Raw genomic sequence first — 72,089 nt, forward strand, 5'->3', positions numbered from 1 at the left:
ATGGGACGAATAGACTCTTTACACTACAGATCCCAATAGGCACTGTGCAGTAGGAGGAGTGGAGAGATGATTTTATTATTTATCATTTATTAAACTGGCCAGGAAAGTTCTTCCTCTTGGCACCAAGGGAGTTAAAGAGGGAGCACCACTGTCTAGCCCATACCAGTGGAGACCTAAGCCTGAGACTGGGAGTGAGGACACCTGGGCCATCGCAGCACCGCCCATATCACAGCACCTGTACTGCTGCCACAGGAAGACTGGAGCGTTCCCTCACCCTCTGCTTCCCACCATTAATCACTGGAGGCTTTTGAGGAGAGACCAAGGGGGCCCCCCTTCTACAGCGAGAGGTCACTGCAGCACCACGGGGACTGGTGAGATGGCTTTTCGCTCATTGCTGATGCTTCTAGCAGGGACTGAGCCATTTAGAGCAGGACACCAAGCATACCCAATTCATACTGCACTGGCCCATTACCAATGACAGCTGATCATGTGATGTAAACAGCAGCCAGCGATCAGCTGTTTTTTTCTCCTCAGGCTGTCGGTGTGAGGAGAAATAAAAGCTGATCCCTGCTGGACCTACCAGTGCCCACCAGCGCCATCTACCAGAGCCCACTAGCACCACCTACCAGCGCCCACTAGTGCCACCTATCAGTGCCCACAGCTCCACCTATCAGTGCCCACCAGTGCCAATTGGTGTCCCATCATGAGTGCTGCCCATAAGTATCACCTACCAGTGCCTATCATTGCCCATCAGTGCCACCTATCAGTGCCCATGAGTGGCACCTATTAGTGCCCATCAGTACCCATGAGTGCCACCTATTATTGCCATTCAGTGCCACCTACCAGTGCCCTTCGGTGCCACCCATCAGTGCCACCTATCAGTGCCCACCAGTGCTGCCTAATCAGTGCTGCATTACCAGTGCCCATCAGTGCCACCTTATCAGTGCCCATCAGTGTCGTCTATCAGTGCCCATCAGTGCAGCCTATCAGGGCCCATCAGTGCCGTCTCATCAGCGCACATCAATGAAGGAGAAAAATGACCTGTTTGCAAAATTTTATAACAAACTATAAACTATATAATTTTTTTTTCAAAGTTTTCAATCTATTTTTTGTTTGTTCAGCAAAAAATAAAAAACCCCAGTAGTGATTAAATACCACTAAAATAAAGCTCTGTTTGTTTGAAAAAAAATGATAAAAATTTCATTTGGGTATAGTGTTGCATGACTGCGCAATTTACATTCAAAGTGTGACAGCACTGAAAGCTGAGAATTGGCCTGGGCAGGAAGGGGGTTTAAGTGCCCAGCAGGCAAATGGTTAATATTAATTGTTATGAAGGAACCCCAAACTATTCTCTTACTAAGAACTATGTTTAAACTGTTATTTTATAACAGAATTGGAAACATTGTTTATTAAAAACATGACTGACCATGACTGCCGTAGATTATTAGTTACAGGCAAAGAAGGAATGGGGGTCCATTGTTTGGCTTCATTCAAAAGCTCATGAATTGAATTCAGTGGTAGATGTTGGTATCTCTGTCTGCTTGTGTTGGTAAAGAAAAGAATAATACACATATTTTATTATACTCACCAGTAATATATAACTATCTAGGTAGCTCTATGTAGAAGAAATAATTCACTGCTAGCTTGAACAGAACAAATAAAGTAATCATAAAATCAATGGTAGACAAAATGACGGTGGCACATTAGTCTACCAAAGCATGCCTCAGAGCTCAACTACAATTAGTCTATTTCAGCTTAAAATGTGCTACTGGGTATCCATGGACTTTAAGCAAAGTATATGATGTGGAATTGTTCTAAAGAAAACAGTGAAAGAAAGTAATGATTTATTCATATACCCTGAAAATCATTTTGAAAGCTGATGTGATGTTCACAAGAAATATTGCAACCACATGAGAAAATAAGGGTGCAATTGAAAGCAATATATTAAATCGAATTTTTCTATAGCTATAAAACTATTTATGTTTTCATTCGTTTTTCAAAAGATCTCAGTGGTACTGTGCGGTTATGACGTACCAAACTTGTGACTGTTCCATTATTTATTGGTCAGAAATTCCACTATCCTGCTTTCAAAGTGAACATGACTTTATTTGTTAGATGGTGGACAAAATATATTGTTTGTAAGATATGGCCCATCGGTAATCAGGATGGTGGGAGAGGGACAGGAGAGAATTTAAATGTATTTATTTCAATAATTTTTATATAGGCACATAACTCGAAACTCCAAAATTTTAAGTAGATCTTAGTTCAGATAATGACAATTTATGCGCAAAAATCTGGTGTAAATTGTTGCTAGTTGTCTGAAAATGTTCCAGCAAAAATAATTATATTTATAGATTTCCTTTCCAAATAAACAATTTTTTTTTTTTTTTTACATTTTTAATAAGAGAACTTGTTGGATAATTAAATAGAACCTAGTGATTTACCTGCCAATTAGATATCTAAACCTAGAATAATTTGTCATCTAGGCCCATTCATGAAGAAACCTTCTTTACCCTTTTTCCCATACTTCCATGGGTTGAAATAATCCCCTCCCCCCCCCCACACGCACACTCACACTAAAGCTCTATACTTACCGACATTTTCACCATTAACCTCTTCAGAACTGGAAGGTTTACCCCCCTTCATGACCAGGCCATTTTTTGCAATATGGCACTGCGTTACTTTAACTGACATTGCACGATCGTGTGACGCTGTACCCAAATAAAATGTATGTTCTTTTTTTCCCCACATATAGAGCTTTCTTTTGGTGGTATTTGATCACCTCTGCGGTTTTTATTTTTTGCAATATAAACAAAAAAAACACTGACAATTAAAAAAAAAAAAAAAACAATATTTTTTACTTTATGCTATAAAACATACCCAATGAAAAAATTTAAAAAATCAAATTTCTTCATCAGTTTGGACCAATATGTATTCTGCTAAATTATGGTAAAAAAAAAATCGCAATAAGCATATACTGATTGGTTCGCGCAAAAGTTATAGCGTCTACAAACCATGGGATATATTTATGGATTTTTTTTCTATTGTTTTTACTAGTAATAGGGGCGATCAGCGATTTTTAGCGGGACTGCAACATTGCGGTGGACTAATCTGGCACTAAGTGACACTTTTGGGGACCAGTGATACCAATACAGTGATCAGTGATAAAAAAAAATGCACTGTCACTGTACTAATCAGGGGCAATCAAAGGGTTAAATGTTCTCCTAAGGAGTGCTTTCTAACTGTTTTGACTGGGGGGAAGACAGAGATCTGTGTTCCTGCTTAGCAAAAACACAAGATCTCCATCTTCCACTCCCACAGAACTGCGGTCTGCCTCTTGTTTACATAGGCAGACCGCAATTCTTCCTCTCCTAAGAACGATTGGCGGGTGTAGAGACATGTCATTCTGGACAAGGGGGAATGTCAGTGGGAGGCCGGCTGGAGTGGAAAACGAAAAAAAAAAAATGTCAACAAAAAGAAAAAAGGCTTTTTTACATTACAGGGGGGGAGTGCAAGGAGGAGAAGTCATTATTAGGGATGAAGGTCCATTTTAATGTAAATCTGTGTTTTGACCATGCAGGGCAAATCTTTGAATTTTCCCCAAGAATGGTTAGTCAGTGCTGGATAAGCAAAGTCAGTGATATCAGTCAGGGGCTGACTGGCAACTTTCGGTCCAAGGGGCAAGCACAAACCAGAGAAATCTAAAGAAAAAGAATATTGCTGCGCCAAGTTAAACATCAATCATTAGAGATAAATATAAATGTTTAGTGTTCAAAATAATACCACAATTACTCTAAATCAGTCCATATACTGTGATACCAAGTGATAAATAAATAAATTGTGAGCCGTGATTTTAAATCAATATTAATTGTTCCAAATCACAATGAAAAATAGTGTCAGAAATCGTGACTAAAATCTTCATCCATAAACGTGATTAAAGGTGCTGCCGGTTTCATTCCAAGTACTCCAAGTGACTAGTGACAGATTAGCAGCTCACCTTAGGGAAAGACTCCTAAGAGTCAATACACACTCTGGAATAATCCCAATAGCCTGGTTCGCCTTCCAATCACCGCCTCCTGATACTCTCTCCGGGTGTATACAGCATCGGTGTGGAAATAAAAACAAGATCTAGTGCTCTCTGCTTTGTAGGGCTATTTATTATGCAAAAACAATGAAATCGCACTTACATTTTAAAGCACTTAAAGTAGTGCGGACTGTCAGGACATCAAACACTGCCTGCGGTCTCCGGGAATCAATGATGATGTGCAGGCTCCTCCCCCGTACGCGTTGCATCATAGACTTCGTCAGCGGGGTGGAGCCAATCGTCTTCAAGGATCCTATATATCGCTAATGCTGCCGTGGTCCCGCCCCACTCCTGGCGGAAGAGACCGTACCGCGCAGCGCCATATCCGGGCTTTGCCAGCATTCATTACTGATGACATACAGAAGCCCTGCCTACATCTAAAGCGATCCCGAAATGGCCTACATAGACCACAAATCGTAAACCTTCAATTATGAAATTACTTTCATTAGGAGCCTGCTCGCATCTTGTTCCCGGAGGCATGGCATTAACAATTACACATTCCACATCTTTGCAGTGTCCGAATACATCATAAAATTACATTCCGCTACCATAAATAAAGCAACTTTCAGACAAATAATAATCAGAAAATTCAAAATCAAAAAATACAAACCTATACCTATGTACATTTCAATAATAGTATTAATATTCATGAACCATAGGTGGTTTAATAGCCTATTTAAATACATACTTTAACCACTTTACCACTAGAGCATTTTGCTGTCTTACGTCTGAGCCACTTTTTGCGATTCGGCGCTGTGCGACTTTAACTGACAATTGCGCGGTCGTGCAACGCCATACCCAAACGAAATTTACGTCCTTTTTTTCCCACAAACAGAGCTTTCTTTTGGTGGTATTTGATCACCTGTGCGATTTTTACTTTTTGCGCTATAAACAAAAAAACAGCGTAAATTTTGAAAAAACAACAATATTTTTCACATTTTTTTTGAAATTCCCTCCAAAAAAGATGTAAAAATCAAAATTTTTTAAATTTTTGGCCAATTTGTTTTCTGCTACATATGTTTGTTAAAAAAATTCACAATAAGCGTATTTTGATTGGTTTGCGCAAAAGTTATTGCGTTTACTAACAAAGGGAAAGATTTCTGTCATTTTTGGTGTTTTTTTTTTAACGCGTAATGGCGGCGATCTGCGATTTTTTTTGCGGGACTGCGACATTGCGGCGGACAGATCGGACCCTTGACTGACATTTTTGACACTTTTGGGGGTACCAGTGAGATTTCTACAGTAATCAGTGCTATATATATGCACTGTTACTGGAAAAATGACACTGGCAGGGAAGGGGTTAATTTTATTGGAGAGGGAGGGGTTAATGTATGCCTGGTGCTTACTGACGTGTGGGGGGGGAGGTGACTGTGTGAGCCAGGGACAGATCGGAGTGTTCAGCTATGCTGAACACTCCGATCTGTCACTCCCTGTCACTTGGGAGATCCGCCCGCTTGTGTTTACACAGGCGGGCGGATCTCCACACTAGATCCCCGACGATCGGGGCAGAGCAGCGGCGATCGCTGCTGCTCCTCCCCTGGCCTGACTCCCGCTGTGACTGAATACAGCGGGAGCGAGCCTCCGGCGGCGCGCGAGCGCCGCCCACAAGGGGGAGTGTCTGACGACGTAGGTCTACGTCGTCAGACGATAACGAGCCACTTTGCCTCAGTAGTACTATGGTACTCAGTGGCAAAGTGGTTAATAATTAAAAACTTGTAAATAGATAGAAACCCTGCAAGGTCAAGGGTTATAGAGGTAAAATAAATTACATGATGTTATAATCCCAATAGTATTAGTGTACAATCCTATTAATACCTAATTACTACAAAATTGTATTAACTAATAACCATTCATAAATTACAATCTATTAAAATCCCAGCATATTAAATACCAATATAAAATTGATTATATTATTAAAATATTAAAAAATTTATAAAATATTAAAATATATTAAAAAATATTTTAAAATTATTTAAAATTTATTAAAAATCATTAAAATATTTAAAATTATTAAAATATAAAAAATTATTAAGACAGAGGGAGAACTATTTATCACTAATAAAACAATTCAGGTCGAACTCGACGTTCAAACCCCTGGGGACAAGGACCTTGGCCTCATAGATCCAGTACAAACCAGAGGCCCATGATGCAGCGACTCGGCCCCCCTCCAACTCTCCCTCTTCCCAGGGGAGGAGAGTCTCCAGTGGGGCATGGAACCGGCCTCTGCTAAGACACAGCTTACACCATGCATGTTTGGGGGGGGGGGGGGGGGAGAGGCCTGCGCTCTGTCCTTGTCTTCAACCCACACTCAGTAGGTAGGTCAGCGGCAGGGACTTTTTACTTTTCTTCACCAGGAATCCTTTTTGCATGTCTTTTGCAGAAGCAGTGCAGCCTTTTTTGGGGCACTAGATCAGTCCAGGGGGCAATTGCCCCCCTGGCCCAATCCTCCCCTGACATCAGTGTATTCAGTAATACAGTTATTCTATTATAGGCCTTACAATGGTTTGCTCCCTTTTCTGGATAATTAGGTCTTTGTAAGTCCTAGGAGAGCCTAGATCCACTCCTCACAAACTTCACATTTACATATAAACTATGTGCAAAATGGAAGCAACAATTAAAAAAATCACATTACTTTTAAAGTCTAAAATTATCTGATTTTAATTTATCTCCAATCCAAAAAATACTGATAAGAAAAAAAAACTTTTAATCAATATTGCTTAAATCGTTCTCCTGTGTAAAGAAAGCAGTATGGTCAGCTGGGCTGTAAATGGCATGTTTCTTAATTCCATCTTATTGTGTCATGATTTGAGACATTGATTGATTTGATGTAATCTGATAGAACCTTGCATAAGATCGCGCATGACATCCTTTGATGGGAATTAGAAATATTGTTACTAGGCTATCTGCGTTCATTCTTGATTTTAATGGCTTTCGATTAAAGGATTTAATGCCCTTAGATTATAACCTGTGGTAAATATCACACTGTTGTGTATCTTTGTTTGCACATTATTGCTTCTGACTGAAATATAGACTAAGTGATGTTCTAAAGTGACCTATATGTATCTTCTTTTAAAGGGAACCTGTCATAGTGTCATAGCTAAAGCTTCCATCCAGCGCTGGAGGCTGCCATTGTCCGATTACTGGAAGAGATGCGAGTCCTGGGGCTAAGCTCATCTATGCAGCATCACACACATGACATATCCGCTTCTGGGAGTTGGGCTTTGAGAGCTTCCAGCACTGGATTTGAGCCATCACTGTTCTTAGATAACAGCCTTCCAAACAGTCTAAAAAAGGAAACTTGAATTGAGGAAATATGGTGGCTGCCAATGCTGACTTCTGAATAAGTAAGGCCTAGTTCACACAGGCACTGAGGCCCGTATACTATGAATGGGTCTTTTTTTCCAGCCTCTCTAGTGTCCAGGTGCTGCATGCTGACAAACTCCAGGTGCTACGTACAGACAGACTCCAGGTGCTGCGTACAGACAGACTCCAGGTGCTGCGTACAGACAGACTCCAGGTGCTGCGTACAGACAGACTCCAGGTGCTGCGTACAGACAGACTCCAGGTGCTGCGTACAGACAGACTACAGGTGCTGCGTGCAGACAGACTCCCGGTGCTGCGTGCAGACAGACTCCCGGTGCTGCGTGCAGACAGACTTCAGGTGCTGCGTGCAGACAGACTTCAGGTGCTGCGTGCAGACAGACTTCAGGTGCTGAATGCAGACAGACTTCAGGTGCTATGTTCAGACAGACTCCAGGTGATGCGTGTTGACAGACTCCAGGTGCTGCGTGTTGACAGACTCCAGGTGCTACCTGCAGACAGACTCCAGGTGCTACGTACAGACAGACTCCAGGTGCTACGTACAGACAGACTCCAGGTGCTGCGTGCAGACAGACTCCAGGTGCTACCTGCAGACAGACTCCAGGGGCTACGTGCAGACAGACTCCAGGTGCTACGTACAGACAGACTCCAGGTGCTGCGTGCAGACAGACTCCAGGTGCTGCTTGCTGACAGACTCCAGGTGCTACGTGCTGACAGACTCCAGGTGCTACGTGCTGACAGACTCCAGGTTCTACGTGCTGACAGACTCCGGCTGCCGAGTGCAGAGAGACCCCGGGTGCTACGTGCTGACAGGCTCCAGGTGCTGCATGCTGACAGACTCCAGGTGCTGCATGCTGACAGACTCCAGGTGCTGCATGCTGACAGACTCTGGGGGGCTACGTGCTGACAGACTCCGGGGGGCTACGTGCTGACAGACTCCGGTGGTCTACGTGCTGACAGACTCCAGGTGCTACGTGCTGACAGACTCCAGGTGCTGCGTGCTGACAGACTCCGGTGGTCTACGTGCTGACAGACTCCAGGTGCTGCGTGCTGACAGACTTCAGGTGCTGCGTGCAGACAGACTTCAGGTGCTGCGTGCAGACAGACTTCAGGTGCTATGTTCAGACAGACTCCAGGTGCTGCGTGTTGACAGACTCCAGGTGCTACATGCAGACAGACTCCAGGTGCTACGTGCAGACAGACTCCAGGGGCTACGTGCTGACAGACTCCAGGGGCTACGTGCAGACAGACTCCAGGTGCTACATGCTGACAGACTCCAGGTGCCGCGTGCTGACAGACTCCAGGTGCTGCGTGCTGACAGACTCCAGGTGCTGCGTGCTGACAGACTCCAGGTTCTAAGTGCTGACAGACTCCAGGTGCTGGGTGCTGACAGACTCCAGGTGCTGCGTGCTGACAGACTCCAGGTGCTGCGTGCTGACAGACTCCAGGTGCTGCGTGCTGACAAACTCCAGTTGCTGCGTGCTGACAGACTCCAGGTGCTGCGTGCTGACAGACTCCAGGTTCTACGTGCTGACAGACTCCAGGTGCTGCGTGCAGAGAGACCCCGGGTGCTATGTGCTGACAGGCTCCATGTGCTGTGTGCTGACAGACTCCAGGTGCTGAATGCAGACAGACTTCAGGTGCTATGTGCTAAAAGACTCCAGGTTCTTCATGCTTACAGACTCCCGGTGCTGCGTGCAGACAGACTCCAGGTGCTGCATGCAGACAGACTCCAGGTGCTGCATGCAGACAGACTCCAGGTGCTGCATGCAGACAGACTCCAGGTGCTGCATGCAGACAGACTCCAGGTGCTGCGTGCTAACATACTCCAGGTGCTGTGACCTTACAGACTCCAGGTGCTGCATGCAGACAGACTCAAGGTGCTGTGTGGTGACAGACTCCAGGTGTTGCGACCTTACAGACTCCAGGTGCTGCGTGCAGACAGACTCCAGGTGCTGCATGCAGACAGACTCCAGGTGCTGCGTGCAGACAGACTCAAGGTGCTGCGTGCAGACAGACTCCAGGTGCTGCGTGCAGACAGACTCAAGGTGCTGCGTGCAGACAGACTCAAGGTGCTGCGTGCAGACAGACTCAAGGTGCTGCATGCTGACAGACTCAAGGTGCTGTGTGCTGACAGAATCCAGGTGCTGAATGCAGACAGACGCCAGGTGCTGCCTGTTGACAGACTCCAGGTACTATGTGCAGATAGACTCCAGGTGCTACGTACAGAGAGACTCCAGGTGCTGAATGCAGACCGACGCCAGGTGCTGTGTGCTGACAGACCCAGGGGCTGCATGCAGACAGACCGACGCCAGGTGCTGCGTGCTGACAGACCCAGGGGCTGCATGCAGACAGACCGACGCCAGGTGCTACGTGCTGACAGACCCAGGTGCTACATGCAGACAGACTCCAGGTGCTACGTGCTGCACTTGCAGCCTATTAGGATGCAGCAGCTGCACAGACACAGACACTTGTCCTAATATGATAGGCTTGTGGTGCAGGTGAGTTTGAACGGGCTGCCTGCATAGAGACAGTGAAAATAACAGCCATTCACTCTCTTCCCCTACTCTTCCCCTACCACCCTACAGAAAGGTGGTAGAGGAAGGGTATGGGGAGGAGAAAACTTTGGTGAAAGATTTAACAGATTTGGGCCAATAGTGGGGTGGTTTTAAGACCATCTAAAAGTTGTATGACAGATTTAACAGCAGTAAAAAAGTATTATTGCATAGAGCTGCTCTCTTAGAGATGATTGTTTGATATCTTCTCCAACCAATAATTGTGATCAATAAAGATGCTGCATAATAAAGCTGATCACCAGGAAGGCAAATGCCCCCACTACATACACCACATACACACTACATGTACATTACACTAACATGCATGTTTATGTTGTTTAAATGTGCTGCACTGTACTTTGAAAGGATTCCATTGCACTAACATTATTGGGACTCATAGGGCAACACATCTAATTATGGTATATTATATTCTTTTCATAACACACCGCAGTGTGCATATATGTGATTATGCTCAATTTGAATGCATTGGTTTTTACATTACTGCATTGCAACATGCAAAGTAATGTGACTAGTCCAAACAAGCCCAGAGTTTATATAGAATGCTTCATTACAGGTGCTTCAGTGACCCAAATTAATTTTCTTGAAGAGAATTTGTCCAGGGGAAATCTCAGGCCCTTAACCACTAAAGGACCAGGCCTATTTCATTTTTTTTTTTGTAAATTCGTTTGTTTAAACAGAAATAAGGCATATTACAAGTCACCAGATAAAGACAGTGAGCATCAACAGTACAATAGCAGGAAACATAGCTCTTGGGCAACACAGACAGCATGTAATAACAGGATAACATCACAGTGGAACTTGGGGGCGCATAACCCTCAACACTGAAATACGAGCATTTCGACCCCCCGAAACCCAGCACATAAAGAAATATGGTACCAAGTGTATAACCAGGAGCCTAAGGGCCACAGTGGGGCAAACCCCCGACACCACCGGCATCCAACACATGGCCGGTATCAGGCGCGCGGGGGGTCGCCCCCCAACAGACTCCAAATCGCTCCCCAGGGGCTGGGGGGGATTGACATCAGTACGTCCGACCGGGAGCAAGATGTGGATCCAACAGATAACTAGAGAAATATGCCTGCAAGAGTAAACCAGAAAGAGAAAAAAGAGAAAAGAAAAAAAAAAATATATAGGAGGGACAGCAAGAAGAGGGATAAGGAGAGGAAAAGAGAGGGGTAAGGGAGAGGGGTAGGGGGGGGGGGGTGGTGGACCGCGCGGCCCAGTAGCACCCACAATATGAGAGCATTAAAGCAGCAGATCACGGTATTCCGTAGAAAGTGCAAATTCGTGCCAGTAGAACCAGCGTTTCGTAAATTTCTCTCTGGTTCCCCTCTCCGTCGCCATCAGATCTTCCATTTCATTAATGCATTTGACTTTATTCAGCCACATGGCCACGGTCGGGGGCTGGGTCTGCTTCCAAAGGGGGGGTATGCAACTCTTCGCTGCCGTGAACAATAACGGCAAGATGGATTTCCGATAAGATGCCCTCGGAAACTCGTGATGGTGGAGCAGGAAAAGCGCAGGGTCCAGCGTCAAAGAGTGGTCCGTGAATTTTTGGGCAATGAGGCGTACCGAGGCCCAGAATGGCTGCACTCGTTCACATGACCAAAAAATGTGGAGGTACGTCCCCCGCTTCTTCCCACACCTCCAGCACGTGTCAACACTGGCCGGGAACATCCGACTCAGCCGCACCGGGGTATAGTGCCATCTAGTCAGACATTTGTACCCTACCTCCTGATAACGAGAGCAGATCGAAGTTTTGTATGCGAAAAACAGTAGGCGTTCAACCTGTGGATCGGTGAAGGACAGACCAAGATCCCGCTCCCAACGCGCAATATAGGGAGGTCGAAATGGCGCCTCCGGGGTGACCAGAGTCCTGTACAGGAGGGAGATAGTGTGTCGTAAAGGAAACGGAACAGAGCAGAGTTCTTCAAAGTAGGTGAGACGTCTGGTGAACAGGGGCGCCGCCGGCAAAGACTGCAAAAAATGTGAAAGTTGGACCTGCTGCCAGAAGGTCAGCTCAGAGAAGGTGGCATCAGAATGGAGGCAAGACCTAGTGATCCAGGACCCGTCCCGCACAAAGTGGCGGGCTTGACCGTGTCCCACATCCCTTAGGGATCGAAATCCCTGTTGGTCCACCCCCGGTGGAAAGTCAGGGCTGTCAACCACCGGGAGAAGGGGGGACGGCAGGGCAGCCAGTGTGCCCCCCGTGGCACAGTCGCCTCCCCACCCGCAAGGTGGGGCCAATGGTCGGGTGTTCAGACAGTTCCCTCTGGACAGCCGAGGGAGTCCACAGAGAGGCCTCGGGCGGGATCCCCACCAAGCCCTGCTCTAATCGTACCCACTGATTCAGGGGGCCATGGTGGTACCAGTCCAGAATACGAGCTAAGTGACACGCCTCATAATAGGCTACGGCATCCGGCAGAGCCATGCCGCCGCTCAATTTAGGCATACACAGGACACGTAATGCCAGCCTCGGGGAGCCCCTACGCCACAGAAACTCCCGGAACAATCGATTAACCTTCCGAAGGAAGGAGGCCGGGACGACCACCGGGACAGCCTGGAACACATATAATAGGCGGGGCATCACGTTCATTTTTATGATATTGCAACGCCCGAACCATGAAAAACGGCCCCCTGTGCCAGTCATCGAAATCTTTCTTAATACGTGTAAGGCAAAGTTGCAGTCAAAAGCTCTGTCCGGTGAGTGCGGTAGAGAAATCCCCAGATAGCGAATATGGGACGACCCCCACCTAAAGGGGAAGTCCGCCTGGAGAAGAGCGGAGAGAGCGGGCGAAATTGCCACCGCTAGGGCTTCAGACTTAGTCTGATTTATTTTATAGAACGAAAGGGATTCATAAATGCGGAACTCCTTCAGTAAATTAGGCAAAGAGGTCAGATGTGTCGTAAGAAAGAAGAGGAGGTCATCCGCGTACGCCGCCACCTTAGGGGAAAGCGTCGGGGAGAAATATCAGCATTAGCCCTTACCGTGCGCAGGAAAGGCTCGAGGGTTAAAACGAAGATCAGCGGGGAGAGTGGGCAACCCTGTCGGGTCCCATTGGAGATTACCAGGGGGTCAGATAGGTGACCATTTACCCTCACTCTCGCCAAAGGGGCTAAGTATATAGCTCAAACCCAGGACATAAGCCGCTCCCCCGCTACAACGTGCTCCATTGTAGCCAAGAGGAATTCCCAGTTCACCCGATCAAATGCCTTCTCCGCATCTGTGGACAAAAGCAAAGTCGGGATTCGGCGGGTATTGACAAGGTGCACCAGGTCAAGCGCTTTGGTGGTATTGTCACGGGCTTCCCGGGAAGCGACAAAGCCCACCTGGTCGTCATGGATCAATTGCGGAAGCAGCGGGGCCAATCTAGAGGCCAAGATCTTAGTAAAGAGCTTCAGGTCAACGTTTAGGAGCGAGATAGGCCTGTAGCTTGCGCAGACCAGGGGATCTTTACCTTCCTTTGCGAGAACCGCAATGTGCGCCCTAAGCGAGTCCGTCGGGAACGCTGCACCTTCACCCGTAGCGTTATATGCAGCAAGGAAATGAGGAGAAAGGAGGTCAACAAAGCACTTGTAGTAACGGATGGAATAGCCATCCGGGCCTGGGGCCTTCTCGGGCTGTGTCGCCTTCAGAGCCATCAACAGTTCACCAGGGCGCAAAGGTTCATCCAACTTCTCCACTTCTTCCACCGGAAGGGAGGGGAGGCCAGAAGCACGGAGATAAGATCGGATCACATCAACCCTCCCAGTCCCGGAAGGGGCCGGCGAGTCTGGCGACAAGTTGTAAAGAGTCGAATAATATTGACGGAAGGCTTCAGCTATGTCTGTTGTAGAATGCACCCTGCGACCCCCCGAGGTCGAGAGCTCTGGTACAAAGGTGCGGGCCCTCTGCGCACGAAGTGCACAAGCCAACAATTTTCCACACTTGTCTCCGTGCTCGTAAAAGGTCCATCTACACTTAGCCAGCGCTGCCTTCGCCCGAAAAAGGGCCAAGGACCGCAGCTGCTCCCTCAAAACAGTTAGCTCCTGCAGGGCAGCCTGAGCATGAGAGCGCTTGTGGACCAGTTCCAGTTTGCTGATCTTAGAGAGGAGATCACACATCTGTTTAGCCCGTTCCTTTTTGCGGCGCGACCCTATCTTGATGAGAACTCAGGGCATGTAGCTCTTATGAGCTTCCCATACCATCAGGGGAGGGCTCTCGGATGTAGCGTTGGTGGAAAAGAAACATAGTTACATAGTTACATAGTTAGTGAGGCTGAAAAAAGACACAAGTCCATCCAGTTCAACCTATGATGTGTGTGTGTGTTTGCTAACCGTACATTGTATACCCCTGTATGTTGTGGTCTTTAAGGTGTCCATCCAATAGTTTTTTGAAACTATCAAGGCTCCCCGCTGATACGACTGCTTGCGGAAGAGAATTCCACATCCTTACTACTCTTACAGTGAAGAACCCCTTACGCACTTTAAGGTTAAACCGCCTTTCCTCAAGTTTTAGTGAGTGGCCACGTGTCTTATTGTATTCCCTTACTCTGAATAGTTTGTTCCTTATGCTAGGGTCGCCAGTACAGTATTTGTACATTGATATCATATCCCCCCTCAATCGTCTCTTCTCCAGAGAGAATAAGTTCAGTGCTTGTAGTCTTTCCTCATAGCTGATGTCCTCCATTCCCCTAATTATTTTTGTTGCCCTTCTCTGGACTTTCTCCAGTTCCAGCACATCCTTCCTGAGGACCGGTGCCCAGAACTGGACAGCATACTCCAGATGTGGCCGGACCAGAGTTTTGTAGAGTGGAAGAATAATCTCTTTATTTCTGGAGTGAATCCCCTTTTTTATACAACCCAGTATTCTGTTGGCTTTGCTTGCAGCGGCTTGGCATTGCATGCCACTTCCAAGCCTGTTGTCTACCAGTACCCCCAGGTCCCTTTCCATCCTAGACTCACCCAGAGGTTCCCCCCCTAGTGAGTAGCTTGCTTTCTGGTTACTGGCCCCCAAGTGCATTACTTTACATTTTTCTACATTAAACCTCATCTGCCATGTAGTTGCCCACCCCGTTATTTTGTTCAGGTCTGCTTGCAAGATTTCCACATCCTGTATAGAAGATATTGGCATGCCTAATTTAGTATCATCTGCAAATACTGAGATTGTACTAGATATCCCCTCCTCTAGATCATTTATGAATAAATTAAACAGGATTGGTCCCAGGACAGAACCCTGGGGGACCCCACTTTCCACACCCGCCCACTCAGAGTACTCCCCATTAATCACCACCCTCTGGACTCTCCCCTGGAGCCAGTTCTCTATCCAGGTACTCACCTTATGGTCCATACCTACCTTCCTTAGTTTGTACAGTAAGCGTTTGTGGGGAACGGTGTCAAAGGCCTTTGCAAAGTCCAGATACACCACATCCACAGGCTTACCTTTATCTAAGTGGCAGCTCACTTCATCGTAGAAGGTTAATAGATTGGTTTGGCATGAACGATTTTTCATGAATCCATGCTGATTACTACTTATAATACCGTTTTCATTACTAAAGTCTTGTATGTGGTCCCTTATCATCCCCTCCAAAATTTTGCAGACTACTGATGTTAGGCTGACCGGCCTATAGTTACCCGGGATATATCTCGGCCCCTTTTTAAACATTGGTACCACGTTGGCTTTTTTCCAATCAGCTGGCACCATACCTGTCTGTAAACTATCCTTAAAGATCAAGAATAATGGTCTGGCAATCACCTGGCTGAGCTCATTAAGAACCCTTGGGTGCAAGCCATCCGGTCCCGGGGATTTATTTATGTTAAGTTTCTCTAGTTTAGCTCTAAGTCTATCCTCTGTTAGCCATGGCGGCACTTCCTGAGGTGTATTATTTAGTTCGGCCTTACAAGCTGGGTTCGTGTAGCCCCCCGATTCCTTTGTGAAGACTGAAGACCCCTAAGCTCCGAGCTTAATTCCTCCACCACGGCAGTGTCATGGAGGAGACTATCATTCAGCCGCCATTGCCACTGCGGGCGGTCCAAAGAGCTCAGATCCAAATCCAAAAGGACCGGGGGATGGTCGGAGAATGTAATAGATCCGATGGAAGCCGAGACGACGCGTGGCAGCAAGGCCTGGGGCAATAAGAAAAAGTCAATGCGAGAATAGGAGGCATGAGGGGGGAGTAGAAGGTGTAATCTCTTGCCTCCGGATGGAGAACACGCCAGGGATCAACCAGACGGAACGCCTGGAACAGCGTCTTGAAACGTTTCAGAGCAGCGTAAGAAAGGTGAGAGGAACTCCTAGACGTGTCCACCACCGGGTCCAGAGCCAGGTTAAAATCCCCTCCCAGGATGATCTGGCCCTCCGCAAACTCCTCCAACCGCGAGATCAGGGACTCCATGAAAGCCACCTGACCAGTATTCAGGAAATAAAGGTTGACCAGCGTAACCGGCAGGACCCCCAATCGCCCCTTAACAAAGAGAACACGCCCCGTACTGTCATTCCACGAGTCCAAGAGCGTCCATGGGGCGCGACTATTAATCAGTATACACACCCCCTTAGTTTTGGAGTCAGAAGAGCAGCAGTGATACACCATGGGGAAACGACGGTCTCCCAATTTTGGAAGCTTGTCCGATCTGAAATGAGTTTCTTGCAAAAAACCGACCTGCGCCCGGAGACGGTAAAGATCAGAGAGAACAACAGAACACTTTGATATTTAGGGACACCAAACGTAGCGGGTCCACTTGTGGGGGAGCCATCGTCCCCCACCCCCAAGTTCAAAGACAGGGCAGGAAGGAAGGAAAAAGGTAAAGGAAGGGGAGAGAGAAAGAAAAAGGGGGAGGAGGAAAGAAGGAGAGAAAAAAACAAAAAAAAATTCAAAGAGGGGTGCACTCCTGGTGCACAGGGGGGAGGATCTACAGTGCCAAACGCACCAAGTCTCAAGGTACCAAGAGGTTCGACCCGTACCGCTCAAATCGCGGGCAGAACAGGTGGGACCGCAAGGGACACCCTACTGGGGGAATGAGGAGGGTCACAACAGCTAGAGGGAGGTGACCACTACCCAGAACCCTCCCATACCGGCAGTGAAAAAAAATAACGACAATATCAAATAGATAGGCATTACAGTGCAAAAACAAAGTGCAAAAGCTGAGGAGCAGCAAGCGAAGAGCCCTTGTAGGCAAAGCAACCTCGCAACCATGGTCATGAAAATACAAAAATCTGTTAACATAAAAAAAAAAAAAACAATATGAAAGGCATGGCCCCACAGGGGGAAGGGGGGAAGGGGGAGGGAGAGAGGGGGGGAAGGGAGGAAGGAAGGAGAGGAACACCACTCATCAGAAACCCCCACAAACATACAGACATTGCATGACCAAGCTCCTGGTGTGGCACCACAACAGGTGCATGCCCGCCCCTTTGACCCTGGAAACCAAAAGAGACTGCAGTACCACCCCACGAGCACCCCAGCCAGGGCAAATAGGCAGGGCCGAGCGAGGAACCCCGCCCGGATTTTGTCTCCCAATGGGAACCCAGGGCACAGAGGAGAAAATGGAGGGAACGGGGCAGGATGAAGGGAGAAGATGAGGGGGGGGGGAGAAGGGGGGAAAGGGAGAGGAAGGGGAAAAAAGGGGGGGGGTAAGGAAGAGTAGGGAGAGGGGAAAGAGGGAGAAGGGGAAAAGGGAAGAGAGGGGGAGGGGGGAGTAGTGAGGGGGGGAGAAGGGAAGAAGGAAGGGGGGGAAAAGGGGGAAAGGGGGGAGAGGAGGGGGGGAGAGGAGAAGGGGGGAGAGGGGGGGGAGAAGGGAGGGGGGAAGAAGGGGAAGGGGGGAGAGGGGAGGAAGGGGAAACTGGCCCCAGTGCGGTGCAGACTTAGGGCAGGGAAACAATACCCGCAACCACCCCCAGGATTGGAGGAGCTGTGATCAATGGCAATATGAGCAGAGAGTACAGATCAGCCAAGCATGATAATACAGTGAGAGTGCATAGCTACATTACACATTCAATAGGACATAGGAGATCCAGATATCAGCACAGCCACCCAGAGGACCCTGAAGCCACGTCTGAGATTCGGGGGGGGGGGGCAGTAGTAGCAGTCAGCAAGTTCAGCTGAGCGACCCCAAGGCGACACTGGGTGAGGAGTACTCCACATAGATCCAAGGCACAAAGGGACAGGAACCAAACCTCTGAGTCCATGTGTGCGGGGAAGGCGTGGATGGCATAGGGAGTGTCACTTGGCATTAGGCCGGACCGGGCAAACGGGCAACAGCAAGGAGCATGTAGGGAGGGGGACGGTCAGTGCAGATCACATGCGTGACAGGTCCGCGGGGCACAAAATGGAACACAGGGGGGGGGGAGGGAAGTAGAGCAAAAGGGTACCACAGGGCCATGGACAGACTCACGGTTGCAGGCAGTAGTAGGTTAGGCTTCTGGTGAGGCCTCCGCCGGACCGGCAGAGCCCGAGTTCAAAGACCTGTGAGAACGCTGCGATCTTCCCGATCAAGGCCGCGAGGGGCCACCACCCGGAGGGCGAGCCGCACGGTCCGGGAGCCTCGCCATCCAGTCCTGGGGAGCTAGGCCAACAAATTGATACAAGGCCGGGAGATCAGCATGCCTACAGAGGGTAAACGAAGAGCCATTCTGTCGGACCGTCAGTTGCAAGGGAAACCCCCAGTGGTAGGTGGCGTCCTGGGAGCGGAGCCTTTCCAGAAGAGGCTTTAGCATAGCCCGGCGGGTCAGGGTACCCCTCGATATGTCCGGGAAAACGGCGATCTGCGCCCCATCAAAGTCCACCGGGCCGTGGGACCACGCCGCCCGCAGTAGCTGTTCCTTTACCGAGTATCTGTGCAGGCGGCAAATCACATCTCGCGACCTGTCTGCATCAAGCGGGCGGGGGCCCAGAGCCCGGTGCACCCAGTCAAAGAGAAAGTCCACCGGGGGGTCCTGTGGCATCAGCCTGGAGAAGATAGCCTGGACCGTCACCACCAGGTCCTCCCGTCCCGTCGCTTCAGGTAGGCCCCGGAGCCGCAGGTTATTACGGCGGCTCCGGTTCTCCATGTCCTCCATCTGGAGCTGGTGTTCCGCCGGAGCATCGGCGTGGGAAGCTTGGGTTCGTTCCAGGTGAGCCACCTGTGACTGGAGATCTCCTAGTGCGGATTCACCCGCCGCTACTCGCCCTCTTACTTGAGTCACTTCAGCCGTTATTGCCGCGAAATCTCGGCGTTGCTGCTTCGCAACTTGGGCCACGATGTCCTCCATGTCCCGCTTCGTAGGAAGGGAGCGGAGAAGCACCCAAATGTCTCTCTCCTCCGGAGGAGGAACCAGCAGGGAGGTCTGCGACGAAGGGAGGGAGCCCTGAGACATCGTCACGTTGGCGGGGGGCAAGGGAGAAGTGGGCAGCAGTGGTGGCGAGGCGGCGGTCCGGGCAAGGCCGCTGCTGAGGCCTACCTTCGGGGACAGCGGTCCCGGGGTCGGGGAGCTCTGAAAAAAGCTGCGGATAGGAGCCGATGGCGTAGCCCGGGAAGCAGCCTTCGTCTTCCGCTGTTTGTAGGTGCTCATGACAGCCTAGAAATGCCAATTTAAGCCAGTTAGGGAGGCTAGGGAGCGGGAGCACCAGAGAAGAACGTCTTCACACCGCCATGACCTAGCCACGCCCCCCAGGCCTATTTCTGACACTTGTTGTTTACAAGTTAAAATCAGTATTACTTAGAACACCCAAACATTATATATTTTTTAAGCAGAGACCCTAGAGAATAAAATGGAGATTGTTGCAATACTTTATGTCACACTGTATTTTGCGCAGCGGTCTTACAAACACAATTTATTTGGAAAAAATACACCCTTTGTGAATTGTTTTCTATAATGTGAAAGATAATGTTACACCGAGTAAATAGATACCCAACATGTCATGCTTCAAAATTGCGCACGCTCGTGGAATGGTGACAAACATTGCTACCTAAAAATCTCAATAGGCGACGCTTTATAAATTTCTACAGGTTACCAGTTTAGTGTTACAGAGGAGGTCTATTGCTAGAACTATTTCTCTCGCTCAAACGATCGCAGCAGCACCTCACATGGGAGGGTTGTTTACATAAGTGGGCGCGACTTGCGTATGCGTTTTACGCTTTACATTTTTTTTATTTCTTATTCATTTTACCTTTTATTTTTTATTTTTGCACTGTCCCTTTTTGATCACTTTTATTCCTATTGGAAGGAATGTAAACATCCCTTGTAATAGAAATAAGCAGGACAGGTCATCTTTAATGTGAGATCTGGGGTCAAAAACACATCTACACTTAAAAGCAAAAAAAAAAAAAATGGGTCTTTAAGGCCGTTGGGAGGAAGTGACATATGATGTCACTCCAGTCCTCCAAGGCCATAGACTGCTTGGGACATGGATGGACCAGATCATTTTCCCTGCTAGTGACGGCTCCGGTAAGCGAATAAAACACGGGATCACTTTTATGTCAATCCGCCACTGGGACCACTTTTATGTGAAAGAGGACCGCCCACCCTGTAAGAAAATACTGGGGTTATGGCAGCTACCGACGTAAAACTGTGGTGTGTGGTCCAGAAGTGGTTAAAGTGATCATACAACCAAAGTAAAGATTTTAAATGTAGTCATACCTGTAAGGGACGGTTCAAACTGGTCCAACATGTGCTCCGACTGCCAGATTGCATGACATGCCAAAATGAATGATTCCCTATGAGAGCCGTCTTAACTGGTCCGACTTATGTCGGTTCAAATTTAAAAATGCCTCCTGCACCACTTTGGTCCGACTTGGGCATGATTTCAGCCCATTGATTTGAATCAAAGTCAGGATCATCATCTTAACTGATCTGACTTGTGGCATGCGACTTGTGCTCTGAGGATAATTGTAAGATTCTGGTACCTTCGGTACCCTTCCAGCCCATTTCTTCCGCATATAGCTACCTGTCCCTTTAATTCTCATGACGTCATCACTAGGCACCGCTCTGAGCGGCTATTTTAATCGCCGGCTTTCACTCACAAGGTGTTCGTGCAAACCGCTTGTTATACAGCCTTGTCTGACGCTGCCGAAGCCTCCAGCTATTTCCCAAGTATCTGGATAGACCGGAGTCTCGCTACTTGATCCTGTATCTCGCTACTGATCCTGTATCTCGCTACCTTAACCTTATCTCATTACCGGACCCCTCATCTCTCTAAACCAACTAGTGATAAGTACCCCACAGGGGATTCCTTCCTATCAACTTACACTATCTACTCTTGCATACTAAAGACTGTTGCTATCTATGCATTACTATTTCTATCATCTGCACTGTTACATAGATTGCTAGCTCTTGAGTCTACTACCATCTATATCCTTGCACTGAGTTAGCAATTCCTGTACACTTCATCTGCTGTCCCCTACCACCTGTTATTTGTACATGATTGCTAACCTATCTGCATACTATCTATCACCATCTGCTAACACTCCTGAACATTACTATTGAGTGCCTATCATTGCTATCACTACTCACGCCTGTCCTTTCAGCCCATCACCTCTATACTATCGTATACAACCTATCACTCCAGGAACATCTTATCTGAGTGCCTGTATATTTGCATGCTGAGGCAGGCTGGGCCACAATGATGAGTCTGGAGAGTTGGATATGGTGATTCAACACATCTCTACACGACTACTGAGTGGAAATTCTGCAGCTGAAAATCCAGTTCACTAAACAAACGCCGGAGCGTTACAGATTGCACGAACCTGAAAAAAAAAAAATGGATTCAGCAGAATTAGCCACTCATGTGTAACAACTAACACAAAAGGTAGATGCATTAATCCTTTCCCTTGCCGAAGTGAAAAATGAAAATCAGACTTTGAGACAGCAGATAGCCCGTGTTTCACAGCTCACTGCTGCTCAACCTCGTGAGCCCAAAATAAACCCTCCTCTAGTGTTTACAGGTGATCGGAAAAAATTTCGTGAATTTAAAAACGCATGTCAATTGCTTTTTAATTTAAAACCTCGTACTTACACTACAGACCAAATTAAAGTCTGCACCACTATCTCATATTTGTCGGGTGATCCACGGGCTTGGGCAGACTCTCTCTTTGAGAAAAATGACCTTCTTCTTAACTCCTATCCTTTATTCTTAGCAGAACTCGCTAGCTTATATGAAGACCCAAATAGGCAGAGTACTGCTGACAGCCAATTGAGGGCTTTAAAACAAGGAAGGAGACCTGTTGAAGACTTCGTAGCAGAGTTCAAAAGATGGACCCTTGATTCAGGGTGGAATGATGCATCTTTGCGAACCCAGTTCAGACTCGGGTTCTCAGAAGCCTTTAAAGACGAGCTCGCCCGAGCGGATTTACCTGGCACTTTGGATGCCTTAATACAACTCAGCATCAATATTGACAGGCGACTGCGAGAAAGAAAGGCTGAGAAAATGGGAGTACCATTATCCAATCCTTCTCGGGTTTCGCCCGTTGACCCTACTCCTATGGAGGTAGGAACCATACGCCGACCATTATCGTCTACTGAACGAGCCAGGAGAAGATCTGAAAATCTCTGCATGTACTGCGCCTCCCCGGATCATTTGATAAGCGTCTGTCCCCTTGTCCGCAAAAAAGAGGGTGAGTGTTCACATGTCTTGCTGGGGGGATTAACGACTTCTTTTTCTAATCCCTATCTTTTCATTCATTTGACCTTACAGTGGGGCCACAATAGGATCACCACCAAGGCTATGATCGACACAGGATCTTGTGGGAACTACATTGACACTAGTTTTGTTGCTTTAAATAAAATACCTATTATTTCAAAATCTAAACCTGTCTCTGTTAGTTTTATTAACGGTATTCCGTTATCTTCTGGTCCAATTACCAATCAGACACAAGCACTCCTTGCTACTGCTAACGAGTCTCATGCTGAGACCACCACTTTTGATGTATTACCTTCACCACATTTTCCCATTATTTTGAGACTTCCCTGGTTACACATACATCAACCAATCATTGATTGGAAAACACGGACTTTAACCTTCCCCTCTCATTACTGCGAGACCACGTGTAACCTTCAATCATATAAAAAAATCCTGTCCATGGTGTCAGATGAAATTTCACCACCACCATGTTATCAGGATCTATCAGAAGTCTTCCTTGAGAAAAATGCTCAAGTATTGCCTCCCCATAGGGACTACGATTGTTCTATTGATCTACTCCCTAATAGTAAACTACCTTTCGGTCATGTTTATCCTCTTTCTCAGGATGAACTTTCTCATCTCAAGGAATACTTGGATGAGAATTTAGCGAAAGGGTTTATTAGACCCTCTACTTCTTCCACAGCTGCAGGACTTTTCTTTATCCACAATAAGGATTTAAGTCTCAGGCCTATTATTGACTATAGGCAATTAAATACCATTACGATAAAGGATCGCTATCCTTTACCTCTCATTCCCGAACTCATTGAACAAGTGCGCGGAGCTACCTACTTTTCAAAATTGGACCTAAAAGGGGCATACAACCTCATCCGAATCCGTAATGGGGATGAGTGGAAGACGGCATTCAGAACCAGATACGGATTATTCGAATATCTAGTGATGCCTTTTGGGTTGTGTAATGCTCCCGCAGCATTTCAGCGATTCATAAATGACATCTTCAGAGACTTACTTGATGTTTGTGTTGTGGTATATCTGGATGATATACTCATTTATTCTCAGTCCTTGTCCGAACATGTAAGACATGTAAGACTTGTGCTATCCAGATTACTCGCACACAATTTATACGTAAAATTGAAAAAATGCCTTTTTCATAAGGAAGAAGTACTATTCCTAGGATACATCATATCTAAGAATGGTATCAAGATGGATATGAGCAAGATATCCTGTATACTGGATTGGCCTGTACCAACAACTCGTAAGGCATTACAACGATTCCTTGGATTTTCAAACTTCTATAGGAAGTTCATCAAGAACTTCTCTTCTATTGTGAGACCGCTCACACAACTTACAAGTGTAAAGAAACCATTCAAATGGTCTGAAGAAGCAAATAAAGCTTTCCGCTTGTTAAAATCAAGCTTCACTTCTGCTCCCATACTACGCCATCCAGACCCATCCCTCCAATACATCCTGGAGGTAGATGCGTCAAATATGGCTGTAGGAGCAGTTCTTTCCCAACGACCAACGAATACTTCACCACTCCACCCAGTTGCTTTTTTCTCTAAATCACTAAGTAGCCCAGAGGTGAATTACCCAGTGGGTGAAAAAGAGTTGCTTGCCATAAAACTGGCACTAGAAAATTGGCGACATTTACTTGAAGGTACTCGATTGCCAATACTCATATATGCAGATCATAAGAATCTCCAATACCTTCAGACCAACAAGACTCTTTCCCACCGGCAGGTACGTTGGTCATTATTCTTCCTAAGATTCAACTTCCTAGTGACCTACACGCCTGCAGACAAAAACAAAAAAGCGGATGCGCTATCACGGCTAACCGAAGATAACTGCGCCGAAATCCCTTCACTTCCTATAATACCCCATGACCGTATTATTGGTGTTGTTCGTTCCTTGAAGGAAGAGATTCTGCACAGTATAGGACTGGATTCACCACCACCACAACTAAGTGCTGATGCAGAAGGCTTCCTCTACTTTAACGACAAACTCTACATACCTCCTGGTATGCGTACCAAGATCTTGGAATTATCACATGACGTACCTATGGCAGGACATATGGGTATGACTAAGACATTCAATTTGCTCACCAGGCAATTTTGGTGGCCTGATATGAAGACGTCTGTACAAAAATTTGTTTCCTCATGTGACATCTGTGCAAGGTCCAAAATTGACACTACAAAACCATCTGGTCTACTTTGCAGTCTACCAATACCCAAAGTTCCATGGGAAGTTGTGTCCTTAGACTTTATAGTAGAATTACCACCTTCCAAAGGATTTACTACCATTCTAGTGTCAGTGGACCATCTGACAAAGATGGCACATTTCATTTCTATTCGCAGACTACCTTCATCTAAGGAAACAGCGGAATTACTAGTGAAACATGTGTTCAAGCTACATGGAATTCCAAAGACTCTTTTATCTGACCGAGGTTCACAGTTCATCTCCAAGTTTTGGCAAGCTCTATGTCATATACTACGAATTGAGCGAAAACTTACTTCTCCCTACCACCCTCAGACCAATGGACAAACTGAGTCAACCAGTGCATTGAACAATATTTGCGTTGCTACACCTCATACCTACAGGATGATTGGGTGGACCTCCTCCCTCTGGCAGAATTTGCTTACAATAACGCAACCCACAGTACTACTAAGCAAAGTCCATTCTACCTAAACTATGGGTTTCATCCCACACTTCTTCCACCACGCATACTGCCATCAAGTAACCCAGTAGCCTCTGACTATCTTACCCAAATAAAAGACTCTCTGGGTTTACTTAACACCACCATCTCACATGCTCATAGCCAACAAAAAAGATACTACGACCTCCGTAGAAGAACTTCTCCTCAATATGCTATTGGGGATCTCGTTTGGCTATCTACGAAAAACTTAAGGTTAAAGATCCACAGTAAAAAGCTTGGGCCTTTGTTTCTAGGACCTTTCCCAATTGAGAAGCTCATTGGGAGAGCTGCAGTTCAACTCACCTTACCGGCAGATCTTAAAATACACCCCATCTTTCACGTGTCGCTACTGAAACCACATGTTCCCAACCAAGGAATAAGACCTACCATCCCGCCTCCACCTCCAGTACAAGTTGAGGGCAGAGAAGAATTTGAGATTAAGGACATTTTGGATTCTCGTATCCACAGAGGGAAACTCCAATATCTCATAAGATGGAAAAACTATGGACCCCAAGACGACACCTGGTTGGATACTTCTGACGTTCACGCTCCCAGGCTTATACGAAGGTTCCACTCCAAATACCCGGAGAGACCAGTGCTATAGGCCTTCCGGAGCCGGCCTTAAGGGGGGGTACTGTAAGATTCTGGTACCTTCGGTACCCTTCCAGCCCATTTCTTCCGCATATAGCTACCTGTCCCTTTAATTCTCATGACGTCATCACTAGGCACCGCTCTGAGCGGCTATTTCAATCGCCGGCTTTCACTCACAAGGTGTTCGTGCAAACCGCTTGTTATACAGCCTTGTCTGACGCTGCCGAAGCCTCCAGCTATTTCCCCAGTATCTGGATAGACCGGAGTCTCGCTACTTGATCCTGTATCTCGCTACTGATCCTGTATCTCGCTACCTGATCCTTATCTCATTACCGGACCCCTCATCGCTCTAAACCAACTAGTGATAAGTACCCCACAGGGGATTCCTTCCTATCAACTTACACTATCTACTCTTGCATACTAAAGACTGTTGCTATCTATGCATTACTATTTCTATCATCTGCACTGTTACATAGATTGCTAGCTCTTGAGTCTACTACCATCTATATCCTTGCACTGAGTTAGCAATTCCTGTACACTTCATCTGCTGTCCCCTACCACCTGTTATTTGTACATGATTGCTAACCTATCTGCATACTATCTATCACCATCTGCTAACACTCCTGAACATTACTATTGAGTGCCTATCATTGCTATCACTACTCACGCCTGTCCTTTCAGCCCATCACCTCTATACTATCGTATACAACCTATCACTCCAGGAACATCTTATCTGAGTGCCTGTATATTTGCATGCTGAGGCAGGCTGGGCCACAATGATGAGTCTGGAGAGTTGGATATGGTGATTCAACACATCTCTACACGACTACTGAGTGGAAATTCTGCAGCTGAAAATCCAGTTCACTAAACAAACGCCGGAGCGTTACAATAATGAAGGGGAACCCCATGCCAAAATTAAAAAAAAAAAAAAAAACTCTGTGTGGTCCACCCCAAGACCGTCGCAGACAATTCGGTCTGGTATGCATTTTGAGGGGAAACCCCATGCCAAAAATTAAAAAAGCAAAAAACATTGTGGGGTCCCCACATAATCTATATTAGACCCTTATCTGAGCATGCAACCTAGCAGGCTGCTAGAAAGGGATGTGTGTGTGTATGTGTATTTATGGTTGTCTAGCAGACCAGTCAGCTGACAAACTGCAGGTGGTAGCAAGTGGGATAAGTGATATAGCCTGGATTCTAGCTCACATAAATTATTTGTGAGAATCTCAAAAGTGTGTGATAAAGTGGTTGTTAAGGCTCAAGATTTTTGCATGAAGGTAAAAAACAGACAGCAGTCCCCTCAGCCCCCCTAAAAACTTACATAGGCTCAATCGCGATCCAGAGATGTGCACAAGAAGCTCGGCTCTTCGGGGGACCCCCCCCCCCCCTCCGGCTGCTGTCTCAGCAGGAACCATTGGCTCCCGCTTCTGTCAATCTCAGCAGGAACCATTGGCTCCCGCTTCTGTCAATCACTGCCAGTGAGCCAATGAGGAGAAAGAGGGGCAGGGCTGAGCCATGGCTCTGTGTGTGAATGGACATGCAAAGCAGCGGCTCGGGAGTGAGCCTGCTTGGGTGCCCCCATAGTAAGCTGCTTGATTTGGGGGGAATGGACAGGAGGGAAGCGCCAGCCAGAGACCTGAGAAAAGGAGGATCAGGGCTGCTCTGTGCAAAAGCACTGCATAGAACAGATAACTATAACATGTCTGTTATTTTTTTTTTTTTTAAAGTTGCCTTTAATATGACTTTAATCACATGGTTGCTCCATAGCCCTTAGAGTGCACCAGATTGTATGCATGATCTGTATCTACAGTGCCTTGCGAAAGTATTCGGCCCCCTTGAACTTTGCGACCTTTTGCCAAATTTCAGGCTTCAAACATAAAGATATAAAACTGTAATTTTTTGTGAAGAATCAACAACAAGTGGGACACAATCATGAAGTGGAACAACATTTATTGGATATTTCAAACTTTGTTAACAAATAAAAAACTGAAAAATTGGGCGTGCAAAATTATTCAGCCCCTTTACTTTCAGTGCAGCAAACTCTCTCCAGAAGTTCAGCGAGGATCTCTGAATGATCCAATGTTGACCTAAATGACTAATGATGATAAATAGAATCCACCTGTGTGTAATCAGGTCTCCGTATAAATGCACCTGCACTGTGATAGTCTCAGAGATCCGTTTAAAGCACAGAGAGCATCATGAAGAACAAGGAACACACCAGGCAGGTCTGAGATACCGTTGTGAAGAAAGTTTAAAAAACGGATTTGGATACAAAAAGATTTCCCAAGCTTTAAACATCCCAAGGAGCACTGCGCAAGCGATAATATTGAAATGGAAGGAGTATCAGACCACTGCAAATCTACGAAGACCTGGCCGTCCCTCTAAACTTTCAGCTCATACAAGGAGAAGACTGATCAGAGATGCAGCCAAGAGGCCCATGATCACTCTGGATGAACTGCAGAGATCTACAGCTGAGGTGGGAGACTCTGTCCATAGGACAACAATCAGTCGTATACTGCACAAATCTGGCCTTTATGGAAGAGTGGCAAGAAGAAAGCCATTTCTTAAAGATATCCATAAAAAGTGTTGTTTAAAGTTTGCCACAAGCCACCTGGGAGACACACCAAACATGTGGAAGAAGGTGCTCTGGTCAGATGAAACCAAAATCAAACTTTTTGGCAACAATGCAAATTGTTATGTTTGGCGTAAAAGCATCACAGCTCATCAACCTGAACACACCATCCCCACTGTCAAACATGGTGGTGGCAGCATCATGGTTTGGGCCTGCTTTTCCTCAGCAGGGACAGGGAAGATGGTTAAAATTGATGGGAAGATGGATGGAGCCAAATACAGGACCATTCTGGAAGAAAACCTGATGGAGTCTGCAAAAGACCTGAGACTGGGACGGAGATTTGTCTTCCAACAAGACAATGATCCAAAACATAAAGCAAAATATACAATGGAATGGTTCACAAATAAACATATCCAGGTGTTAGAATGGCCAAGTCAAAGTCCAGACCTGAATCCAATCGAGAATCTGTGGAAAGAACTGAAAACTGCTGTTCACAAACGCTCTCCATCCAACCTCACTAAGCTCGAGCTGTTTTGCAAGGAGGAATGGGCAAAAATTTTAGTCTCTCGATGTGCAAAACTGATAGAGACATACCCCAAGTGACTTACAGCTGTAATCGCAGCAAAAGGTGGCACTACAAAGTATTAATTAATTATTCAAGGGGGTTGAATAATTTTGCATGCCCAATTTTTCAGTTTTTTATTTGTTAAAAATTTTGAAATATCCAATAAACTTTGTTTCACTTCATGATTGTGTCCCACTTGTTGTTGATTCTTCACAAAAGATTACAGTTTTATAGCTTTATTTTTGAAGCCTGAAATGTGGCAAAAGGTTGCAAAGTTCAAGGGGGCCGAATATTTTCGCAAGGCACTGTATATGTTAGTGTACCCATGCTATGGTTCTTTTTATTAAAATACTTATATTAAATTAAATATGGCTGCTGCTGTGGTGTAGGTTCTGTATACCCTGTGATGTGAAAACTAGAGCAACGCACCTGTGTTATAATCCATAAAGCATGATAATAAACTACTATTATAAATATGGCAAAATACTACAATTTTAATACAATTCATATAGTCCATAATTAACATTCGTGCTCTGTGCTTGAATAACAAAGTGTCCATATATATTGGTGTTCTCCTCCTTTGTTCCCCTACTCATCAACAATATATGTAATGGGGCACTGATCGCATATTCCTCCTCCATTTCTTTTAATATAATCTCCAGACAACAATATAACAGGTGCTGAATATGGGTATGTGGTCTCCTCTTTACTCCTCCTCCACTCCACCAGTGAGTCTCCAGACTCAAGCCAGAAAATATATCATGCTGGAAAGTATGGGCGAAATGTCCATAGTGTGATATTGTTTTATTTGATTAAAATATTAAAACACAATTTCACTTACATTAGCATAAATTCATAAAAGCATGTGTACCACTCAAAACGTACGCCACGGCGTGCCGGTCGGTTGTGTGAATCATCACTGACTGCCCTCGCTTGACGTACGTTTCGCCCTTTACTCAGGCATCTTCACCAATATATACAGTATGGCCACTTTATTAATACAGTGCGGAGCATTTTATAACTTTTTGAGCACAAATGTTATTTATCGACTAAATAAATTGTATTGAAATTTTAGTATTGCGTCATATGAATTCATAATGGTTAATTATTGTGCTATATGGCCAATAACACAGGGGCAGCGCTGTCATTTTTTGAATTCACAAGATTTGTATATGCCAATGTGTGCCCAGAAAGCAAGATTCTCCTTCTGTTAATTATTGCTTTGGCCACTAAACAGTTTACATACACAATGTCACACCTTTAGTCACCATTATAGCAGATCAAACTGTTGTTTTTTTGCACAGAACATGTCGTTTCCTAATGAATTTGGACCAAAGGGAGAAAATGTGATATCTTTAGGACACATCCTTGTCAAAGGCAGATACATTTAATTTCATGTTTAAAGGATTAAAATAATAATTCGTAGTTAGACGTTACACTTTTCTCAAGTGTAGTTAGACGTTACACTTTTCTCAAGTCTTCTCAATAGATATTTTTAAAAAATATTCTCACATTATTCCCAGTCATTCTGGTCAGATGCTGGGTCAAGTAAAGCAAATAAATGATGAAAATATTACATTAAAGTGGCCTCACATCAGTCTGTTAGCTTGAAAAAAGGAGGGGGAGATAGAGGGGGGAGCAGGAGAGTGCCCTGCTATCCTAGGCTACAGGGCTGTATGTTTTTATTGATGCACGCAGTGTGGGGAAACACAACTCTAGGTGCTGCATGCAAGGGTGGCTCCATAAGACGCTGCTTGGGAATGGAGCCACCCTGAAACAGGAAACCTGGGTCATCACACCAGCTTAAATAGATACATTATTATTATTAATATTATATAGGACTTATATAGCGCTGACAGTCTGCGCAGCGCTTTACAAAATGAAGGCAGACATTACAGTTACACTACAATTCGGTACAAAAGGAATCAGAGGGCCCTGCTCGTTAGAACTTACAATCTAAAAGGGAGGGTCAATTGATACAAAAGGTAATAGCTGTAGGGGAGGAGCTGCTGGGGAAAGTGAAATAGTGTATTAGTTAGTAGCCAGATAGGCTCCTTTAAAGAGAAGGGTTTTCAGGGCTCGTCTAAAGATAGATAGATTAGATACATAGACAAGAATAAACGTATAACTAAAGGCAAGAAGATGGATTAGAATACTTGTCAGGTTTTTATTGCTGTCTTTGCTCCAGTTTGGCAGATACAGTTATCTTCAATAGTGAAATTTAAAAAAAAATCCACATCTTGGGCTGTCCCCAGTACAACAATAGAGGTGAAATACTCCAATTGGCCACCAATTCTGGTGACCCTGGTGACAACCAGGGATTCCATCACTTTAGATCAGGGGTCTTCAAACTATGGCCCTCCAGTTGTTCAGAAACTACAATTCCCATCATGCCCAGTTATGTCTGTGAATGTCAGAGTTTTACAATGCCTCATGGGATGTGTAGTTCTGCAACAGCTGGAGGGCTGTAGTTTGAGATGCTCTGTCTAGATGGATTACCTCTCATTTTCCATGTTAGCTATAGCAGTGGATGTGAAGAGAAATCTCCCCAATAGGACACAAGTTGGCAAAAATACTTGTAACCCTCCCTTACCCGTTTCATCTTTAGTTCTACTTTAAAAGATAAAGAAGTTGTATAGACAGCAAAAACAAAAAAAAAAATAAAAATCTGAAAGTTTACTATCACTTTTCAGTTTTTCTTAACTCTTTTTCATCAAAATATTTAAGTTAACATCTAAAAAAAATATAAATAAGATATCAAAACAAGAAAAAACCAAAGACGTTAAGAAAAGAGAAAGTAAAAAAGAGGTTGGACATCTGGTAAATCTAAATGACAAAAAGTAAGGATAAAGGCACCATAAAAAAAAAAAAAAAAACCTGAAAATGGCATTTGTCATAATCAAAGAGTTTCCATCATCAAAGGAAAAAGATAATCATACCTGTTTCATCACATATTAAAAAGAATACTTTTTGTATAGGTTGGTCTTCTAATGTACAATAAGAGTTTGATGTCAGCATTTGAAAGGTAAATGGAGCAATAACTGGAACCTGGTGACAGGCCCTTCCCTCCTTATAGAGAACAGAAATATGAGCCCGTGGGAAGTTTTGTCAGAAACGATTACTGTTTGCGATAAAAAAATTATAGTTAGAGAAAGTGAACACATCTGGGCTTGGGGCTTTTCCAAAGTAGAGTGTAAAAACAAAGACAGCTCCATTCCCAAACTGATATACAATATTCAAACACCATGTATAAACAATGCAGGCTTGGCTTGTCCAAGGCAGAGCAAAGAAATAATCTACATTTTTTTCCAGTAAGGGAAAAAACAATGTCCAACAGCTCACAGGATATACTTCTTTATGAAGTCTAAAAAACTCACTTTATTCAAAATCTATTAAAAACAATAAAGATATATATCAGAAAAACATGTTTCAGGAAACCTATGTCATAGAGGAGGCTTTGCCAGGCTGAATACCATTTCATTCTTGCCAGAAAGATATTGAACAAAAAAGGCACAGTATATAAAGAGGTTATAACTGAGTCTATTTTGAACTAACTCATTGGGAAATGTTATTTCAAGAATACCATTATGTAAGTCTGATCATTAAAATCTCTTCTCAGATGTAACTCTCATTTTTTTTCAAAAGTAGTTTACAATGTTTTTTTTTGTTTGTTTTTTTTACAATAAAGTGGTTGTAACTTGTAAACCCCATTTATGAAGTTTGACCTAAGCACATATATCTGTAGTGTTTGCTTATCTGTCTCCAAACCTCTAAGTGCCATGTCTTTTTGCTGCTCCATTCCTCTGTTATAAGCACGAGTCACTTCTGACAAGACATATGAGATAATAGTAGCTGAAAATTTGTGTCTGGGAGGGAGCTTAGAGATAGATAAGCATGGAACTTGTCTATTCAGATAACAGCTCTGCATGTTCCTTCTTCCTCTGCCTATGTGTAGTGGGGGGGTGTCCCTTTCCTCCAATCAGCTCTCACACAGTGTAAGCCCAGACTTCACACCCACACCTATGTGCTGCTGAAACAGGGAAAAATATATATATATATATATATATATATATATATATATATATATATATATATATATATATATATACAGTGGGTACGGAAAGTATTCAGACCCCCTTACATTTTTCACTCTTTGTTATATTGCAGCCATTTGCTAAAATCATTTAAGTTCATTCTTCTTCCTCATGAATGTACACATAGCACCCCATACTGACAGAAAAACACAGAATTGTTGACATTGTTGCAGATTTATTAAAAAAGAAAAACTGAAATATCACATGGTCCTAAGTATTCAGACCCTTTGCTGTGACACTCATATATTTAACTCAGGTGCTTTCCATTTCTTCTGATCATCCTTGAGATGGTTCTACACCTTCATTTGAGTCCAGCTGTGTTTGATTATACTGATTGGACTTGATTAGGAAAGCCACACACCTGTCTATATAAGACCTTCCAGATCACAATGCATGTCAGAGCAAATGAGAATCATGAGGTCAAAGGAACTGCCTGAAGAGCTCAGAGACAGAATTGTGGCAAGGCACAGATCTGGCCAAGGTTACAAAAAGATTTCTGCTGCACTTAAGGTTCCTAAGAGCACAGTGGCCTCCATAATCCTCAAATGGAAGACGTTTGGGACGACCAGAACCCTTCCTAGAGCTGGCCGTCCGGCCAAACTGAGCTATCGGGGGAAGAAGAGCCTTGGTGAGAGAGGTAAAGAAGAACCCAAAGATCACTGTGGCTGAGCTCCAGAGATGCAGTCAGGAGATGGGAGAAAGTTGTAGAAAGTCAACCATCACTGCAGCCCTCCACCAGTCGGGGCTTTATGGCAGAGTGGCCCGACGGAAGCCTCTCCTCAGTGTAAGACACATGAAAGCCCGCATGGAGTTTGCTAAAAAACACCTGAAGGACTCCAAGATGGTGAGAAATAAGATTCTCTGGTCTGGTGAGACCAAAATAGAACTTTTTGGCCTTAATTCTAAGCGGTATGTGTGGAGAAAACCAGGCACTGCTCATCACCTGTCCAATACAGTCCCAACAGTGAAGCATGGTGGTGGCAGCATCATGCTGTGGGGGTGTTTTTCAGCTGCAGGGACAGGACGACTGGTTGCAATCGAGGGAAAGATGAATGCGGCCAAGTACAGGGATATCCTGGACAAAAACCTTCTCCAGAGTGCTCTGGACCTCAGACTGGGCCGAAGGTTTACCTTCCAACAAGACAATGACCCTAAGCACACAGCTAAAATAACGAAGGAGTGGCTTCACAACAACTCTGTGACTGTTCTTGAATGGCCCAGCCAGAGCCCTGACTTAAACCCAATTGAGCATCTCTGGAGAGACCTAAAAATGGCTGTCCACCAACGTTTACCATCCAACCTGACAGAACTGGAGAGGATCTGCAAGGAGGAATGGCAGAGGATCCCCAAATCCAGGTGTGAAAGACTTGTTGCATCTTTCCCAAAAAGACTCCTGGCTGTATTAGATCAAAAGGGGGCTTCTACTAAATACTGAGCAAAGGGTCTGAATACTTAGGACCATGTGATATTTCAGTTTTTCTTTTTTAATAAATCTGCAACAATGTCAACAATTCTGTGTTTTTCTGTCAGTATGGGGTGCTATGTGTACATTCATGAGGAAGAAGAATGAACTTACATGATTTTAGCAAATGGCTGCAATATAACAAAGAGTGAAAAATTTAAGGGGGTCTGAATACTTTCCGTACCCACTGTATATATATTTTTTTTTTAAGGAATTCATTTTTATTATTTTTAGGAAGAAAGATTTTTAACATGATCTGCACTGTAGAAAAGACAGCAGATATACATGTAAAGCGTATGTAGGAGGATTTATTTCATCTCTGCATATCATATGAGGCTATCCACTTCACTGGATATAGGAGAGGGTTTACAACCACTTTAAACTTTTCATTAAAATAACACTTGGTGGAGGGTCTATTTAAAAAAAAAAAAAAATGCTGTGCAAATGTAATGTGTTTAATAAGTGTATTTCCTATGAACATCAGCTCCATCTAGTGGCTATGATGTGGAATTTCCTCAAGCAGTATTTCAAGAACATGCCACATTATGGCCATTAGCTGGAGCTGATGATCACAGATAATACATACTGTATATTACTGTAGAAACATTAAAAGCATTATTGGTGACAGCTGTGCAAAGGCTGAGGCGTTTGCGCAACACATTTTATAAAACTAGACCCCCTGGTGATACTACTATGAAGGTCCTAAATCAAGGGATTTTGTTATAACATTCTGTGTGCCTCTTTGTTCTGCGTTACAGTCACTGCGCTACAGTCACACAGGTTTTTAATGAAAATAAATAACTGTTTTAACCCATATTAGGTAGGTATGGTCCACTGTTGTTACTCCCAAGAAGCCTGTAAGTATAAATGCCATGCAGCTATCATTGAAGTGTGTGTATATGCAAAAATGAAGTTTCAGCAAAGAGGTTGCAGGAGAAAAACAGCACTGGGATGCAACAACAGATAAAAAAACAATAAAAACAAGTATGTTATTTTTTATTATAAACAATGCTTTAGCAAACTAAATAGCATCCATGTATGGTTTTAATTTACTTAATTAGTTTTTACTGTAAGGCTGAATTCACACTGAACAGATAGCTGCTGGAGAGGTAAACTGCAGTGCTTTACCCTCCAGTAGCTGTCCGATGCGACTGCCGTAGGGTGCGATGTGGGGCACGCATAAATTGCCTTACTGTACAGTAACATGTGACACTGTACGGTGCGCCACAATAAATTGTAGCATGTTTGCATTTTATTGCAGCTCACTGCGGTGCAGATCTGGGCTGTGTTGCAGTGTGAATAGGAAGTTTTGGATTGCTCCATTCTAAGGGAGTAAATTTAAAACTTATATTGCAAAATATAATATCTGCAACATAAGTTAGGCATTCCCAACTCTTAAAAATCATTCCTTGCAGTGGGAGTGCAAGGGTTAATTCCTTGTTGTTTATGACTAGCTGGAAAAATAAAAGGAGATTCACTGTCCTTACCTGATCCTTTGCTCCTCCCCGCAGCTAGACCACCCACAGCATCTGCACCCCCATATTCCACCAGTCTAGGGTCCTGATATCATCAAAAACAGAGTAGGTTCTATAGCTCTGTACTGGACATGATTATGCCAACCGACAATTCATCGCTGGATCGTGGGGGGGGGGGGGGGGGGCACCACCTGATGAGGGAGCAGAGGATCAAGTAGGTCTCCCCTTCTACTCTCTCCTAGAAAAAAATACCAATTAACCCTTGGGCTTTAAACATGTGTAGCTCTTCCCCTCCGGGAGCTGCTTAGCAATTTTACCATTCTGTTCCATGCCTTGACTCCAAGAACACCCTCAGCTCCTCTGACACCTGGCTGAATGAAAGTCCCTGCAAGGAGAAGGAGGAAGGAGCTGCTTGGCATTTTGTTTTTTTTGTCCATGCCTCAACTCCAAGAACACCCTCCGCCCCTCTGACACACCTGGATAAAAGTCCCTGCAAGCACTTGCACCGTTTAGTAGATATTTACATTGCATGCAGCCGATGACGTTATCAATGCATGTGCTCTGAAGGAAGGGCTGCTCGTGGCGTTTTTGTTTAGAGCCCTGTACCATGACCGGCAGCTCCCGTGTGGCTCCGGCCAGTAGCACAGCTGGAGTCTGCAGACCCAGAATAAAGACAGGCAAAGATCGATGCGGCCTCCAGTGGGGACAACGCAGGCTTCATTTGCAGGTAAGTCATATTATGTGCTATTATGCCTTTACTTTGCATGTAACCAAAAAGAAAAACGTTTTTCCAGACTTAAAGCGGAGTTCCGGGCACAAAATCAACCTTTTTTTTTGTGCCCATCCGCTTGGTCTCCTTCACCTGAAAAGGAATTGGATAGTTAGTTTTTTTTTTTTTTTTTTACTTACCTTGTAATTGTAGAAAGAAATACTCACCTTTCGTCACTTCCTCCCTCTGCAGCCTCGGCCCGCGCCGTCTCTTCCGGCTTGCAATGATTCCTGGGAGCTGAACGTCATCGCTCCCAGGAATCAATGCGACGGCAACGGCCCAGTTCGTCACTTCCGGGGCGACGCCCAGAAGCTGTGGGGGAATGCGGCGCCGCACCGGAAGTGACGAGAGGAGCCGGTGAAGGCGCATTCTGGGAGAAGAAGACGCGGAAGAGGATCGCGCCGGCTTCAGCTGCCCACAACAGAGATGGCAATGCTGGAGAAGAAATTTTAAAAGTGAGTATTTCTTCTTGCAGGTAAGTGCGAACCGGGACAGATCAGAGGCTAGCCATTGCGGAATGTACTAGCCCTGACTGTCCCGGGGGTATGTTTATTGAAATTTTGTTTTTGTGCCCGGAATTCCGCTTTAACTTCCTCTTTAACTTGGCTGTAAATAAGCACCAGGAAATAGACACAAGACTGTTTAGTGCTAAATTAACATAATGTATTGGTATAGGTTAGAGTAAATGGTGGTTAAGCATAAATTAGCATACCGAAGGTAGGTTCAGACACAGTCTGCTTCACAGTATAATCACTATGCCAAAGTAACTTAGAATAGAGTTGTACCATTGTACTGTACAGCTAGACTGATATTAACCCATAAATCAGCAAAGTCAGCAATAAACAGTGCATTTAAGCATTATCTGCAATTTGAATAATATTACTATAACTATCCTAGAGTACACTCTAGAAGGATGGCAAAGATATGGTGCCTCTTAGCATAGGCAATAAGTAAAGGCCTCTGTGTAGCAGCTGTAAAAGGGCAGCCTTTAGACCCAACTTTTCAGCTGGCTAGCGCTTGGGCCCAGTTGTACCATTGGTGCACATGAGAATAGTGCCAATTAAAACTGCAGGCAACAAAAAGGCTACTAGCAGGTTGTAAAGTTAGTCCCTAAAGGGCATCAGTTTCTCTAGCAGCAGTTAGTAAATCTCCACAGCAGCAGCTCAGAAATGCCAGTGATATGGCAGCTCACTATCTGGTCTCACACAGCGATAAGTCCACTCTCGGCTTTGCACCCAAGTGACTCTGGCTGTTGGCACACCATGACTTAGTGCTATGAATCCTGCTCAGGCCTTAGTTATCCAGTAATGGTGGTGCACACTGGACAGAGATGTACACTCCCTAGGTTCCCTCATAGCAAGAGGAAGCTGTGTCTTGTACAGCCTGAGAAAATTGAGCTCTTTCCCCTCCTCCTGGCAATCTCTTTCTGGAAATGCAGTTCAAAAGCTCTTAATTACAGTAGAATCTTTCTCCTTGGGACTACAGTTCCCATAGTGCAGTGCTGACTGATTCAGTCTATTGAACTCTTCCTTCTCAGTAGCTCCTCCCCCTTGCTGTTAACTAGTTCAGTACTGCAGGGCACTACAGAAAGCAGCTGCAGCCAGTGTTTCTCCCATAGCACCTGGCTACACATGTAGAGCGGAATCAGCGGCTAAAGCTGAATTCTGTTTTGAAGATAGCTTGAGCTGATGCATTTGTGAAAGAAAACTGCATGCCATCTCACATTTTATTAGACATGTACTAGATTAAAACTCCCCTCATATAACATTTATGCTCTTCTCAGACTACCAGCGGTTAGGTTATGCATTAATACAAAAGTAAAGACCATCTACTTTAATGATAACTTCTAAAGCAAAGGGGTGCTGATTTTGCTTTTATGAAACTTACACTACAAAAAGTGAGGGGGAGGTCAGGGAAGCGTAACAAGAGAGAACTAGGAACATGATCAGAGAAAGAAATATTACCAATTCAGTATATAGGAAAAGGGGGAGATCTGTGTGGTGTATACAAAAGGGAATTTATGTAGAGCTATGTATGAAAGGGAAACAAAATGCGGTCTCTAGTGCCAGGACTTTGAATCCTCCATACATCATTTAACTGCAGAGAGAAATTGTCCTAACTTCTGAAAAGATGAAGAAAGATGAGAAGAACCATGAAAGAAGTCAAAATTTCAGGAAGGGATACGCCACTAGTACAACAATTGGAGTTAGAACAGAAGTCACCTCCCAGGATGGATTTAGCATACAAGAAATCATTGACTGTATACTGTATATGGCTTTTCAAAGTTTGCTAATCTAAAAGTTCAAAAGCATGCAAATAGCAATCTAGTCATTCACACTGCTGCAATAGATTAAAGTTAAAGAATGTTAGAAAATAAAATATTTACATTACTATATGTGGAATCAGTCAGTTGTAATTGAAAAAAAAAACTATTCCCTACTGGAGCCCTTTTTTGATTGATAAAATGCACATTTGTGGCATGAATATATATATATATATATATATATATATATATATATATATATATATATATATTGATAATATAGTGAATATATATATATATATATATATATTCACTATATTATCAAAAGTATTGGGATGCCTACCTTTACACACACACATGAACTTTAAAGGTATCCCAGTCTTAGTCCGTAAGATTCCGTATTGAGTTGGCCCACTGTTTGCAGCTATAACAGCTTCCACTCTTCCAGTGAAGGCTGTCCACAAGGTTTAGGAGTGTGTCTATGGGAATGTTTGGCCATTTTTCCAGAAGCACATTTGTGAGGTCAGACACTGCTGATGGACAAGAAGGCCTGGCTCGCAGTCTCTGCTCTAATTCATCCCAAAGGTGTTCTATCAGGTTGAGATCAGGCCTCTGTGCAGGCCAGTGAAGTTCCTCCACCCCAAACTCGCTCATTCATGTCTTTATGGACCTTGCTTTGTGCCCTGGTGCGCAGTCATGTTGGAACAGGAAGGAGCCAAACCCAAACTGTTCCCACAAAGTTGGGAGCATGAAATTTACCAAAATGTCTTGGTATTCTGACGCCTTAAAAGTTTCCTTCACTGGAACTAAGGGGCCATGCCCAACCCCTGAAAAACAACCCCTCACCATAATACCCCTCCACCAAATGATTTGGACCAGTGCACCTCTTTTTGGCGAATCAAATCAAATTGGATGTAGGCATGTGTAAACAGACACATGTCCATTTACACCCGTCTGCTCCATAGAGAAGAATAGAGATTCTGATTGGGTCACCCTGAAAAATAGACAGGCGGACCCAATCGGAATATCTGCGTGAAAGGGGCCTTATTTACTTTCAAATCTGTTTTAATCCTGACAGAAACAAAGCTGAGATTGGACTTGGTTGGAATGCATAGCCAAAAGAAGTCAACAATAGCCAGATATATCTAGGAAGGAAAGAATGTAGGAGAAAAGTGATAAGCAGGGAGGGAAAATCACAAAAAAGTGAAGAAAAAAACAAAACAAAAAAGTTGATGATGCTGGACATATGCTGTTCGAATTAGGTACATTTTCTAATGAACCAGCAAAATTTGTTCAGTGGGTTTCCCTGTTGCATACCTCCCTACTTTTTAAGATGTAAGCAAGAGACACCTATTAGCAAAAGCAAGCATGCATAGGACACACCCCCTGCCACACCCCCTTAAAGGAGAATTTTTTGGGGGGCTATGCTGTTGCCTGCCTTCTGCCTGACATTTTAATTATTAAATTGTAGGAGTCCATGGAAAAATTGTAACAGCAGCTGTTTAGGTATTTTGACAGCCGGTGGGGCCAGATTTCAAAGTACAATAGCAACAGTGGGGTATTCGTCCATCCACTCTGTGTAGTGTGAATAGAAGAATCTGTTAGATTTTTTGTGTGGCCAGCGTAAGAACATGTCAAGCTTTTTGAAACCAAGGGTCTACTCTAGATGAAGCAGCTAGAGAATTCCATCACTCATATAAAAGTCTAAATGAGGAAAGTAGTAACCAAGTGACAGAACCAGAAGGCCATGTAAAGGAAAAACAGAAGTTAAAACAAACAATGCAAATTACTTGCCTAAAACCATTTGCCAAATTCACATATGCATACAAACTATGAATTATTTAGTCATTTGTTGCACTTACCCCTGAAGGAGCCCATGCTTCTGGGGTCCCCTGTTCCCAGTGCCACGCTTTCTTACACACCTGGGCTGAAGAATATTTATTGCAACTTACAGAAAAATACACAAAAGTACAGTATAACATTCGCTAAAGTTAGGAGAAGGAGAAGTGGTTTAACCTTAAACTGCGTAAAGGCTTCTATACTGTAAGAGCGGTAAGGATGTTGTATTCTCTTCCAAAAGCAGTGGTATCAGCAAGGAGCATTGATAGTTTTAAAAAACTATTAGATGGGCACCCTAACGACCACAACATACAGGGGTATACGAGGTACTATTGACATTAACACACACACACTCATCATAGGTTGAATTGGATGGACTGGTGTATTTTTTCAATCTCACTAACTATGAAACAACAGCCAAGAAAAATGGAAAAGGCAAAAAACACTACAAAAAATAGATGCAATGCTTGCTCCCCCCCCCCCCCCCCCCCAAAAAAAAAAGTATTTTTTTTTAATAAACAGGGAGACCTGTGAATGACCCCTAACCCATATACTAGGAAAGGCCCTAACTAAGGGGCAATGTTAGGACTATGGTCTGGCAGTCTTTGACTTCCTCCACTAGCCAGTGCATTAGGGCCCACATCCGGCATTAGAGCACTCAAGATTAAATTCCTCCAAACCCACAAATAAGCACCTGCAGGGTGTGTCCTTCATTAGAGAGTAGTAAGGTTTTTCCAGCTGCCTCTCACTGACTCCAAGGGTGACAATGTTCTTCCTCCCACTCTCTGTCTGGAGCTCAGTGGTGTCCGTCTGAAAGATGTCCTCTTTATGATCAGACGGCAACACCCTGCTCGACAGTGGGACTCCACAGACCAGGATATGTCTGCTACTCAGCCTTTCTGTGTCCCCAAGACTGTGGCAAAACGTCCTGTTAGCAGGCTGCTATACTGACTGTGTCCACTAGCATTCGCCACATGACTGTTTGAGCCAAGGAACAGTCCTTCCTTGTCCTCTCTTGCAGGACTCTTGTAAAGCTGGAAAATGTAGTCCCAGAGCCATTCTTCAATACAGACTCAGTTTTCCTGGGTACTATATTCCCCAGAAGTCATAGTTCCTCCCAGCATGCTTTTATGATTCCCAGGATGCACAGCAGCGGTTTCCTCTTCCTCTCTGTGTTCCTAGGTGGTGGGTGGAGCATACTCAGGCTGCACACAATTCTGCAGTAGAAGCAGTGTCTTTTCTCTCCTCTCACAGCTGCTCCTGTGCCTGACAGCTCAAGAGCGGGGAGATGAGATGCGACAGCGGCAAGAGTAACCTGGCCCATGCTGCCAAACAGAGCAGCACTGTGAACTGGAGCAGCAGCAAACCAGGGGCTACATATGTAAGCTAAAATATACAGTAACAGCACTGGAGTTGCTAGAGTATACACAACCAATGGCTGTATGACAATGTGTTAGGCTGACAATAGACAGACAGTTGTCTCAGCAGGAACAACAGGTGGTGAGACATCTGGCCATTTTTGATCCCATCACTACATTGCCAAAGCCTACATTCAAAAAATACTTTTCTTTTTTTTAACTACCAGACAACATCCAATATCTAGGTGATGAGGCTACTGAGTCTAGGAGCTAAATCCCTTCACGTATGATAAAGTCCTGTAGTGAGCTTCAAAGTATTATCCCAGGCAGTTGAGCTTTCAGATCAAGAGATGCTTTCCTGTAATATCTAGTCATATACTTAGTACAATCCGCATCAAAGCATTAAACCATTTTATTTTGAGTGATATTGTGCAATAATAAGTTGGTGTCCTGTAAAAATGAAGAAGGGCTAGATAAATATTGGAGGAGAAGACCGAAGAACAATGCATCTGGAAGTTTATATTAAGGGCTCATTCACATCATGACGTGCATCATATCATGCATGGAAACATGCTTTTAATGATTGTTAGGTTACCACACTGTAAATGTGTGTATGGTGCCTTGATATTCATTGTGAACTGCCCCCCCCCCATGCATATTTTTATTATAGCCGCCATAACACACAAATGCAAAATGCTCTGTGCATTGCGGCATACAGCATTTTAAAAATAGAGACAACAAAAGAGAATGAGAACTGGTGTGTTAATTGTACATGGACTTTTTTGCAGGGAAGCATGCTCCCAAAGACAGGCTGTGAGCTGTCTTTGGGGATCGTGAAATTATTTCCTTGCAGAAAAAACTGTGATGACATCAGAGAAGCAGAGAGCACCTACAGGCCAGAGGAACCTCTGACTCACTCTGAGGTGCGAGGGGTTCTAAAAAGGAGTTGAGCATATTTCTAAAATTGGGCACTTATTTTTTTAGGAAAGGCATCAAAAGAAAAGCAAGGTAGGCACATTCAATTTTTTTTTTCACTCAACCAGCAGGTTGAACGAAAAAAAAATTACAGATGTGTGATGCAAGGATCTCTCTCATTGGGCTATTGTATTCTGGCAAGGGGGGTTTACTCTGATCTGCCCTGCAGCCATTGGCTGCCATTGCTGATCGAATTCAGTTTTTTCAGCATGGTTGTTTTCTACTGAACCGGCCGATTTTCATTCCATGTATACCCTGCTTAAGTGATCCAGTACTATGTTTACAAGATAGAATGTGCCTGCAATGTTAAAGTAGTGACACTGTATCTTTAACCACTTAAGGACCAGAAGGTTTTACCCCCTTAATGACCACGCCATTTTTTGCGATACGGCACTACATTACTGACAATTGTGTGGTCGTGCAATGCTGTACCCAAATAAAACTGATGTCCTTTTTTCCTACAAATAGACCTTTCTTTTGGTGGTATTTGATCACTCCTAAGGTTTTTATTTTTTGCACTATAAACAAAAAAAAGTAACAATTCAGAAAAAAAAAACACTATGTTTTACTTTCTGCTATATAACATTCTCAATAAAAATTTTTTAAAAAACAATGTTTTCATCAATTTAGGCCAATATGTATTCTGCCACATGATTATGGTAAAAAAAAATCCCAATAAGTGTATATTGATTGGTTTGCACAAAAGTTATCGCTTATACAAACTAGGGGATAGATTTATGTCATTTTTATTTATTTTTTTACTGGTAATGGCGGTGATCAGCAATTCTTAGCGGCATTGCAGCAGACAGATCGGTCACTCAACTGACACTTTTGTTACTTTTGAGGGGACTAGTGACATTACTACAGTAATCAGTTCTAAAAATATGCACTGTTATTGTACTAATGAGACTGGCAGGGAAGGGGTTAGCACCAGGGGTGATCAAAGGGTTAAGTGTGCTCCTAGGGAGTGTTTTCTAACTGTGTGAGGGATCAACTCACTGGATGAACATAGAGACCTGTGTTCCTAAATAGGAGGAACACAGGATCCCTGTGTTCATCTCTGATAGAACAGCTGTCTTCCCTGTTTACATAGGCAGACCGCTGTTATGTCTTCATGGGGAGCAATCGCAGGTGGCTGGTGGACATCGCGTCTGCCGGACCTGCTGGTTGGCACCCCCACTATCTATTACACGAAGCGATGTACAGGTACCTCGTTTCGCGTAATAGAGCCGACCTACCGCAGTAAAACTACGGCAGTTGGTTGGCAAGTGGTTAAAGGAAACTTGTACTAAGAGTAATATAGGGGCTACCATTACTGATCTACTAAAAAAGCTAGCTATCTAGCTGTCTCTGGTTGCAAAACATTGGGGTTAATTCACTAAAGGCAAATAGGCTGTTCACTTTGTAGGATAATTTCACCTTAAAGGATGAGTTCACCTTTTACCAAATTTTAATAAACGCACATTTTTTTGCAGGTAAAATAAATTGTGCATTTATTATTTTTTGTTGCAGGAGCCTGTAAAGCATTGCACCAGCCATTAGCAGATAGCTGGTGCCATGCAGGTCTCCTGCAGATCTGTCAGTGTATCGGCTTGATCATACCTCGTACCATATGAGAAAGCCAATACATTCTGACAGGAAGACTCAAAAAATTCACACAACGCTCACAGCAGCCACAAAGGCTGCCAGACCTTGTAGTTTTTCATGCACAAGACACTGAGAATGAATGACACAGCTGCATTTTTTAAAAAATTGTGACAGCTGGGGGGGAGGGGCATCCCCAGTAGCTGTCACAGTGGGGATCAGGGAGGTGTGGGGGCCGGTCTGTTTGTAACATGTTACACCCTGAATATTGGTGTAACATGTTACGAAAGGTGAACTTTTCCTTTAACTTAGTGAATGTGGTGGAAATTCACTTTGCAAAGAATACCCAATCACGTGCAAAGAAAAAAAAATGAATTTTGGTATTTTTGATTGCACATGTTTGGATGAGGAAAGTCAGCAGAATCTGCAAAGAGAAAATTCCCTTGCAAAGTGAACACCCTCTTTGCCTTTTGCAAATCAACCTTGTTGAGTCACTGGGTTGCAACAAAAGTCAGAGTAAAGTCACATCTCCTGATTAGCATTGGTTTAGTGACAGATTTAGTTTGTTTAGGGCATTGACATGGCATTTTTTATTTTTTTATTTTTATAAAACAGTTTTTTTCTTCCTCTGTTGGAACTTCAGTGCTGCTGCTATCTTCCAGCCTTTTTCAGGCACTTCCGTCAGCTGCGCTAGCGTCAGCTGCACTTTATTGCTCTGGACCAGGGGTTCTTAAACTTTGAAACCTGTATTGCTAGATTAATAATCTTCACATTAATGTATTAAGCTCAAACTTCAACAAGTATTAGAATTCACAGGGCAACAGCCTTCCCTACTATAGAGAAATGAAATTAGCAGCTAGCTCAGTGTTATATTAAAGCAGAGCTCCGCCCAAAAGGGGAATCTCCACTTGTTCACACCCTCCACTGCCACATTTGCCACTTTTTGAGGGGGAAGGGTTGAGATGGTGCCTGGTTTTGACAGGTACCAGCTCCCAATTCTGGGTAAGATTGCCGATCAGTGATCTACGACATATGCCTTCTGGGACTTGTGAGTGCCCAGAAGATGGCGGGATCATTCAGAAAGTGCAGCATGCACACTAAGAAACCGGCTGTGAAGCCTGAACCTTTCCCTTACGTGCAATGCCAGCTTCTGCACCAGAAGCCGATGGACGAATCGGTTTGGGGTGCCGACATTGCGGGATTCCTGGACAGGTAAGTGTCCTTATATTAAAAGTCAGCAGCTACAGCATTTGTTGCTACTGGCTTTAAAAAAAAAATTCAGACTGGAGCTCCACTTAAATTATTTGGAGAAGAACTGCTATTAGATTCCAAATTTGGATGTCACAAAACACTGAGTGGCTGCTTAGCCACAAGTTCTTGTATGATTTAACCAGTTCACACCCTGCCTGGTCTGACAGCTGTAAGTTCATCGAAACTCAGAATCCTTCAGTGATCACTGCAGGTTTGGCAAAGTGGCAAGGATGGACCATGGATGCACTGGCGTCAGCATGGCTACCCCTAGTCTCTATCAGGGACTCATGTGTCAGGATAACAATGCAGGAGTTAGAATAGGGGACAGTTTTCACCCAATAACAGAAAGTGCCTGAACAAGGAGCTTCGTGGCAGAATCACCACCTATTATAATTATAATGAAAGCTGCAGATTTGAATAGACTGAAAACAACATTTGAAATTGCACTAACATGTTAAAGCTTATATGAGATTTGTTTTACTGGGTTTAACGTGGTTGTAAAGGCTAAAGGTTCACTGTGCAGCTCCCCACTTAGTTCCCCCTAATACTGACCTAAAACTGATCTCGATCCTGCAATCAGTGCGATGTGCACAAGACCCGAGGCTCTCCTGGGTCTTTCCATCCTGATTGGCTGAGATGCAAGAGTCATTGGCTCCTGCTGCTGTCAATCACAGTCAGTGAGGCGGTAGCTAAGAGCTAAGCTGTGCTTGAACATCACTAGTTGTTGTCAGATGTGCTATGCTGCATCACCTCCTTGCACTCCCCTTCCTCCCTTTTCTGTCTCTTATATTATCTTAGTATTACTGCCTTAATCCTCTCTCTACTCTTCATTATATGTTCTCTTCACATCTTCTTATCTCTATTCGTCCTCGGAGGCGAACCTGACCTTATGTTGACTCCACATTGTAGGAGGGCCTCACCTATCTCATGGGCGTAGTGTGCTCCAGTTGGGAGGCCTGGGGACCGCCCCTCTCGTGCACCCAGGAGTAGGGACGGTAGGGTAAGGTGTACTCCTCCCTATATATGTATGACATTGTTAACGCAATCTACTTGTATATTGTGAATCTCAACCGTCTCCGGGACTCCCCTTTCTTTGTCTTTGCTTATTCATAACCTAGTTGTTTGTTATCTATGATACAACAAATAATATATTACGATTACTGTATACATCTTGTTATTGATGTCTCTTCTGACATATGTCGTTACCTTATTTTTGCTAAAAACCAATAAAAATTATTGAAATAAAAAAAAAAAAGCTAAGCTGTGCTGTTTGTGTCTTATGGACATGGGCTCAGGAGTGAGCACGCATGAATGCCCCCACAGCAAGCGGCTTACTATGGGGGCACTCTGCAAGGAGGAGGGGCCCAGAGTGCCAGCGGGAGACCCAAGAAGAGGAGGCTCAGGGCTGTTCTGTGCAAAACCATTGCACAGAGCAGGTAAGTGTTTGTTATTTTTGTTTAAAAAATAGTTTTTCCTTTACAATCACTTTGAGCTTACTTTAGGCATATGATCAACATGAAAGCCAAGCAGCTAGCCTTTTAGGAGAGGTTAGCAATGCATCCTCCATATTTTTTCAGTACAGGATTCTGTATGATGAGGGACACTCTTCCTCAGTACACTTGAGTTAAGGAGACAGCAAAGGAGACAACAAAAATCAAGTACCCATTCCAAAGAATAATATCATTTTTTTCCCTTGTTCAAATGTTTTATTAAAGTATATTAAAGTACATTACAGAAATGTAAGCCAAATAATGTAGAATGCAAGCCATCAACATATATTGTGCTATAAAGAAGGTACCAAGTATGAAGACAGTCATACAGTTCAAACATGTGTGACATAAGAGGACAGGTCTCAAACAGAATGAACCAGAGTAGGCTAATAATCCAGGAGCAGTGCATAGAACTATAGTAAGGTAAAAAGGTAGGGTAGGACATACCAGTTAGGTGGCACAGACGAGAGTCCTGACATTAGGCGCTGGCGCTACAGTCTGGTGTCCCACACAGGGGATCCTCTAAATTACTCCAGGAAAGTACTGGGAGACTGTTATCAGGATCAGCCAATGCCATTTTCTTCAAAGGGGGGACTGTGGTCCAGTTATGTCCTGGCTAGGTGTAGAGAGATTGCATAAAGGTAGATAGAGCTAGAAGTCAATGGTGAGTAGGCTAGGCAGAAAGGAAACAAAGAGAGAGAGAGCGGAAAAAGGGCTTGGGCACATCGGGGAGAGAAAGGTAGGGGGGAAAGGGAGCCCCCTAGAGAGGATCAGGACCTTGTGACAGACAGATCGCATGTCGTCTTTGAGGGAGGGGTCATGACTAGACTGTCATGGCAGTAGAAGAGTGTCATCAAAGTCTGGAGCCAGGCAGTGAATGATCCAGGGCCTCAAGAGTTTTTCATAAAAGCACACTCTATCCAATATGACTGCCTCATTTTTGGCATTAATCATTGCTTGAGTAATTCTGTGTTTCATCGCTGGGATACATAATGAGGGGGATTTCAAAGCTTTTGCAATGGTCTGTTGATTAAAAGTAGGAGCTTAAACTGGCAGTGGGTCAAAGTTATGGGCTTGTTGTTCAGGAGTGTCACTGTTGGGTCCGGCATCAAGGGTGTAGTAAAGAGGATCAAGAGGATCAAAAATATTTCAAACCAAAAGGTCTCTACTGTGGGACATTCCCAACAGAAGAACATCAGTTTTAACTAGCTTGGCAGGAGAATAAGTATTTACAATCTTTTGCTATCGCCTATCGGGGCAATGGAAGTAACAAAACTCTGAAAGTGGCTACAATAGATCTAAAGTAGGTTGTGCATACTTCCAAATAGTACCAAGGCCCTGTTCACATCTGATCAACTGCATCAATTGCGCAGTTTTGCCTGTGATTCTGGAATGCGTATGTGCATTTTGGTGCCATTTATTCCTAAAAGCATACCAAACCCGCCAAACAACAGACGTTTTGTCATCTGAAAAACATGAGAAATTGTGCAGTCCAAAGATACCTAAAAAAAAAGGTACAAGAGCTACTTTGGCGTGCTTTTGGAGTGCAAGGCAGCCCATTCAATTGCAGGGTATGAGCAGACAGATACACTGAGAAGTCTGCAGGAGTCCTGCATTGCATCCGCATCTGCTGATGATGGGTGCAATTCTTTCCAGGCTTCAAGTAAAAAAAATAATACATGCACATTTTGTTACCTGAAAAAAAATGTGCATTTATTTATTTTTTTAAAAGGTGAACTTATTTATCCTTTAAAACGGAGTTCCGGCCACAAAATCGACATAATCGATTTTGTGGCCATCCACTTCCTATTTCTCACCTGTATAAGAAATGGATAGTTAGGATTTTTTTTTTTTTACTTACCTTGTAATTGTAGAAAAATATACTCACCTTTCTTCCACTTCCTCCCTCGGCGGCCGCGGGCCGCGCCGTCACTTCCGGTTTTCAATGATTCCTGGGAGCTGAACGTCATCGCTCCCAGGAATCAATGCACCGGCACTGGCCCCGACGTCAGTTCCAGTTCAGGTGCGTCATACCTTGCTAAACAGCTTCTGGGCATGTCCAGAAGCTGTGCAGGGATGATGCTGCAGCCTCGGAAGTGACGGTGGGGCCGGTGCAATGCATCGTGGGACCGAAGAGGACGGAAGAAGACGCAGAAGAGGATCACGCTGGCTTCAGCTGCCCACACCTGAGATGGCAGCGCTGGAGAAGAAATTTTCAAGGTGAGTATTTCTTCTAAAAGGTAAGTGCGAACCGGGACAGATCAGAGGCTATCCATTGTGGAATGTACTAGCCCTGACTGTCCCGGGGGTATTTTTAGTGGAAAAAAAATTTCGTGGCCGGAACTCCGCTTTAAGCACTTTGTTAACATAATCATTACTGAAACAACATTTACTACAGATAGGAATAGGAGATGATGAAAACATTATGCAAAGTATTCATCTGAAGAATAATGTAATAAATAAATAGGCTTTAAAAGCTTTACAACAGTTAAAGGATTCATTCAAGGAAAATTAATAAACTGACCTACTAGTAGAAGGCCACCAAGTCTGACCTGCTTGCCCTAGATCAGAACGACGGCCCTCCAGCTGTTGCGAAACTACACATCCCATGAGGCATTGTAAAACTGTGACATTCAAAGACATGACTAGGCATGATGGAAATTGTAGTTCCTGAACAATTGGAGGGCCATAGTTTGGAGACCCCTGCCCTAGATGGTCTGTTTCTTATCCAGTTGTTGGAATCAATGCCTTTCCGATTGGGTGCACTGCTTGCAAAGATCAGGCTGTTCACAGACCACCTTAGGCTTTTTTATTACATGGTGTAAATTAATCTTTTTATATCCATTTGCACAATACAAAGCCTGTTTGTGAGACTATGTGCTTATGTCATAACAACAGTTCCAGTATAAATGGTTTCCTCTGGCTGAGAAAAAAATTCTTACTGTGATGAATCAACAGCATTTTATGGTAGTATATTATTAAAAAAAAAAAAACAGTTTCCCTTCATTGTTCCAGAAACATCAAAATGACATTTGTATGTATGACTTGGTACTACCGAACACAGCAGGCTGGCTTTCAAATTGCAGGTGTAATTTTGACACAGCTTCAGAGTGGCGTGAAAACGTGTGACTCCAATGTGAGATGTTATGACACCTTCTTAGATGCAGTCCTGGTGGATAACTGCACGTTATGTTCTCTTTTACTTCCTTTCATGTTTTAGATAGATTCCATTTATTCTATAAGTAGCTTACCAGTTGATAACACTGGTTGCCAAATTTAACAAAAGATACCTGTGTATTAAAAGCAAACACAGACACTTCCAAAAATGGTAAGTACCGAATGCTCTTCTGATGCAGCAAGGTGGTACCTTAAATGCTGGGAACGTAGATCTGTCAGCAGTGTTTCTGTAATTAGATATGTTCTATCTATACCAGACAGAAATAGTAGTTCCCTTTTCCTGTGTGAAATGCCAGGTATTTTATGAAGAGCATATGCCTCGTTCTTTTAGGAGTAACACTTCCCTCTTCATGTAATAGTCACCGTTAACTGATAATAAAGGCACACACTATTTATTCACTATTTCTTTTTACACATGTTAAACATAAAGCATTTCAATGACTCAGTCCACATTTTAGGGCTTCCTGCCCAATTATTTATCCGTGAGGCACTATAACAAAGTATTAGTCACACACAGCTGTATCTGCTTTCTTTTCAGACCACGTTGGTCTAGTCCTAGCCCCCTGCTGAAAGCCCCAGTCTGCAGCTTAGGTTCTTAGGCCTAAGCAATTACCTGTGGTTAGAGACAGATGATTGCCCCCAACGCAAGTAGCTTGCGTCCATCGATGATTATCTGTCCTTAACCACAGGTAGTCCCTGGATGTACGGTTATATCTAAGTGCAATTATACTGGCAGACAGCTGTTACTGCTGCCAACCAGTCATTGCTGTGCACAGGCTTCCAAGCCATTGCTGTCCGCTCACATCAGGGCTCCTAGGTGCAGTGTTTTGTAACACGTTTGCCCTGCCATGACTGATTTTGCTGTATGAGGCATAACGCTGACTATACATTATCCAATTTTCTTGTACAATTTTCCTTTAGATTTACCAAAACCATATAACATGAGTTCAAACCCAGGGCTCCTTTTCAGCGGGACTGCAGGGAAACGCAGTTCTGGCACCTCCAGCACTGAATGTATATAATGCCAATGGGTGCTGAGACAGGGCATGCTGGAAGGTCTATTGATCCTGGCTGTTGAGAGATCCACTGTCACTGGATGGATCTATTATTGCAGAGGAGTCTATTGTTGCTTGTGGAGGATCTATTGCTGCTGGGGGTCTTATGTTTCTAAGGGGTCAATGGTAGCTGAGAAGGATCCTCTGTTGAGGAGAGTATCTACTGTTGTTTGCTGCTGGAAGTTCTATTGGTGTTGGCTGCTGGGAGGTCTATTTTTGCTGGTGGGGGTTTATTGTTGTGGGGGTGTAATATTGGTTTGGTTGATCTATTGTTGCTGGGTGGGTCTTCTGTTGCGAGGATCTATTTTACTACTTTTCTTGTTTTCATTAACACATTCCATAAAAATTACTTAGCATCATAAAATGAGGGGTTCTGTATTCCTTAAAAGGGGTGGTGCTGGGAGGTGGGCAGGGGGTGGAACCAAGAGACAATGCTTGAAGATAGGTAGTGGGCAGAGACAAGGGCGGACCTGGAAGGTTGGTCAAAACTAAACACTTTCATATTGTATGCAATTAGGAAGGCCCTTGCACTATATAGATGAAGATAAATCTAAAGGAAATTGAGCAAGAAAGTTGTATAATGTGTAGTCAACATTAGTCTGCCCACACTCAGGGCACCTCTACCCTTTTGACAATTCCTTAGATCAGACGGCATTCTGATACAACTTTCTATCCATTCCAGTCACAGATAAGACCACACTTTCAGTATATCCTCCTTAACCCGTTGCGTCTTCAGCAATAGCTAACACAGGAGTCTTGACTGAATACAATGAATCTTTCATTTATTGGTGTCACGTACCTGATCTGAGGCCAAGGTGCTGAGAGGGCTCCTCTTACTGCTAAGTGCAGTACACCCCTGAAGGTGGTACAGGAGGTGTAGCACCCAAAAAAGCACAGGTTGCCAATAGGGTACTGAAGAGCTGGGCCGATGATCACCTGGTGAATGCTGGAGGGGGCAGGATACACAGCAAGGCAGGTGTCTCTCGGGGAACTCCAGATGTACTTGGCAAACAGTGCACACAGGGAACAGGAGTAGAAGCCAGGCTGGGGGTCAAACACAGATGATCAATCAGGAGGCAGGTAGCAAAAACAGGAACTTCGCTGAGGTTAATGCACAGGAAGGCAAGCAGGTAATTAGTAGCAAAGTCCGTAATTCAAGCCGGTCATACACAGCTGATCAAACAGGAGCAAGGCCCGTAGAGCAAGCCAGGGGGTCAATGCCAGGAGAGGAGATCAGATAGGTCTGGAACAAGCCGGGTCACAACCAGAAATCCAAAGAATACACACAGAGGTTTTGGAACACAGGAAGGCTGAAAACAATCCAGAAATTTTGTGGAATCAGCAGCAGTCTTATATAGGCCAGCGAGTGGCCACATCTGTCGCCATTGCGCACGCACATTCGCTGATTTGCACTGCTGCGTGCTGTTACGCAGCTGCATACACCAATTTGCCATTCTTCTGTCAATGCGCATGCATGCCGGATGCGCCCATCTCTAGTACTGGCAGTAATGCCAGTTCTTCTACGGCCATTTCCCTGACAATGGGCCAAACTCATTTGTTCCTGATTAGATACCTCTCTTGGACTACCTGTTCTGAGCTAACAGGCAAAGCAGAATGTAGCAATGACACCTGAAGGGGCCATTGGAATAAAAAAGGTTCCCCCTTACCTGTTCAGAGGACACCTGCCCTTTTTCCAGTCCCAGTATCACACCAACACAATTTAGGCTCCAATCTATAGGTCTTTTTTTTTTTTAAAGATTTATTGCAGGCCTTGAACAAAAATGCAGGAAGGAGTGTGAAGGGTGCAGGGTACCTAAGGCGTTCATAAATCTTGGAGGACAACTTTCTCAAGCCCATAACAACTGCTGAGGTCTAGCAGTAGTAGCTTCTCTGGAACACATACATGCTTTCCCCCCAGAGGGCAAGAGACTTTTTTCCCCAGCCACACCTTTTGTTTCAGCCACCTGGTTAGGGGACCAATAAACATTGGTAACCCCAATGATTTATTCCCCCACTCTATTGTGGGAATATTCTTCAAGCAGCAGACAGAAGCAATCATTCACCAAGCTTAGGGAAAAATCTGAGCAAACCTGAAAAATGAATTGCAACTCAGCTGGCTACATCAGAGCAATATACCGTATTTTCCGGCGTATAAGACGACTGGGCGTATAAGACGACCCCCCTAATTTTCATCTACTGGTAATTCTTATACTTAGGTTACCTTGGAGATATTATACTCGGCGTATAAGATGACCCCCCATTTTTGGGGAATTTTTTTGAGGTTCAAAAGTAGTCTTATACGCCAGAAAATACAGTACTAAATTTAGCCAGCCAGGCAGGGACGCTACATGAGCTATCAGGATATCTTCAAAACTGGCTCTCCACGTGTCTTTTACCACATCTATGCTGTGACAACCAGTGCCCATATACAGGGCCGCTGATAGGGGGGGACCACCAGCCCTCTTGTAGGGGGCCCGAGCACACAGGGGGGCCCACACAGAGAGGGGGATTAGTGATGGACAACAAATACAGAAATCTTCCTCCAGCATCTGAACATGATCTGTCTCTCTCCCTGCTATCAGTTTTTATCTGTTGAGAAAGAGACCGTTGTCCCTCACTAATCCCCCTCCCTTGTGTGGGCCCCCCTCCCAGCACTTATCTCTGCTCAGGAGTTTATTTGTAAATTGTAACTTTGTTTCTCTCTCTCTGTCTCTCTGATCACTGAGCTCCAACTGCCTAGCCTGTATATTTTTCTCATCTCATCTTCTTTTTTATTTAACATCGTTTTGTTTTTTGTTTTTTTAGATTTAGCAGGAATTATGCGAGTTATGTTATATTTGTGTCTGCTAATAGTGATTTTGTTGGAATTTTATCTAAATATATCTTTAATATTTTCTTCGGGGGGCCCTGCCAGGTAGTCTGTTCGGGGCCCCGCAATTTCTAACAGCAGCCCTGCTCATATATACTGTTTATAAACATGGCAATATATATTCAGTCACTCTTACCTTAGCTTACAGTGTTATATCCTCTGTTTTCTTGTCTCAAATCTTTTCACTTAAATAATTATCACCAAAATGTCCAGACCTGTGCTTTTTGCCTTATGTAAGCTTTTCTAAAAACCTAACCTTGCAACCACCTAGTGGCTAAATACTGTTAGGGAGACAGAATTTTGCAATGCAGTAAAAGGGAAATAATTCATAATACAGTCACTTCCACACTCAGATTTCGAGTATGTAGAGGAGTGTGGGTAGGTAATATAAAAATTGACTTTGGGGATGTCCTAGCCATATTTACAGTATAACCATCACAAAGTTAGCATATGATGGAAAATGTATATGTATTGCGAACTTCAGATCTGCACAATCAGTAGATCCAAAAGACACAGGCAGCTTAATTTGTATGCAAACCTTGACTTTAGCTCCCATCACTTATGGGCGAGTAAGGCCACCTATCACATCAAAAAGCTATTTAGATGACAGCAAAGTGGAAAGGGTGCAAGGACCAGCTCAGCTGCCTATAACTCGGTTAATTGTTTTGAGATGTACTTGCCTATGCAGTTGTTTCACCTTATGTTCAGTTTGCATCACCCAGGGTTTTGATAAAAAGACTAAAGATTTTTTTTGCAGCATAATATGACAAGTGACTAAAGCTGGTCTTAAACTGTTTGAAAATTTTAGCTGGTTACTGTATAGAATGAATGGAGAAATCAGTTTTATGTCCAGTCTGCAGGCTGAATGATTAAAGTCTAATAGTGAATGGCCAGTTTTATTGTCTAACTCTGGAACTCTCCTTTTCTGTTTTGATTGCTGTAAACTGAAGTGAAATCTGTTTGCTCTCTATACTACCTTTTGAAATAAACCCATCAGTTTGAAACCACATGACATAATCGGGTTTATTTATCGAAGCTAGAGAGGGCAAAAATAGTCACAGTTCTGCAGAGAAACCAATCAGCTTCTGACCTCAGCTTGTTTAATTAAGCTTTAGCAATAAAACCTGGAAGCTGATTGGTTTCTTTGCAGAAATATGACAAATTTTGCCCTCTCTAGATTTAGTAGATAAACCCAAATTTGGCCATCGTATGGTTCTATTTATAAATTTAGCTTCCATCACCTCGTCACAGGACCCGCAGCTGAGGATCAGGGAGATCAAGGTGCCCTGTTTAGTATACCAGTCTCTCTCTCCTTGTTCATTTTTTATAACTCTGCCCAGTCAGGCATGCTTCCAGTTGACACACTCATTTCTAGGCTCCCGCCACTACTCATGAATGCTGTTCCATCTTGCCTAGGACCCGGCCTGGGACAAGGGATGGGCCAGAGGGACAGCTGCGCTGGGTGCGATGGTTTATTGCAGGGATTAGGGTGCTCTGACCCTGACCCTAAGGGAAGGAGGGGGGCATCTTTGCTTTGGGCACTGGATGACCTTGTCCCGGCACTGCCTAGAACTTTAGCCCTGCAAAGGACCCTTTATATTAGCACTGCAGGAGACTAGATGTTAGAAGCCCTGGGGTGTTTGGCTCCCATGTCCCGTCTACCTTGGGCCCCATTCACACTGACATTTAAATAGGCACTGACTACACCTTTGACATCACTAGAAGAGGTACTATTCTCACAGGGAAGCAAACTTTCCCTTTACCGTACTATCTAGGAACAACGCCACCTAGTGGCAGACAAGCTAGCTGTAACTTCCAGCAAGCTCCTGGTGGGGCCGCCATTAAATAATATTATTGGTATCTTTGCACTATGTGATAGTTATCAAAAGAAGGGTCAGTAGTCCTAAAATGCTGTGTGTCTACCTGACTACACCTTTGACATCACTAGAAGAGGTACTATTCTAACAGGGAAGCAAACTTTCCCTTTACCGCACTATCTAGGAATGACGCCACCTAGTGGCAGACAAGCTAGCTGTAACTTCCAGCAAGCTCCTGGTGGGGCCGCCATGAAATAATTTTATTGGTATCTTTACACTATGTGATAGTTATCAAAAGAAGGGTCAGTAGTCCTAAAATGCTGTGTGTCTACCTGACTACACCTTTGACATCACTAGAAAAGGTACTATTCTCACAAGGAAGCAAACTTTCCCTTTACTGTACTATCTAGGAACAACGCCACCTAGTGGCAGACAAGCTAGCTGTAACTTCCAGCAAGCTCCTGGTGGGGCCGCCATGAAATAATTTTATTTGGTATCTTTGCACTATGTGATAGTTATCAAAAGAAGGCTCAGTAGTCCTAAAATGCTGTGTGTCTACCTGACTACACCTTTGACATCACTAGAAAAGGTACTATTCTCACAGGGAAGCAAACTTTCCCTTTACCGTACTATCTAGGAACAACGCCACCTAGTGGCAGACAAGCTAGCTGTAACTTCCAGCAAGCTCCTGGTGGGGCCGCCATGAAATCATTTTATTTGGTATCTTTGCACTATGTGATAGTTATCAAAAGAAGGGTCAGTAGTCCTAAAATGCTGTGTGTCTACCTGCCGAATGAAAAATATATGGGATATTTTTATTTCTTACTAGAGTTCCAGTAGAGTTCTTTTTGGTGATTGAACAGAGTGATGTATCTAGGCAGAAAAAGCTTTTGGCATGCAATGTTAGAAACAGATTGTGTATATTGTCAGGCAACTGTTAAGACTGCTATTAAAACAGAATCCTGCAGTGTCAGGTATAGATTTTGAATGTCAAGGGTCTTTTTACTGGAATTGTCTTTAAGACAGAGGATGGAAAGCTGAGGAAGCTTTAATAATTTTATTATATATGGTATTGCCCAGCACTGAAAACGTAGGCAAATAACATGCATGGATTAATTTAGGTCCCCAAAATCTATAATAAATAAATATCCAAATTTTTTAAACTCGGCCCTTTGTCAGATATCAGTTAAACGTGCTTTGTTTTATAAAAAGGACTGTTCTTTTTATATGCAATTCATTCCTTCAGGCATAATTCAACCAATAAACACAAAATAAAGTTGAACAAAAACAAAAGTATCAATAGTTTTACAAAACAAAAGGTTATACGTGTACTGGCGAACAGCAAGGGGGATTTGTTTAATGAACATTTAAGCTGGTTCGTTGGTTGCGTTTTCGCAACATGTTATTTTGATAAGTGATTTATGCTGTCATTCCTCCTTAAAATTGCTGTTTTGTTTTAGCCACAGAAGTGAGAGTACAAGGGCATTCGGCCAAAATAAATGGCATTACTGGAAGAAGATGTCAGCACTGATTGATTTTAAAGCTCACGCTGGCAGGGGAATAAACTCTTTGTAGAAACAGAAACATTATTGGAAACTGAGCAAAGATTTTAAGAGCAATATCTTAGAAATGCATTCCTTGAATGACTATAAGAAATTGTATGTACCATGTAGATTATGTATTATTTCTCTACTGAGGCAGTCAGGTAAACGCAAAGGAACAGAGGTTTTAGTGTGCTAAGCTTTCATGTAAAGGATCAGTGCGGTTCCTTTCTCTGTTAGGAAGCACTGTACTTACAATACTGCCCTTACCACATTATGGAATCTTAACTGAGGCAGGTGGTTTGCTTTATCCCTCTTTACTGTGCTGCAGGATCAGCAATAGCATCAATGGCAGCTATGTGATGGGTAGATTGCAACCCTGCCGTGCTGCCAACTCCTGACTTCACCCGCTGTCTCTTAGACTTCAGATTAAAGCGACAATAGGCATTGCAGGGCTATGAGAAGTCCTAGGCTACTAATTAACTCCGATGTGCCATATGACGCAGCAAAAGAGAGATCTGGGAGGCCTTTCCTCACTATTGGTTTACCATTGTATTATTTTATATATGTTAACCACTTAAGCCCCGAAGATTTTACCCCCTTCCTTACCAGGGCCTATTTTGCGATTCGGCACTGCGTGACTTTAACGGACAATTGCGTGGTCGTGCGACACTGTACCTAAACGAAGTTGACGTCCTTTTTTTCCCACAAACAGAGCTTTCTTTTGGTGGTATTTTATCACCTGTGCGATTTTTTGATCATGCGCTATAAACAAAAAAAGAGCGTCAATTTTGCAAAAATAACAATATTTTTCACATTTTTTTATATGAAATTCCCCCCCCAAAAAATCTAAAAATCTAAATTTTTTAACATTTTATGCCAATTTATTTTATGCTACATATGTTTGGTAAAAAAAAAACGCAAAAAGCTTATTTTGATTGGTTTGCGCAAAAGTTATTGCGTTTACTAACTAAGGGAAAGATTTTTGTCATTTTTGTTGTTTTTTTTTTAAATGAGTAATGGTGGCGGGACTGCGACATCGCGGCGGACAGATCGGACCCTTGACTGACATTTTTGACACTTTTGGGGTTACCAGTGACATTACTACAGTAATCAGTGCTATACATATGCACTGTTACTGTAAAAATGACACTGGCTGGGAAGGAGTTAACTTTATTAGAGAAGGAGGGGTTAAGTGTGTCCCTAGGGGCGTGCTTCTAACTGTGATTGGCTGTGGCTTGAGGTGTAAGAACAGAGATCAACGGTCCTACATAGCAGAACCGTATGATCTCCATTCTTACACAGGGAAGAATGACAGACGGCTTTGTTTACATTAGCCGCCTGCCTTTCTCCCGCTGTAACGAACAATCGCGAGTGCCCGGCGGACATCAGGTCCGTCGGGCACACGCGTGGGGGGGGTCCGTGAGCGAGCGGGAGCGCGCCTCCGGCGGAGCACGCTCGCTCCCTAGAGCCTCACAGGCTAGCGACGTAGTCCTACGTCGCTTTGCCTGTGAGGGGCTGTCCGCCGCAGTAAATAGTCGTGCGGCGGCCGGCAAGTGGTTAAAGGGTAACTCCATTTTCGTGGGGAAAAAAATCAGAAAATAAAGAAAAAACAGTATACTGTATACAATTGTGACACAAATCATATTGTGATTGAATGTTTTTAAAATTACCTTTCCTTTTCAACCTGCAGCCACTGTAATTTTCTGTAATTTTCTGAAAATGCAATGCAATATGGCTACCTGGAGCTGTTCTCATCATTTTCTGCTTGTGTGATTGGCTCACCAATTTTCCCAGAAATATGTCTAAGGCTGGCCATACATGTTCAATCCTCTGGTACAAATTTCCTTTAGATTTACCTTAACCTGTTCCCGACCGGTTAATTTACTGCGGCAGTGTGGCGCTCCTGTGCAAACCGACGTAGACCTACGTCGGTCGCACGCCTGCAGCTAGGGGGCGAGCACGCGCCCCCACTCGGCAGAGGGGACTCCAATGCATGGTGCAGGCGGCTCCAAATGCCACCTGACACCCGCGATCGTTCCCCGCTGAGAGAGAGCGGTCAGCTGTTGCAAACACAGCCGACCGTTCTCTCTGAAATGATCACAGAGCCCCTGTGATCCTTCTATGTAGGATCACAGGTCTCTATGATAATTTCACAAGCCACGCCCCCATTACAGTTAGACTCACTCCCCGAGGCTCATATTTAACCCCTTGATCACCCACAGTGTTAACCCTTTCCCTGCCAGTGTCATTATTACAGTAACACTGCATATTTTAGCACTGATTACTGTAGTAATGTCACTGGTCCCCCCCCAAAAGTGTCAAAAATGTCAGTTAGGTGTCCGATCTGTCCGCCACAATGTCGCAGTCCGGCTAAAAATCGCAGATCGCCGGCATTACTAGTAAAAAAAAAAACAATAAAATGACATAAATCCTTCCTGTAGTTGGTAGATGCGATAACTTTTGCGCAAACCAATCAAAATACACTAATTGCATTTTTTTTACCAAAAATATGTAGCAAACAAAACAAATTGGCCTTAAATGTTAAAAAAATTTGATTTTTAATTTTTTTTGAGAATGTTATAAAGCAGAAAGTGAGAAATATTGTTTCTTTTTTTTTCAGAATTGTCGCACTTTTTTTGTTTATAGCGCAAAAAATAAAAATAGCAGAGGTAATCAAATGCCACCAAAAGAAAGCTCTATTTGTGGGAAAAAAAGGACATGAATTTTATTTGGGTACAGCGTCGCACGGCCGCGCAATTGTCCGTTAAAGTAACGCAGTGCCGAATCACAAAACATGGCCTGGTCATTAAGGGGGAAAATCTTCCGGTCCAGAAGTGGTTAAACTATATATTGCAAGGGCCTGCCTTATTGGAATCAATTGAAAGTTGTTTCGTTTTGAACTCATATTATATGGTTATTGGTAAATCTATAGGAAAATTGTACAAGAAAATTGAACATGTATGGTCAGCCTAAGATACAAGTCAGATTTATGGCATCCCCTGCAACAAAAATTTCATTTTTGGTGAGATACTCCCAATAGGAACACATCTAAAGGGATGCAGGCCCAGCAGATTTCTTTATTAGTGCTCTGCAGCTGCCACAGCTGATAGATAATTATGAAACCACTCTCATTTGACCCACTCAGCACAGAGGCACAGAGGAGCAAACAATGATTTCTTCAGAATAACAAAAGGTAGGAATCTGCAACAAAGTTTTTTACAATCCTTGTAATGTACATAGATCACCCAGAGGGGAATGTTTTTTTCTCAACAAAAGTAGAGTTACGCTTTAATTTGTTGACACATATTATATATGCATTGACTATAGGGGTGAATATAGAGCTGCACGTCTTACTTAAAATTAAAGTAGAACTACAGGCAAAACCTTTTTATTTTGGTTAGAGTATGGGAGGGCTATAACTAGTGATCGGCCGATAACGTTTTTTTATTGCCGATACCGATATTTTTGGTCATCGGATATCGGCCGATATTGGCCGATATTTTCGGACATTTAAAATTTTTTTTTTCCACAGGTACTCTGGCGGAGGGATCTGGGGGTCTAAAAGACCCCAACCCCCTCCTCTGTATTTAAAAGCATTCAAAACGCCAAGTTTGGCTGTTTTGAATGCTTGCATTTTTTGACTTTCCCGCTGAGTACCCGGAATGACATCACTTCCGTATTTTTTACATGGATACCCGACCAGAGCCGAATGCGGCTTTGATAGGGTCTTCTCTTCGGTGGCCATGCAGGTAGGATGCCCGGGTCTCCCGGTGGGAAGGGAGACCCGGGTGAGCCACGGAAGTCGGCGGGAGGGGGGAGACGTCCCCTCCCGCTCCTTGTAATGACAGCCGAGCGGCTTCTCAGCCGCATCGGTTGACATTACAAGACAGCCAACCGTCGGCTATGGATGCCGGTATCGGGGTGATGCGTCTAGCTACAGGCATCACTCTGGTACAGCACTTTTCCGAAATATCGGCAATATCAGTAACAGATGGCGAAAGAAAAATTTGAAAAAATTGCTACCTTATTTACTAATGACCTCTTAACTCTGAGTTACATACTACTGACATCTAAAGTCTATTTTACTGCTTACCCTAAACTCTGTGTTGCTTACTACTGACCCCATAGCTTTTTAAAGCTTCCCTCTTCTTATTGGAGCATGAAAAACCCCACCAGGGTTATCTAATACTGCTTTAGAGTGGATGTAAACCCAATTCATGAAATCTGACCTGGGCACATATATCTGTAGTATTTACTTATCTCTCTTCAAAGTCCAGTTATTTTCTGCTGCTCCGTTCTTCTGTTATCAGCATGGTAATAAGGGTAAATTACTGCGCTAATCCTGATAAACAAACCCTATGTAAATTTAAAAAAGCAGCTTTCACCAATCCTGAAATTTGGATGTAAATAAACTTGAATAACATGCAGCGCTTTTTATATTAAAGTCCACAAAAGATCAAGTGGAAAGAAAAGTTCATATTAAGTCCACACATATAGATGAATGGGGAATCCAGTATTAACGTGGTTCGGACAGAATAACAATAGACTGTGAATCCAGAAGCCACCACCAGCAAACACCAGGTGTCCGAGCCTCTTACCGGATCTAACAGACCCCCATTACAGAGATCAGTCAAGCATGCCCAATAAACCTTCTCTCATGTGGAGCCAATCACAGATCCCAAAGTCCTTTTTTTTAAGCAACCCAGTAGAAGTGCTCAGCAGACCTCAGATCAGAGATTCAAATGGAGACTCCTCATGGTATAGTATATCACAATTGTGGCTGATGGTGATCCATTTGTATCTCTGATCTGAGGTCTGCTGAGCACTTCTACTGGGCTGCTTGACATAGAGGACTTAGGGATCTGGGATTGGCTCCACATGAGAGAAGGTTTATCGGGCACGCTTGACTGATCTCTGTAATGGGGGTCTGTCAGATCCGGTAAGAGGCTCGGACACCTGGTGTTTGCTGGTGGTGGCTTCTGGATTCACAGTCTATTGTTATTCTGTCCGAACCACGTTCATACTGGATTCCCCATTCATATATATGTGTGGACTTTATATGAGCTTTTCTTTCCACTTGATCTTTTGTGGACTTTAATATAAAAAGCGCTGCATGTTATTCAAATCAGCATGGTAATGTCTGACAAGTTCTCTGACACTGGAGATAAAAGCAGCTGAAAATATGTGTCCCGGGGGGGGGGGGTGCTATAAATAGATTAACAGAGAGCTGGTCTATTCACAGTACAGCACTGCAAGTATCTTTGTTCTTCTGCCTATGTGGAGCGGGGAGGGTGCTTTTCCTCCAATTAGCTGTCACACATTGTATCCCAAAACTCAACTCCCACAGCGGAAAAAGAACAAATTGTAATACAATGTTCACTTTCTAAAAAATATAGCAAGCTGAAAAAAGCAGATATACAAGTAAAACTTATGTAGGGAGATTTGTTTTATCTCTGTGTATCATCTAAGGCTGTTCACATCACTGGGTAAATGTGAAGGTTTACATCCACTTTAGGTGTAGAGGTACCTATAGCAACCTAAGGGGCTGCAGTCTTTTCTCTAAATATTTAGGCCTGAAGGAGAAAACACTGCTTAAATGTGTCCTAGGAGTAGGCATTTATAATTTATCAGGCGAACCTTCTTATTTGGTTGCACTGGGCATGACCATCTATGCCCACATTTTCTCTAACAACTGAGTAGTAGAAAGGAACCCTTCCAAATGGACAAAGCTTATGGCGAAGTCCTAAACTGTAGCCATTTACTGCCAACCCCAGATTAAATTTTTTGAAAAAAAAAAAAAAATAAGGGGGTGGGGGTTGGGACTTTAAATGAGGTGCGTGAGGATGATTGCCATATGGCATAAGAATCACATGTATGTATCAATGCCATCATGTATTCTTGTATGTGTCGGTGACACTTGTCAATTAAATTGTTCTTTACAATGTTATCATGTTGTGGATCCACCTGTATATATTAGATCAGGGGTCTTCAAACTATGGCCCTCCAGTTGTTCAGGAACTACAAGTCCCATCATGCCTAGTCATGTCTGTGAATGTCAGTTTTTACAATGCCTCATGGGATATGTAGTTCCACAACAGCTGGAGGGCCGTAGTTTGAGGATCCCTGTATTAGATATTTCTTACGCCATATTATGTGCCAATCGTCCTCACGCACCTCATTTAAAGTCCCAATTCCCCCCCCCCCTTTTTTTTCCACCTCATTAGTAGGGATGGAGGCAATAGGCCATTTTTTATAATCTTATTATGTTGTGGACCCGCCTATATATTATTTGATATTTATCACGCTATATTATGTGCCAATTGCCCTCACGTACCTATTTTAATTCCCAACCCCCCCCCCCCTCTTTTTTCTCATTAATAGGGATGGAGGCATTTAGCCTTAGTTGGGCAATGCCTCATTTAAAGTCCCAAAACCTTTCTTTTTCACAATTCACTGATATTTTATAAACAAGCAAAAAATTGGGGGAGCAAACCCTGAACATGTATATCTAAAGCCAGTGCAGCTATGGACCAAGCAACATGTATATTAGAAAAGAATAGCGCACACATGCAAAAGAAATGACTATCAAATATGGAGGCAATCCATAAATAAAAATGGGGATTTAGTCCCACCATATGGCCATATCGTGCTCAAGCCCACCACTGCGTCAAAGTACCCCATTATCAGTGGGTCCTACACTATCCATAAAAAAGGGGTGAATCCAGCCTCTCTTACCCTTGGAGACAACACTCCTTGCGGGGAAAGATGTGCTAATGCACTACAGGGGACTCCTCCTATATCTACTTGATAGTGGACACCAATAGAGTACAGGTGTGTGTGGGGGATGGGATGCTCAACCTCAGAAGTCTGGTCAGACCGAATACATAATAAACAAGCAAAAAATTGGGGGAACAAACCCTGAACATGTATATCTAAAGCCAGTGCAGCTATGGACCAAGTGACGTGCTGTAGCGGGAGGGAGGGACATTGGGGACAATGAAAACTGGTGTCTCTCCTAACTCCCCCTCTACAGCATACCCAACATTTTTATTTTTTTTGTCTTCGTACTTCTGTGGGTGGAATGCACTCTGGAAAATGTAGTTTATGAACTCTCCTCACAGAATCAGAGTGAATGTTTTCTGGTGGAGATGCTTGCTGGTAGGTCAGGGCAGTGATGATATTTTTTATAAATTTGAGAAAAGTGGTGGGTCTTTCCCTGGACTTTTGATAGGTCACATACGCATTATAAAAAGCAAAAAACACTCACCGGAAGGGATGGACCCACTGCAAAAAGCATGAGAGTCAGACAAGGTTTTTATATAAGGATGGTGTTCCTCTTTAATCCACTCTCTTTACTCCTCCAAATGCATTTCTCCGCTCCCAGAAATAACAGCATTTGTAGATAATAGAAAATAGGTAAATGGTACCTCAGGCAATATAGAGGATCAAAGGTGAAGAGAAGACCTTCATAGTGTAATATTTATTTATTTTCAAATATGCAATATAAATTGCACTTACATAAAAACATGGTCAAACCAGCATCCATTAGCAAACAGACCGGAAAAACAAAACCCAGAAGTGCCGCGGCCAGCGTGTGCTCCTCGGGCCGGAAGTCACATCATTGGAAACAAAAAGTCCCATCCCATTGATGTTGAACAAGATAACGCCCCTGAGAAACAGAAAAGAACTCTAATAGCAGAGTTCCACCCAAAAGTGGAACTTCCGCTTTAAGTAATCCTAACCCCCTGACATGCCACATTTGGCATGTAATTTTTTTTTGGGGGGGGGGGTTGACAGGTACCCACTCCAATTTCCGTTTAGAGCACTTTGGCACCCCGAGCAGAAGTTCTCCTTTCCCCCTCCCTCCCTGCAATCTTCTGGGACACGTCAGAGGTCCCAGAAGATTTCTGGCCAATCAAGACGCGCATTGTGACTCGCGCATGCGCAGTGCGCACCCGGCTGTGAAGCTGCAAGCTATCACAGCCGGGTGCCCACACTAGTGATGCCGGCGCCGCTGAGGCCAGAGGGAGAGGATTGAAGCTTCGGGCGGCCGCATCGCTGGATCGTGGGACAGGTAAGTGTGTGTTTATTGAATGTCAACAGCTACACTTTTTGTAGCTGCTGACTTTTAATAAACACAGAGAAGGCTAGAACATTGCTTTATTGTACATAGCTCCACTTACACATACTGTACATACAAATCAGAGAACTGTGCAGTTTTCTTATTCTGTTTACTCTTTTGCTGGCCGTACACTAAGCTCATTTCTTCCCTGCAACCACATACAGTGTTGATGAGGGAATCCATCCTGCTGGGCCATTGCCTTCTCCCGGGAGGGGGGGGGGAGCCATCCCCGTCGGGAGAAGACAGTGATTATCGCAAGAGAATCCGGCAGGTTGGTTGTACCCAAGTTGATCAATCAATCAACTTGGTACATTCAGCCTGCCCATTAACGTTTCGAATCTCGGCCGATTCCTGCTGAACCAGCCCAGATTCGAACCGTGTATGGCTGGCCTTAGTAAAACAGGGAAAAGTTGCTGATTTACTTTTTTTTGTCATTTCATACTTGTATTCATTGTGCTTATCAGGAAACTGCTAAAAATATTTTTCTGGATAACTGTAGCTCTCAGCTACCTTATGATGGAGGATAACAAAGAATACTTTCCTCTCAAAGTAAAATTTGGCTTACATGCAATTTCATTTCCATCATTGTCTGAGTGACAGCTGACAGGTTTCTTGCATGCCAGCACTATGCAAAAATTCACATTTCTTGTTATTCTATTTTTTATGAGGTTTAAATGAGACCATTAATACAGATACACTATGGGTATCCTACCTGAAAATTAGTGCAAATATCTATCTACTATAGTCTAATATTTCTCTTAACTGTCATCCCTCTGGGGAGAATAAAATGCTTTCCAATCTTTATAAATACTTTTACAATATTATAATACATTACCTTAGAAAAGAAGAAATAGAGCCCTGTTAATAAGGAGGACAGTTTGATGTCTATAATGCAAAGGCTGCGTGGATCCTCCTTGACCCCAAGATTTCAGTGTTCATTTCTTTTAAGAAAGGGCACTTTGGAGAAGGTGTCATTTACTATCTATTTCAAGTAAAAAAAAAAAAAAAAAGCCACATTGATTTTTTTTATGTGATAGACATAGCTTTACTCTTGTCAGTAACAAGCACTTTCCAAGGATAACATGAAATTAAACATTGTGTTAGACATGGAAAGAATAGGTTATGATGGAGAGCCATAGACTTAAATTCATATCATTCTTACTTTGACTGCCAAAAGAAAATCTGTATAATTTACTTTGTGAGAAATGTATATTATTTGAATTGTGTTTTCATTCGGTAGTGTTGTTATTACAACATACATTTCTACAAATGTTATTTATACAATATGTATTTTAAGATCAAAGGTAAGAAATACAACACTTTTTTGCCTTATCAGTGGGCAAACGAAAGCGGAGGCTATTTTAGCCTTATTGAAAGGTGGGTTAGGTGTAGCGCTCAATATGGGGAGCTGCTTCCCAATCTTGATATGAGATCCACAAACAGGTGCCTAGGCTCTGTGTCCTCCCACACTGGGGTAAGATAGGCAGAAAGAGAGAGCCGGCAACTCTGTAATTCGTATTACAAGTTTATTGGCTATATCAGAGTGACAATAAAATGAAAAGATAACACATTTCAGCGTTATGTCTAAGGCTCTCGCCAAAATGCATTAGCTTTTCATTTTAATGACGCTCCGATGTAGCCAAAAAACTTGTAATACAGTATGCAGATGATGCCCTATTATATCTGCCTGAAGCCTCAGATTCTCTTTAGGCGGCTCTTGAGCTTAACCACTTGCCGACCGCCCCAAGCAAATATACTGCAGCAGGAAGGCTCGGCTGCGCAAAATCACGTAGATCTACATGGTTTTGTGCACGCGGTCTCGGCGCTCCTACTGTGTTTAGACAAAACACATTGCCGCCAGCTTCCCGTGATCGTCAGAGAAACTGACAGAAGACCGGTCTGCTTATGTAAACAAAGCAGGCGAGTCTTCTGTCACAGCTGAAGCTGAAACCTTGATCTCTCTGTGCCTGTTACGGAGCCATTTCCCCGCACAGTGAGTTAGCATTGTTAGGCATACATTAACCCCTTTGATCACCCCCAGTGTTAACCCCTTCCCTGCCAGTGTCATTTATACAGTAACAGTGCATATTATTTAGCACTGATTAATGTATTAGTGTCACTGGTCCCCATAAAGTGTCAAACATATCAGTCAGGAGTCCGATCTTGCCGCTGCAATGCCGCAGTCCCGCTAAAAATCGTTGATTGCCGCCATTACTAATAAAAAAAATGTCCAAATAACTATCCCGTAGTTTGTAAACTATAACTTTTGCGCAAACCAATTAAAATATACTCTTTTTTTTTTTTTCCAAAAATATGTAGCAGAATACAAATTGTATATAGAAAAATAAGTCGCGCTGAGTGATGTGGAAAAAACAAATACATTTCCAAACAATGAAATGTCCCAAAATGTCAACTTGAAATGATGTTGAAAAAATGAACAAACTCCAAGGTCTCTTAGGAAATGTGCTTACCAAACGATCACTAAAAATCTGCAAGATTCATATCAGGTCGCGGCGTGCTGACGTCATTCCCGGAAGTTTATCTTAGGAGCGGATGCGCTTTGCCGTACGGCCAGCGGCTTCTCATCCTTCGTGACTTTTACTACTTATGTTTGTAAGTGCCTTTCTTTTATACAATAAATTTTGTTAGAATTTATTACACTATTGGCGCTTTCTTTTCTACTTGGGACGGTGTAATACCCTGGTACTGAGATCTCTACAGCAATCCCTATTGATACCATTTGGTCCCGGAGCTATCTGCCTATGATGGGGAAGCGCAACAAGTGATCTGGAATAACCGTGTTTTGCTCACTTTATTTGTTATTTGGTAAGAGGCTTCACAATTGGTGGTGGTTTTCCCCTTCATCTTTTTTCTCCCAGCACTGGGTTATTCACTGGCTTAATTCCTTTATTTGGTAAGCTGCTGCACATTTGGTCAAGGATTCTTCACTGATTGGTGGTGGAATCTAATTTGATCCATATAGTCAATCACTACATTTAATATTTGTACGGTATCACACTATGGAGATTTTTTCTTTCATGTTCAATTTATGACACCACTCATTGAGGATCCTGGCATATGAACTCCAGTTAATCTCCCTGGCCTGTGAATACACTTCGACATATGAATCTTGCAGATTTTTAGTGGTCGTTTGGTAAGCACATTTGCTAAGAGACCTTGGAGTTTGCTTCGTTTTTTCAACATCATTTCAAGTTGACATTTTGGGACATTTGATTGTTTGGACATTTATTTGTTTTTTCCACATCACTCAGCGCGACTTATTTTTCTATATACTATCTAAGGGTGTGGTCACACTTGAAGTCGCTGCTTCCTATCTTTTTTTCACCTTAGCGCGGTTATCACTCTGTATTTATTCTCAGAATACAAATTGGCCTAAACTGATAAAACATTAAATTTAAATTTATTTAATTAAATTAATTTTTTTTTATTGGGAATGTTTTATGGCAGAAAGTAAAACATATTGTGTTTTTTTTATTTCAAAATTGCCGCTCTTTTTTTGTTTATAGCGCAAAATCTAAAAACTACAGAGGTGATCAAATACCACTAAAAGAAAGCTCTATTTGTGGGGAAAAAAAGGCCGCACAATTTTTCGTTAAAGTAACGCAGTGCCAAGAAGCAAATTGGCCTGGTCATTAAGGGGGTAAAACCTTCCGGAGCTGAAGTGGTTAAAGACCAGTTTGGAGGATTTTCGGGTATTAGAATTAATTGGAGTAAATCACTACTTTTTTCCCTGTCACAATTGCCCCCCGCCTTCTCCAGTCCAGAGCCCCCTGACCTGGATCTCTAAGTTTAGATATCTGGAGATTGATATTCAGTGTGAACTTTCCTCCTATTTGACAGATAATTTGTACCCAGTTTTGCAGAAACTGACTCTTCCTTGACAGGCATGGAAATCCCTGCCACTCTTCCTAGTAGGCAGACTTAACCTCATAAAAATTATCTTTCTTCCCAAGTTTGTTTATGCTTTTCGTAATACTCCATTCCTCATTCCTGCTTCCTTTTTTACTAAGCTTGAGCATGTCATAACTAATTTTTTGGGGAGGGTTCTACCCCTAGAATAGCTAAGTGTACTCTGCAGCTATCCTTGTCGCTGGGGGGACTGGTATTGCCCTGTGTTCGTCAGTATTACTAGGCGGCAGTATTGGTGATGGTGCGCTGGTTTGCACAGGCACGTACCAATCCATCGGTTAACTTAGAAGCAGCCATCCTTGGCTCCTACTCAGCATTAAGTAACGGGCTTGTTTAAACTTACTTTTAGTCTCTCTTCGTGGATGTTCTTCCACTGCCTACAGCTACACCATGCTTTACAGTCGCAATTTTCCACTCCGGTCATGGTGACCTCACATATGGTGGATCGTTTCCTCATTTCCAGCAATGTGGACAGGATTCTATCATCCCTATACCTTAGGATCTAAAGTCATGATATCGGTAAAGGTACTTGTCTATTTAATATCTGGCAGGGAGATATACCTTTCCTTACCTCTGAGGACTGGGATGGGGGAATTCATCAATATATGCCACTGGTTATATCAGCTAGAGACAGATACATTCAACTCAAATTTCTCCATAAGGCATATTACGATCCACTAAAGCTCTCGAGAATCTATCCTACTCGATCTGATCAGTGCCCCAAGTGTCAGACTGAGAGTGGCACATTTATGCATGTAGTGTGGGCATGCCCACTTATTCAACAATTCTGGAGAGACGTGGTGTAGGAGATAAACTCTGTGGGGGGACTGTCAGTAGCCATGGACCTCAAGATACTTCTTTTGGGTATCTGTGACCAGAGATGTATAGTAACTAAGTAAACGACTTCACTGCTATACTTAAGTACCGAAAGGCGGTATCTGTACTTTCCTAGAGTAGAATTATTTTCTCCTACTTCCACTTTTACTTCACTACATTTTTTCAATGATTTCAATACTTCTACTCCGCTATTTTTTTGTTTTTTGTCCTGCATAGTTACTCGTTACAATTATAAAAATTACCACTGCCAGAACAGTAGATGGCAGGTTTCATGAAGCTCAAAACATGTGTATTATAAGCGCATACCAAAAGATAAAAGCTACTGTATGTATAAATAAAAGCTGCATTTGAAATAATAAAAAACAATATGATGTTCAAACTTTTGACTTCTTTCTTTAATGACTACATAACACAGTACTTGTACTTTTACTTTCAGTACTTGAGTAGCAATTTTTTTTCAAAACTACTGGTACTTTTACTTTCAGTACTTGAGTAGCAAAATTAAAAAAAAACTACTTGCAATACTTAAGTACAAAAAATGTTGAATACTTTAGTACTTCTACTCAAGTCATTTTTTGATCAAGCACTTCCACTTCTACTCAAGTCACTTTTTGATCGAGCACTTGTACTTTTACTCAAGTATGGGTTTCGAGTACTTTATACAACTTTGTCTGTGACACGGTAGCTCCCAACACACATACAAGACTGTTTGTCTATTATACAGCATTTTATGCCAGGAAGACCATCCTATCTTAATGGATGCAGGCTGAACCTCCTTCAGTCTCACAGTGTAGACTTGTAATATGGATTACGGAGTTGCCAGCTCTCTCTTTCTGCTTATCTTAGCCTTATTCCAGTGAAGTTGTTGACCAGATATGGTCATGACCAAGTACCAAACAGCTACTTGCGATTATCCTCATAAACAGCTTCCCTCTAAATAAAGTCAAGGGTAGCTTTGGTAACACAGGCTAACACCTGGAAGGATCAAATGCCTAAGGTAAAGGACCATCCTACTATAACTGGATTTTTTCTGGTAGCAATTGGGGAGGGGCTCTCCAGAGTAGCTGGGTCTTCTGGAGAAGCTGCGTCCTGATAGACTTCTGTCTGACTGCCCACACACTGGTTCTGACAGTGGAGGCCCTCTTACTTGGCCTCATCAGGTTTGGCCTCTCTGTGCTGTTGAGGGAAAG

This window comes from Pelophylax lessonae (assembly GCF_965119305.1).
Source record: "Pelophylax lessonae genome assembly, chromosome: 5".
In the NCBI taxonomy this organism is placed as follows: Eukaryota; Metazoa; Chordata; class Amphibia; order Anura; family Ranidae; genus Pelophylax; species Pelophylax lessonae.